General features: G+C 36.0%; 6 protein-coding genes and 1 long non-coding RNA gene across 9 annotated transcripts; 3 read left to right on the top strand and 4 right to left on the bottom strand.

Moving 5' to 3' along the window:
• Positions 1 to 3645: 3645 nt before the first annotated feature.
• Positions 3646 to 15441, bottom strand: LOC130725040 (probable leucine-rich repeat receptor-like serine/threonine-protein kinase At3g14840). Its single transcript, XM_057576304.1, has 22 exons — positions 15328 to 15441; positions 14914 to 15092; positions 11596 to 11660; positions 11097 to 11168; positions 10542 to 10613; positions 10349 to 10420; positions 10157 to 10228; positions 9990 to 10061; positions 9824 to 9901; positions 9629 to 9700; positions 8758 to 8820; positions 8078 to 8143; positions 7957 to 7992; positions 7766 to 7823; positions 6561 to 6938; positions 6107 to 6302; positions 5868 to 6014; positions 5622 to 5740; positions 5290 to 5500; positions 4946 to 5183; positions 4492 to 4642; positions 3646 to 4135 (listed from the first exon to the last, which is right to left on the bottom strand). The coding sequence occupies exons 1-22, from the start codon at positions 15413 to 15415 to the stop codon at positions 3776 to 3778; spliced, it is 2865 nt and encodes a 954-aa protein (XP_057432287.1). The 5' UTR covers positions 15416 to 15441; the 3' UTR covers positions 3646 to 3775.
• A 27052-nt stretch (positions 15442 to 42493) lies between these two features.
• On the top strand, positions 42494 to 45298 carry LOC130730562 (probable WRKY transcription factor 21). 2 transcript variants are annotated; one of them, XM_057582606.1, is made up of 4 exons: positions 42494 to 42720; positions 43122 to 43912; positions 44059 to 44184; positions 44840 to 45298. In XM_057582606.1, the coding sequence occupies exons 2-4, from the start codon at positions 43134 to 43136 to the stop codon at positions 45039 to 45041; spliced, it is 1107 nt and encodes a 368-aa protein (XP_057438589.1). In that variant the 5' UTR covers positions 42494 to 42720; positions 43122 to 43133; the 3' UTR covers positions 45042 to 45298. The 2 variants fall into 2 exon arrangements, with proteins under 2 accessions (XP_057438589.1, XP_057438588.1); XM_057582605.1 differs by having other exon boundaries at positions 43118 to 43912.
• A 4809-nt stretch (positions 45299 to 50107) lies between these two features.
• On the bottom strand, positions 50108 to 50854 carry LOC130732660 (ethylene-responsive transcription factor 3-like). Its single transcript, XM_057584666.1, has one exon. The coding sequence runs from the start codon at positions 50761 to 50763 to the stop codon at positions 50365 to 50367; it is 399 nt and encodes a 132-aa protein (XP_057440649.1). The 5' UTR covers positions 50764 to 50854; the 3' UTR covers positions 50108 to 50364.
• Positions 50855 to 53130: 2276 nt separating this feature from the next.
• LOC130730561 (protein FAR1-RELATED SEQUENCE 5-like) lies at positions 53131 to 56439 on the top strand. Of its 2 annotated transcripts, XM_057582604.1 has the most exons (3): positions 53131 to 53487; positions 54104 to 54251; positions 55243 to 56439. In XM_057582604.1, exon 3 carries the CDS (start codon positions 55247 to 55249, stop codon positions 56174 to 56176), a length of 930 nt encoding a protein of 309 aa, XP_057438587.1. In that variant the 5' UTR covers positions 53131 to 53487; positions 54104 to 54251; positions 55243 to 55246; the 3' UTR covers positions 56177 to 56439. The 2 variants fall into 2 exon arrangements, with proteins under 2 accessions (XP_057438587.1, XP_057438586.1); XM_057582603.1 differs by lacking the exon at positions 54104 to 54251.
• Positions 56440 to 58409: 1970 nt separating this feature from the next.
• On the top strand, positions 58410 to 59198 carry LOC130732657 (uncharacterized). The gene is made up of 3 exons (XM_057584665.1): positions 58410 to 58740; positions 58833 to 58957; positions 59058 to 59198. Exons 1-3 carry the CDS (start codon positions 58528 to 58530, stop codon positions 59092 to 59094), a joined length of 375 nt encoding a protein of 124 aa, XP_057440648.1. The 5' UTR covers positions 58410 to 58527; the 3' UTR covers positions 59095 to 59198.
• Positions 58998 to 60851, bottom strand: LOC130732658 (uncharacterized). Its single transcript, XR_009017096.1, has 3 exons — positions 60530 to 60851; positions 59506 to 59552; positions 58998 to 59408 (listed from the first exon to the last, which is right to left on the bottom strand). It is a non-coding gene; the product is annotated as an uncharacterized LOC130732658 (long non-coding RNA).
• Positions 60852 to 62758: 1907 nt separating this feature from the next.
• LOC130732656 (homeobox-leucine zipper protein ATHB-8-like) lies at positions 62759 to 66717 on the bottom strand. Its single transcript, XM_057584664.1, has 8 exons — positions 66353 to 66717; positions 65196 to 65356; positions 64870 to 65052; positions 64613 to 64693; positions 64112 to 64246; positions 63668 to 63993; positions 63068 to 63163; positions 62759 to 62986 (listed from the first exon to the last, which is right to left on the bottom strand). Exons 2-7 carry the CDS (start codon positions 65340 to 65342, stop codon positions 63121 to 63123), a joined length of 915 nt encoding a protein of 304 aa, XP_057440647.1. The 5' UTR covers positions 65343 to 65356; positions 66353 to 66717; the 3' UTR covers positions 62759 to 62986; positions 63068 to 63120.
• Positions 66718 to 71270: the final 4553 nt, after the last annotated feature.

Below are 71270 nucleotides of genomic sequence, written 5' to 3'. Positions count from 1 at the left end.
CTATATGTCAAGCAAGGGAAGAATAATCTGGTGATTATTGTTAGTCTGTATGTTGATGATTTGATCTACACTGGAAACTGTGAGCTGATGATCAGTGAGTTTAAGTCATCCATGGAGAAGGAATTTGATATGAGTGACTTAGGCAGAATGAGCTATTTCCTGGGTGTTGAGATCTTGCAGAACACAGAAGGTATCTTCATGTGTCAAAGTAAGTATGCTAGAGAGGTTCTTAAGAGGTTTGGCATGGAGAATAGTAACCCTGTTAAAAACCCTGTGGTTCCAGGAACTAAGTTGGATAAAAAGGGTGGTGGAGCTGAAGTTGATGCTACTCAGTATAAGCAAATGATTGGAAGTTTGATGTACTTAACTGTGAGCAGACCTGATCTGATGTATGCTGTCAGCCTTGTGAGTAGATACATGGAGAAGCCAACAGATGTACATTTGCAAAGTGTTAAGAGGGTGATGAGATATTTGAGTGGCTCAGTTGATATGGGAATTCAGTATAAAAGAGCTGGAAACAGGGAATTGGTCTCTTATACTGACAGTGATTATGCTGGAGATATCGATGACAGGAAAAGTACTTCTGGATATGTCTTCATGCTTGGCTCAGGATCTGTGGCTTGGTCTTCAAAGAAGCAAGCAGTTGTTAGTCTCTCAACAACTGAGGTTGAGTTTATTGCTGCAGTTGCATGTGCTTGTCAATGTATTTGGCTTAGAAGAATTCTTTTCTCACTTGGTCATGTTCAGGACAAGTGCTCAATCATACACTGTGATAATAGCTCAACTATTAAGCTGTCAAAGAATCCTGTTATGCATGGAAGAAGCAAGCATATTGATGTACGCTATCATTTTCTGAGAGATTTGGTTCAAGAAGGAAGAATAGAGCTAGCTTACTGCAGCACTAATGAACAGCTGTCAGATATTATGACCAAACCTTTGAAGGTTGAGTTGTTTGAGAAACTGAGATCACAGTTGGGTGTGTGTAAGATCAATAGGATAAACTGAATTGCATGTTGCAAGTTCAGTTTAAGGGAGGGTGTTAAAGTTAGTTGTTTAGAGTTAGTTGTATAGTGAAAGTCAAGTTGTATAAATAGGCTTTGAAGGTTAATGAATAAGTAATTGAAAGTTTTCAAACGCAAGAAACTTTTCTATTCTACTCTTTCTGTTAGTTTGTTTTTCACACATTGTTGGTCTTAAGAAACCCAAATCGGACATGGATACCAATAGCCTTGCGGTTTCCAGAAACATTAATTTGTCTTCAAAGTCTAGACAGAAAACTCATGACAATTAACCATGTAATACTCATCCTTACACCGCATGAAGATTTTGATAAAAAGGAGTCTATCAAAATCCAAGGTACAGAATAAAGCATGTGAATACATTACCAGGAGGCCAAAGTCAAATTTTGCTCGAATAATGAAAAGGAAACCAAAATGTATGCAAATAATTTTCTAATGAAGATAAGAACATATAAAACAGCTATTGGAGTCACCTGTTTTCAACTAAGTAGTTTTGTTCCCCAAACCTAGAAACACCAACAAATTCAAACCCATAAACCCTTATGGACCACCCAAACCCAGAAACCCAAAAGAGAAGAGAGGATGAGAATCACTAGAGGTTGTTTTTGATGAAGTTGAAGTTGCTGAATCTCACTCCATAGATCTTCGCCGACCTTGTCCTTGAATCTCCCTTCGTCAATCTCTTTCTCTTCCCCTTCTGTCAATCCCCTTCTTCCTTCCTTCCTTCTTCTTCTTTCGAACCAGTAAGCAAACCCCACCGAATTAGTAATCAAACACAAACCCTGAACCAGAAATCACCGATGTATCGATCTAGAGAGGGAGAGATCAAATCTCCATGACTTCCCAAACGATGAATTGATTTGGGGGACCCCCTTCCTTCTCCATTGCCCCATGATCCTTTTGGTATCTCTAAGCACAATTGACCTTTTCTAATTGTTCTGCATTACCAGTACCTGCCAGAAAGGAAGAAGAGGAGAAAAAGGAACAAAATTTGGCAGAGCTTGATGATGGAGTTGTTTCTTTTCTCATGTCTCTGTTGATTCTTAAATGTGTGAGGAAGAAGACAAAGGGGTTGGCTGAAGGGTTTTGTGACGGATTATTTCCGTCACCAATTAGTAGCTTATATTTTATGAATTAAATAAGTGACACGTCAGCATTTCCGTTTGGTCAACTGACAGGGATGGACGAAAGGGCTTCAATCGACCGTTTTAGAAACATGAGGGAGTTTGACCGCACATTTTAAACACAGGGGATGCAAACCGCACATTTGTGAAACGTCAGGGACCCAAACTGGAATTAAGCCAAACCAAATTATGAGGGATATGATTGATAATGAGATCATTTTTAACAATATCTTCCCAAGTTCTTTTTTACCTCCTTCTACCTCTCTTCACAGAACAAATTATCATGCTATCAACATTTCTCATCGGTGATTCCAAAGGTCTTCTTTATTAATATCCATACCACCGTAACCAATTTTCCCTCATCTTTTCCATGATAGGCAGTAGGCACTAAAACTTACGACTATATAGAACAAATAATCCACAGTACCCTTGTTTGACTCCTTTCACTTGTTGTGCTGGATTATTTAATAACAGTTTATATTATTGAGTTAAGATGATATCCCCTAGTCAGCTTAATATACAATTTCACTCTATGATTTTTTCCTGATAGATCTAACTAAAAACCTTTGCAGCATTAACAATATAAGAGAAAGCAAATCTTAACCACCCTTGATATTTCACAGTTAGCCAGGCATTCCATGCCTAGGAATATCACATAGAAATTCTTCAAGGTTATCCTCTCAAGAGGTGACGAGCAGAGATTCCTGGGGGGGTGGGGGGGGGGGCGCCTCTGATCAGAGCCTCTAATCTCTCTCTTATACCATTTTTAGCGGAAAATAAAAAATTTACAAAGAAGGTTAATTAATTTTGAACCTTCCAACATCATGTTGCACATAGCCTTAGAGTCTCTAAGAAAGGGTTCCCCGTTTGCATTGTCTTTAGGAAGTCAGGATCCCCAGTCAATGGTCGAGTTCAATGACAGATCTCAAAGGGAAAAAACTTTAAACAAAAAGTCCAAGAGGGAAGGAAGATGCAACCATAATCATCAGTTCTTCAACTTGGTCTGATAAGGGGTAGATACGATTGGATTTGAAAGATCACGATAATGTTGAAGTTGACAAATCAACTAAAAAGATGAGATGGTAAAAATGTACTAAGATCGTTGAAGTGGTAGCCTAATATCTAAAGTTGGAATTATGAAGAGATGAAATGAGTTTTTAACTAAACTTTGACTTAAATACATTTTTGGTCCTTGTAATATAATTCACTTGCGAATTTAGTCCTTGTATTCTTTTTTCCATTTTCAGTACCTTCAAAATTTAGATTTTTTATTTTGGTCTTTGTCATTAAGTTTTCCATCCAAACCGAAGAGAAGCTCCCCAATGAGAGTGTAATAATTAGCATTTCAGAAATTAAAATATTTATTAGTCTTTTCAGCTTTCAAATAACTTATGCAGTATATGCCTAATATGTGCAAAGCTCACCAAATGAAGTGCGCATTCAACAAAACTTCTGAGTCATTTATGGAACATTTGTGATAGTGGAAGTTATTCACAATTTAAGAAAAGTTTATTAAAGTAAGAAAAGAAATATACCATAGTGGAATCATACACAAATTTAAAAGAAGAATTTCAGACACCAGTTCGTGGCAAGACAATTCATACAATTGAATACAATTTCAATCTATAGCCTCTAATCTCTCTTTTCCCAGTAAGAAGAATCCACCTGTGCAGAATAAAAATCTGTTGCAGAAGAAGATGAAGCAGTATATGGCCTTTCCAATAAGATATTCTGATCATGGTAATACTGTCTCATTGCCTCCAACTTCTTCTCATCCAATACCTCACTTGTGTCCAAAACCACTTCCTGAACAACAGTTCTACCTTCTAGCATGCTTACCACTGAAGACATTGTAGGCCTGAGTGTTGGAGACGCATTAGTGCATAGGAGAGCTACATTGATCATCACCATTACCTCTTCCTTGTTGAATCCTGAACCCAATCTTTTATCAACTAGCTCCATTAGATTTCCTTTCTCTTTTAACAGCCGTGCCTTATAAACAGAATAGTATGCAAAACAATTTAATTCTAAGGTCAAAACAACCAACCAATGGAATAAATTTTTTCCCCTTTATATATTTATGATTTGGTGAAGGAGAGCCTTGGCACAACGGCAAAATGTTGTTGCCATGTGCATGAGGTCACAGGTCCATGTCCTGGAAACAGCTTCTTGGGTAAAACACAGGGTAAGGCTACGTACAATAGACCATGTGCTCAAACCCTTCCTTGTATCCCGCACATAACTAGAGCTTCAATGCACCAGACTACTTTTTTTTTTTTTACATATTTATCATTTAGTAAGAAGCAATTAAAAAGAGGTTTCATTTTACTTCATATATTTATACTTACCCAATCAAGAAGATAGAATGCTTCTTGTGTTTGTCGATAAGTGGTATTGTTCCTTCCATATATGATTTCCAATGCCACAATTCCAAAACTATAGACATCTGCTTTGTCAGTCAAATAACCATGCATGGCATATTCCGGAGCCATATATCCACTACACAATAAAAATTAGAAAATTTATTAGCTGCAATAAATTTAGAAACCAGCATAATACTATCATTTAACTAGAACAAAAACAATTATCTTATTTCACTATGAGAATTAGCTACACCGACCATTGAATGTTTTAGACCAAAAACAGACTGAGTTTTATATTATTACTGCTTAGAGTAAGGTTCAGTTTTTCCTTATATGACTGTCCCCTGAAATTTTGTTTTCTCTATTTACTGTCGTACCACATCACACATAAAAAACAATTTTTGATAAAATTGACAGAAAATAAATATTCGAAACTCACTATGTCCCAGCTATTCGAGTGCTAATATGGGTGTTGTCCTCTTCATTGAGCTTGGCCATACCAAAGTCGGATATCTTTGGATTGAGATCTTTATCAAGAAGCACATTAGTGGCCTTAATGTCCCTATGAACAACCTTCAGTCTCGATTCTTCATGTAGGTAGGCCAAACCTCTAGCAATACCTACACATATCTTGTATCTTGTTGGCCAATCCAATTTTATTTGGTGTTCTTCAGGGCCTTTATTTGTAAATGTGAGAAATCAGACAATGGTACCACATAGTAATTTACATAAGTTATAAAAAGTGAAATATCAGATAAATGGTGACCGCACAAAAAGAGTTACCAAATAAAGAACGAGCAAGGCTATTGTTTTCCAAATATTCATATATCAGCAGTAACTGATCTCCCTCCACACAACATCCACAGAGCTTAACAAGATGAGGGTTCTGCAAAGCAGAAATCATGCCTATCTCAGTTAAAAACTCGCGATTCCCTTGCGATGATTTAGAAGAAAGTTGTTTAACTGCTATTAATGTCCCATCTGATAGACATCCCTGCATTTTGAAGAATGATATATTGATATTGGAAGTTGAAAATAAATTTTCAAAAAGCAACCGGTAAAATTATAACATTAGTATAAAAATAAAGAGACATTGTAATGTCATGGTAAAATACCTTGTACACGGGACCAAATCCTCCTTCTCCAATCTTATTGCCAATATCAAAGTTGTTTGTTGCTGCTTTGATTTGCCTTAAGGTAAATAAACTTGTTTGTTGGTTTAAACCTTTTAGCTCTGTTAAGTGAAGCGAAAGGAAAGGAAGATAAGAGATCTCTTACACTCTGTATAAAAAATCTACATACACTAACATCAAAATTCCATGTTACAAAACTTGAAAACAAAGTAATTTCTTTGTGATTACCTCTTGCTAAAGATTTTTTCTTTCCTAAACAGCCTTTCCACCAAAGTATACCAAATACCAGGATGATAACAGCTACTACTGCTGCCACAACTCCGAACACAACTTCTGCAGACATGCCACTTCCATTTTCCCGGGGAGGTGAAAAGTCTGTTTGATTATTTTAAAAGAGTTATAAGCATTAGATCATAACACCAACATAGAAGTATGGGATTAAGAACTTATAGAGAAGTACAACCCACCAGATCGCACAGATATAGCTGATATAAGAGGACCATATACTGAGCTAAATGGGATAACAGTTGTCCCTTTTCCAGCCCAATATAATCTGATCTCCAAGGTTTTATTAGTCACAACAGCAGTGAAGGGCATTGTGACTGCCTTGGCAACTCCTCCTGCTTCTTTTGCAATATTGAAATCTTTCTTCACTAGCTTTCCCTGCAAAATTTATATCCAGACCTTAATGCTTCACGAAGGTTAAATTACAAGCCTTAAATATTTCAGTGTTGAGATTATTTTAAAAAATATTTCATATTATAATTGATGCCAAACTAATGAAGCGCTAAGTACAATTAAGCAAGTTGCTACTTCAATAAAAAGTGACTCAGAATGTGTTATTTTCCTGTTTTCATACTTTCTAACTGTAAACCAAACAGACTCTATGAAGTAACACTAAAGAACGTGTTAACTATGCACCTGAATGTAGATATCAAATACACGTCTGCCAAGGCTGTTATATGTTTGATCATTACTGAACATGATTTCAGCAAAATATAGATTCACTGTGTAGTTTCCATTTCCCAGGCAAAATCCATAATAAGTCAAAGAAATAGGAGAAACTCGTGCATTCATGTACAGTTCAGCATTGACCATAGAAAGCGTAGGTTTCTTGTCCCAGGTATAGTAGTCTCCATCTTTATCATTATTCATGAAGTTACCAGTGGTGCTAAACGCCCAGTTTCTTCCTCTTTTCTGTTGGAATCTAGCTGGCCCTGCTGCATCTGAATCATCATCGTATGTGCTATCATTGACTATTACCAGCTTTCCACCACAATTTATATGAAGAGAGTATGGCTGGGACAAGCAGAATAAAGTGAACAACCATTGAAATGTTATGCAAAGAAAATGACATTTAGAAAATATATATTCCTTCAAATTTATTTTTCTATTCTCCTTCTTTCTAGCTATGTCTTTTTTTCCTAATAGAAATGAAGACGAAAGGAGAGAGTCTTGTTAAGTTTTAAAAGTCTAGTTAGTAAAAGAAAAGCGATGATTTCTTGCTGCAAATATTCTGCATTCAATGACACACAAGATTATTATAATAAGCTCAAAGGTTGGCACAGAGAATGACAAATAAGAAGATAACAGCTCATTGTTAATTTCAAACCACCAAAACTCCTAATTGTGATGTAATATCTATCATCTTAGGTATGAATTTAGAGTTATATTTAATGGACCAACAAAATTAAAGAAAACCCTTTATTAAGTAACTTGGAGCTGAATGTTAGGTGGTCCAATCAAAATTCTTATCATATTAACAAGGTAATTAGTCATTAGTGATCCATGGTTGCAGAGTAAGAGAATATTTAACAAATTAACGAAAATTTGATAAAGTCCTTTTAAAAGGACAAGATATGCTGCTTTCCTCGTAGGCTTATATTAACCATTGCTCTTCTTAGCAATTTCTGTAAATACTTTTAAAAGAACTCATCAGTGGTTTATAATTTTGTGACATGTTAAGTGATTCAGCATGTTAGCTGATAAGAGTACAGGAACAAGCTCTTGTATATATATTGGCAAGGTAGTCTTTTGTGACCTTTCCTCTTGTGGCCGTAAAAAGGGTTTTTAAAAGTCAAAACTCGATCGATAGAGGGATCTTAGTAGCGTGTAGGAAATTCAACATGAAGAAACTTACTTTTTGCACAGTCGAAGTTTCCTCTCAAACATGAAACCGTTCCTCTGAGAAAATGATGGGTGGAACAGAATATGTTAGCATAATCCAATCATGATAAGATTCCTCGCATCATAAGGGAAGAGGATAAGATATAAACATGAAATAAAAATAATTCAGCATGCATAACACAAAACTTACGAGTCATTGTGCGTCAAAGAGCTAGCAAACAAGTTCCTATGACATATAAGAGAAGAAGGTTGAGACTCAGATAGGTTCTTAAACTTGCAAACAAATACACACAAAATGCGAGGAATCTTACACATTTCTTTCTTGGCATGTCGGGCTCTCTTGGTTTCCTATGCTGAAATTATTGTATGAAAGATCTCTATATACAAGTTTTAAAGTTTGATTCAGAATCTAGTAATATGCCAATCAGAGAGACTTGAAAATTTGGAGAAACCTAAGAATATCAATATAAAAAATCTAATAGTAAATTGCACAATCAAACTCCAAGAGCATAGAGTTACAAAACAATTGATCCCCTTGCAGATAACTAGCTAGGTGAGCTACTCATCAACAGCTGAATTAAGAAAACTAAGTCTAAACCTTCAATTGGAAGGAAGTGCAAAACCATTCCATTAAAAAAGGACAAGAGAATGTGGATGGATTAAGAAGGATGTTTTTATCTCCCTGTTGAACCTTTGATTAGAGATATAATATTGAGTAAACCACAGGCAGGAAACAACAGTTGGACACAACCAGCATGAAGATGGATTTGGAAAGCATACCTCTCAAGCTATAGACAGGTCCAGTACAATTAAGAAAGAGAAGATATTGATGAGTTATGGTGTACGGAAACCTAAACTGATTATGAACCTAGCAGTGGATTTAAGGAGAACTACCACAAAGGATAATATCTTTATAATGTTTTTGCCACACAAATGAAGTGTACTATTCAAACCGATGAATCAAATAAGTAGCATTTGAAAGAGAACTTACACATTGTCAGCTTTCTCTGTCCATGTAGGCACAGATCCCGTGAGAAGGTTTCCAGTTAAATATCTACATCAGAAATTCAGAATAATATCAAGAAATTATGTATACAACTAAATATTTATGGAAGACGCAAAATTGGGGGAAGTTCGCTACTCTTCATCCTTAATCGCATCGACTTTTATCTTTTTATATGATCTACAAAGGATTGAATTCATTCATATAATTTTCTATCAACTCTTTACTCAACTATCATCACCGCTCAAATATCTTATAATCTCCTTTCCCTGTTTTTCTCCTTCAGATAGAAAAAGGCATGTGGTTGTTTTAATCAAAAAAATGTTGTTTTATAAAGGTAAATATTATCAAGCCTGAACTTTTCAAATGGAATTCGATGACAAATGTTAGTAGACTTCAAGTGAACAGAAAACATAATGAGCAGGATGGTAGAAACTGGATATATTGAATGTAGAAAAGAATAAGGTTGCTGAGTAATTGGGGAGACTCATCCACTCTCCCTAGTTACCAGTCCCCCAAATGATCCAAAAAGATATCAATACTCGTCCTAAACTCTCTATCTATAGGCAACATGCCACACTCACTAACCCACCCACTAATTAACCAACTCTCACTAATTGAGTGTGTCTAACACAGGATAACCTATGATATAATTTTGCATGGGCTCCATCACGTCCTAATTCCATAATTTCTTATCGCTTACTGATAAAAATACAATTAAACCTTGGGTCTGGACCACGTTCATTAGATTGACATTGATTTAGCACATCATGGATCTGATTTATTTGGATTAGCTAGCAGCCATAATTCAGACTAAAAGTAAGTAAGAACCACTGGGAAAGTGTGATAAATTTCTTACATGCGGTGCACATTTATTAGGCTATCATAGGCTCTCGGAATTGGTCCACTCAATTTGTTAAAGCTGAGATCTCTGAAATGTAAATCATGTTGAGAACAATTAATAAACTAAGAAGGTGCAAAAGAAAATTATCGCAGTCAAAGTTTCTGCATCCTAATAGACTTGAAAGTTAATAAAAGGGAAGTATGCAGTTACAAGGTTTTTAGATTGGTAACATTCATTGTCCCAAGATATGCAGGTAGTGTTCCATTGATGTTGCAACTCCTCAGAATTCTGTGAAACAACAAGATGAATAGCAATGTGTTATGAGTACCTCTTCCTTGTTGAGTCTCAATTTCTGAGTGTCAAAGAATCAACTCACAGATGTTTGAATGTCATATTATTAAGTTGTGGAAAAGGTGAATATTCATATCCGTTCAGATCAGTGATTCTCCTGCATATCACATTAGGGTTGTAGCTAAGTAAACACATTACAAAGAAAGTTTATTTTAATTTGAAACCCTTCTTGCTGTAAAATATCATACATACAAGTCAATTAAATTCTCCAGAAGTGAAATTCCAGAAGGAATTGGCCCACTTAATCCACTCCCTTGAATGAATCTGTCAAAGGAAAAGTAACCATTGTTGACCTTAGAAAAAATAATGTCATAAATCATAATGCAAGTCAACCAATAAAAAAACAAAAAAAAAATGTCATAAAATAAAAAGGAGAGTTCATACAGTTTCGTGAGACTTGTACAGTTTTGAATAAAATCAGGTATCTTCCCAGAAAATTGATTATCCCCAATTCGACTGCATAGCAAGTGGGGTGTGAAAGGGAAAATTCTCTATAGTTAGAAAAAAACAATATTCTTAAATTTAGTCATCAGTCATCACTCATCACTAAACAGAGTAATTAAAATATGAAGCTTACAATTTCTGCAATGTAGTGAGCTTTGCCAACGTTACAGGTAGCTCTCCGGTGAAATTGTTGGAGGTAAGGTACCTTATCCATAATTAACATAAATAACAACACATTTGATTCTAAGCCATGGAAATCAAACTATGTCTTGAACATTGCCCTTTCATGTTAGGAAAGAAAACATCTCTCAAATTAACCAACTACCCCAAAAGTTTAAGTTGATGAGTAACTGTCACATGAATGGTTTTATATAATTATCTCTTCACACGCCCCTATACCCAAGAGTCGTTTGGACTTTAAGCGTGGAGAATGCACAGGCTCACCGACCATGTGCTTTAATTCAACTTTTTTTAGAAGAATTGAAGGCGGCAAAGATCGAATTCTAGACCGTTTGGTCATAGATAATACCATGTCAAGTTAACCAACTATCGCAAAACAGTTTAAGTTGATGGATAAGAGCCTCATGAATGGTTTTATATTATTATCTCTTAAAAACAACTATGAAGGAAACTAAATAGCTAAATGATAGGGAAATATAAATAATGCCTAATAAGTTAAAGTGCTTACAGTCTTTGAATCTGGGTGAGATTTCCAAGTTCAAGAGGAAGATTTCCAGATAGTTGATTGGACTCCAAGACCCTATCAATTTCATGTTAAAGTCAAGTTCAACTAAAACTTTTGAGTTGAAATGGAAAATTTGTTTTTTGCTAATTAAGGTGGAAAACGAGAAACTGACAAATTTTGGAGAGTGGATATGTTTGTTATCTCCACTGGTATTGAACCCGTTAATCGATTTCCCAAAAGGTAACTATCATGGTTAAGAAAGATGTTATCAATTAGCTTCTTGTTGCATGAAGTTACTATAAGAAAACAATAACAAATCCATACATGTTGAGAAGATTCATGAAGCCCCATTCTTTAGGGATTGTACCGTTCAAGTAGTTGAGACTAAGGTCACTGTAACAATTAACAAAGAGGATTTTTGTGTGTCATGAAAAAATTATATATGATAATATATATACCAAAGTTCATATTATTATTGGCTGAAGGATTGAGAATTACATACATTTCTTGAAGATACGGCAACCTCGTAAGTTCCGGCGGGAGAGTGCCTGGGAGACTCTGTAACGTCTACACATGAAAACAAGAAAATGATGGGTTAAATAAACAAATTCGGTTTTCGTCCTGGGCTGAAAAAAAGTTTGTTTACTGTCCCACGATTTTGGACATTTTAGTTTTGGTCCTCGCTCGCTTGAGGGTGGAACTCCAGACATCTCCCCTCATGCCTATTTCGCCTTCGGGGGTTGTTTCACATATACCACTTTTGTAACTTTATGGTATACTCATGGATTTGCAAGTTTCTCTTTGGAGGATTGCAATTTCGACCCCTGCTAATAATTTAGCACACTTTTTGTTGTTACTTGGGGTCCTAAAGCACTAGGGGATTTTAGTCGTTGGTGTAAATTAGGAGGTCTGTGGACTTTTGTTGCTCTCCGTGATGCTTTCGAATTAATAGGTTTCATGTTACGTCAATTTAAATGTTCAATTATAGCCTTATAATGCAATTGCATTCTCTAGTCCAATTGCTATGTTTGTTTTTTATTTCTGATTTATTTAGTGAATGCTTACGTGACTTTATCCATGTCATTTTTAATTAAATTTTATTTTCACATAAATAGTTAATAACTAAATTAAAATAATTAATAAAAATTACAATAAAATTTTAATCCATACTTAACTAATCTAATTTAATTGGTACATTAACTAAACTAAAATCATCATCATCTTCATCTTCATAAGAATAACAATATAAAATCACTCAGGTTCCCAAAAAATGCATCCTCAATTCATGAGTGTTCTTCATCATAAAACACAAATCTAAAAATTGAAACCAAACTAACCCAAAGCACCACTGCTTCAAGTCGGCTGTCGTGATCAACACTACATGTTAGCTTCGAGTCGTTTAACGACAATCTCGCCGCTGATGTTAAGCCAATGCTAAAATAGCTATAGCGTCGGCTTTTGGCATGTTAGCATCGGTCTTTGGCTGATGCTAATGAACACTTTTCTTGTAGTGTTTTGATATAGGATGAAATGATGAAGTATTCCTCAATGGGTTCAATGTGTACAAGGCTGCAAGTACATGAGGTGTGGGCGTGTGGCAAAGATAATGATGCAGCACTTAGAACATATTGATGTTCCCTATATAAATCGATACTTGGATATTGAAGCTATGTGACGGGATGCGTCTGAGAACCATATAGAGGTGCGAAGAGTCGAAGTGTTTCATGAGATGTATCAAATATGTAAGAAAATAGTCTGTTGAGAGTACCAGTATTGTAGAAAGGATTAGAGGTCCAAGTTGTGAGAGTTTAGTTATGAGTTTTTTAGAGTTAGGAGTTATGTGTTGTAATCATCATATAAAAAATTTTGTGAGTTAAAGTGGACCTCTTTCATCTAGTTTTTTAGTTCCTACATTTGGTATCAGAGCTCTCCACAATCCAGGAAACCAAATTTTAAAAAATTGGTAATTTTTAAAGTTGCTCAAAATCCAACTTGCAGGCTATTAGGATGTGTTCGGTTGGGGAAGAAAACGAGAGGAAAGAAAAGTGGAAGGAAAGAAAGAGAAGATAATTGAAGAGAAAGGAAAGTGAGGAATTTTAAGTTGTTTGGTTGGATCAAAATGGAAGGAAAGAAAGTTCAATATTTTCTCTCCTATTGTTTGGTTGTGTAGAAAGTGAGAGAAAAGTAAGAAATACTTCAATAAAATGGTATAAATACCCCTAATCAATGAAATATTTTTTCGAAAGCAAAAGAAATTGTAGAATTAATGTAAGGTCGAGATACAAGTCCTCTTGACAAAGGACAACAAAGCTAACTGAAACAGGCAAACCCAAAAGAACCTCTGCCCAAGCCTATCAAACGAAAGCAACCCAACAAAAACCCATGAAAAACCTACCGAAAACTACAAGATAGCAAAAATAAAACCAAAGACACCAAACACCTCGAGGGAAATAATACTTGTTGGGATGAGAAAGCCTGAGATGCTTCACAGACCCCTCAGTGGCCTCTTGAAAAGCTTTACTTACATAAATGAATTTTATTTGTATTTTCTATGATCATAAAAAATAAAAATAATAATAAAGTAAATTAATATTATATTTATTTTTATTCACCTTTGCATTATAAATTTAATAGCTTGTTTTTTTTTCTAATTATTATCCTTTTTTAGAAAAACAAAATCATTATTATTGACGAAGAAAACTAAGAACAGTCCACCTAAATCCTCTAGTGACCCATTTCTCACCCAATAGATCTGGGGTCGATGTCTTTCTTCTTACGGACTTTTTCTCAGATCTGTGGTTGGGTGAGCTTCTTTTGGCACGCCGCCGCGATGGATGTCCCGGGTGTTTTTAGTTGGTGGGTTGTTAATGTAGGTTCCTCAACATTGTTTTTGGCGGCGAAAGTGTTGTTCATAGTGGAGTGTGGTTCAGTTGTTGGTTCCCGTGGATGATCTCCTTTCCTCTTGAATATTGTTGAGGTTACGGTTACTTTTTGTCCTCTGCATTATACTTCTTGTAGGTTTTGGTTGTTGGTTCTTCGTGGCCGTTGTTGCTTGGGTCTCGAGGTGATCTGGAGGCAGTGTTGGAAATGTTTCATGTGTTGTGCTCGTCTGGTCCTGGTGCTTTTTCCTAGTTTTTTTTAGTTTTATGTTTCTGGTTCTTTAGGTTTTGGGTCTCATCTTTATAGCATTTGTTGGTTTTTGCGGTTGAGTCTTTAGGTTTGCACAATTGGGTTGACTCTCTGTTTTGAGGGTGTCTTGTGACTAATACGATCTCATCTAGGGATGACAACATAACCCGAACTTGTGGGGCCCGCCTGAACCGACCCGATTTTATGGGTAGAACCTGATATGTTTCCGTTTGGGTTTGGTATTGGTGAAACCCGCACCTGAACCAGAACAATATATATAAAATTACAAAATTTTCTTATTTATATCATGTTAACACCTTGATTTGTTAATAATTTAATTGTATTTGAATAACAAGATACTATATTTGTTTGCAAAGAAGATATAAAAGGTTTTTTCATAACAAAATCATATAGGTTGCATTTTGAGGCTATAACTCTATCCAATTGTTCTTATATTAATCCTTAAAATAAACTCATTTACAAAATACATTTAAAAGGCTTAAAGACAAACAAGTTAAAAACTCTTTTAAAGAACTTATATTAATTACTGCCTTTATGACTTTATGACTAAACTCAAATCTGTTTATCATAATTATCCATCCAGATGGCACTGTTGAAATTTGAGAGCTGAAGAACAGAGGAGGTGAAAAAAATACTGAAATAGTAATACTTACATGTTGGTGACATGCACCTGACATTCGGTGTCGTCGTCAATATTAGCAGAGGAGCAATTGCTGCTGCAGATAACGGCATTATCACTCCCTTCGATGTCAACATCCGGTCTCCAGACACGTTGTTCACTACATGGATGTACACTGAAATCCCAATCCGTCTTTCCAAGTGTCTTAGCTATATCTTTAAGAGCAAGCACTGTATACACAATAATACAACACCAAAATACAAGTTATATATTGATAGAATAGGAAATATTCTTCCTATAATTATATATATATATATATATATATATATATATATATATATATATATATATATATATATATATATATATATATATATATATACTGTGTGTGTGTGTAAACCAAAAGGCTGATCATTGTGAGAGTATAATTTGTGTATTTTCACTAGTTAAATTAAAATTAAATACCTTCATCTTCTGGCAGGGTAGCTCCAAAAGCTGTGGAAGCATAGTAAAAAGCAACAAGAAGCAAAAGGAAGGAGAAGCTTATATTCATAATTTCTAGCTTGCTGATTAAAGAAAGCTTAACTTAAAGAGTTTATAATTAATGATAAGCATTTCAGTGGAAGGAAGGAACACATATATGTAGCAATATGACGTGTGAAGAGTGCTGTCAAAGAATTAAGCACACCCGGTTCACATACCACAATGGCAAGTCAACAAGTCTCCCATGAGGTTTATTCAAAATTATTATTCATAAATGAAATACAAGCCAGGATAAGTGTTACTGTGTTTGAAAATTCAAAGTAACAGGAGATGATATACGACAGCCCCACACGGTTATTGAATATAGTCAATACACCCAAACCTACGCGCACGTAATAATTCATAAATGGGGTTGTCTAAATGACCCTAGGTAAAAAATTGGTCAAATAACCTAAGCATAGGTGTTTTAATAATATTATTACATGTGTCTTTTAAAAGAATTTAACTCATGTGACATGTGTCATCATAAAATCCAACTCATTCCATTGTTATCTTTTTAATATTTTTATCAAATTCATTTTATTAAATAATTTATTTATACTTTAAACCCATCAATTATGATAAACTATACAATCAACCTCATTTCAAAAAAAAAAACTAAGAACCCTAATCCCAATTTTAATGTTCTGTATCAATTTAGGACCAAAAATTCCACCATTGATGGATGGCCTCTTTTCACTGTCCATGTTGTTTGCTGCTTTTTTTTTTTTTTTTTCTATAGAATGAAAATTGCACTTTTTGCAAAGGATGTGCATTCCATCCACCTCTCGATTAAAGGGCGAAGGATGCATCTGTGAAGAAGGCATGAATTGTGAGCCATTAACGATATAGATACACTTGTTGGTTACGTTACTAAGTACATGTTGTGATCTTTCCATTGATAGGCTTGGCTTCACTTCAGCCTCACATTCGATGGTTGCTCCATTTTCTGATTTATTGTCCATAATTGAATGAAAATGGCACTTAGGCCATTCAACCAATGATTATCAAATTGAAACTGAAAATTCAAAATTGGGGGTTAGGATTTTTTTTGGGAAAAAGAGGTTGATTTTGTAGTTTATCCTAATTGATGTGTTCAAAGTATAAATAAATTATTTAATAAAATGAATTTGATGAAAAAAAGTGAATAATGAAATGAGTTGGATTGTATGATGACACATAATATGAGTTGTAATTTTTTAACGACACATGTAATAATACAATTGTAACACCTAGACTTGGGTTATTGTTGAGAAATTTTTCTACACCGATACTACTTTTAAAATCCTCAAGATTCATTTGTAGTATAGCATAGGGTTTTGTCGTATCCGCAGGGAATTGGCAATACTACGCCGTTCAATAGTTTTGGTAGCTTAAGCAATGAGAGTTCACAATATTTTGAAAGGAGTTTTGTAACAAACAAAAAATAAAAACAAAGCAAAACAAAATAGAAAACAACAAGGCAGAGAAACTGTTGGGATTAGATTCCATTGATTAACCTTTCTATATCCTACTGATTCAAATACATATCATGTTTATGCATATGATTCATCTACACCAGTTCAACCCTACGTCATCGATGTCTCGCATGAGTGGATAGCAATAACTCTCTAATCTTAAACATTGATGTCTCACATGATTAAGAAAGAAAGTTATCTTGAAGTTTAGGTGTTCAATGACTAACAAACCTAACTCTATGTCTAGCAATTAGGACTATTAGGTGATTTACTCTATTTCAGACTCAAAACGATATAGCTCTCGCTCTCACGTCGAATCAAGCAATATGTTTTAGGTGCGCAAACTAAAACATAACATGAAGATCAAGAGAAAATCACTAAATCATAAATAAAGGAACATGATAGTATATAAACTGAATCAAATAGAACACATAGAGATTTATCAACTACATATAACCCCAACAAGAGAGATTAGTTATCCATTTCCATGGATAACTTTACAAACATGGAAAAGAAACGAGAAGAACCGAAGACTCCGCGATGTCTCGCCGTCGAATCCGGCACCCAAGCTTCCTCTCCAAGTGCTCCTAGCTTTCTCCCCTGTTTCTAAGGTCGGGAAGTGAAGAGAAATGAAGAAAATATGGAAAAATTCGAACCCCCCTGTTCTGCCCTATTTCTGGCCATTTATAGACTTTAAACCGTCTTAATTTCGCTCGAGCGAGATTCGCGTTCGCTCGAGCGAATAGCTTTCTTCATGTCTGGGTTTCCTGCACAGCCATAGCTCGCTTGAGCGAAATACCATCTCGCTTGAGCGAGATCTTCCCTGGAACTTTGGCTTGAGCGAATTTTGTCTTGCTTGAGCGAGTTCTTTGCTCTAAAATGGATTTCTTCTCCCTCTTGTTGCTTTTCTTCAATGAAATCTTGATGGATTCTCTTTAACATCCATTCCTACATCAAAAATGGGATTAGACTCTAAATTTAACATAAAATCTATACTAATTCTAATTATTTACTAAACTACACAGTTGAGGGTTAATTAATATGAAATTCCACACTTTTATCAAAGATAAGTGCCCAAAATAATATGGAAAACTACGTAAATTTGGCACTTATCAACTCCCCCCAACTTGGAACTTTGTTTGTCCTCAAACAAAGGTACTGATTATCCAAAATCATATGTACAAGGTTCTTGCAACAAGCATGATAAACATGAACACTCAATTCCAATTTCTTTTTCACCAAAACACATTTTCAAACTTGCACTCCCAATCAAACATGTGATGCCCACAGAAAGAACACATAGTAATGAACAATACACACTTAGCATGAGCTGATGAGGCAATCACAATCGAATGTTTCTCGACCAAGGAATTTATCAATCAATTGGCAAATAAACTTCTAAAGCCAAAATAGGATAAGTGTTTCACACAATGTCAACCATTGAATCACAACAATTCAAATTTGATATCTGTCTCACAATTATCATAACTGCATGGTAAATCAAGGATCACTAAGGTCTTATAGGGTTGTAATGAGGTCTGGTTTCCAAAGAAACATTGGTTTTTCTGGATATTCAAATACTTTCTAATCAAGAGAGCAAACACAATGTAATGCAAATAATGAATCATTTACTCTCCTTACCAATCTTTTCTTTGTCACCATTTTCTCACAAATTAAATCACAAACCCTTTTCTTTCCATTCAATTCCTCAATCCTACACTTTTCTCTCTTTTCTTCTTTTTCTTATATATACCTTTTTTTCTTTTTCTTTTTCTTTTTTTTCAAACACACTAGATTGAGAAATTGATAATTTCAAAACAAAATGCTAATAGCCTCCACTCCCCCCAACTTGCACACTTATATACAATATAATCATGCATGCTCTCTTGACTTAGAAAGTAAGGAAGAGACATTGTTTTTCTTTTAAGCTTGGGATCATATACAAGAAGATTTTCAAATTTTTGGCTCAAATGGGGTAACAAAAGATATTCCTATACAAGGGTAGACTATATGGTCAAGTAGCTATATATACTAATGAACAAAATTGCCTTGATCCTTTCCCATCATTCTCATGCAATCAATACTAATAAGAGACTCAAGCAAATTCAACTGTGCAAAACAAATGGTGACTCTCTCATGCTTTCAACTGTTTAGGAACACTCCCTCACTCGATTTCAGGCTACATTCCTTGATTTCAAAACATTTTCAAATTCATGCCATTGTCTCATGTGAGAAATGCAAATATTCATGCTATGGAAACTATGAGTGCAAACACATAATCCTTCAAGGTCATGCAATCAAACTCATGTAGTCATTTTGAGAGTCCATTCATCATGCTTTAGCAAAAACCAAACCAAACCAAACCAGCAATTGCAATTCAATCCAAGACAAACAACTCCAATCCAAAATACTAAACCAATTATCTAAAGCAAACAAAGTACTGAAATCCAAAAAAAAATGCTAAAACTATAAAATAAATAACATAAATGTAAATTGAACTCTGATATGAGGTCGTGGCAGCTCTCTCAATTAGTCCTCATCAATGGGATCTCCCTCCATCTGGTTTCTCTCTCCACCTGTATCTGCAGCTACAACACCATCATTTGCATGTGTTTCTCCTGCTGCTTGGCTGCTACTCTCCCCCTGCTGAAATGTTGGCCTGTCCCCAGGCCACTGAGAGTAAAGCTCAATATCCTGAAGGGAGGGCCACTGGTATGGGGCAGGTCCTGGATGCACTGCAGCTTTAGAATAGTGTGCGTAAGTGGCTATGGTGGCTCTATAATTGGCAGCCTGCTGCATAAACATATGTTCTTGATTTGCCTCAATCCTATCCAATTGCCTCTTGATCCCCCTTGGAGAAGGGTCAGGTTCAGGTCCGTCAGTAACAGGTGCTGGTGAAAGTGCACGAGGCTGTGGAAGCTTTGCAGGCTCGTCCTCGCCTACTGTCTCCTCAATCTTGTTGAGGCAACGATCTTTGATAAATGCAGCAGTAATAGGTTGCCTGATATCATCCTGAGGGTGATCTGGAACATATACTCCATGATACCTGCACAACTCAGAGATAAGAGATGGAAAAATCAAAGATATCCTCTTCTTTAAACGCACTACCCTGTAAATGTCATCATAGATAAGGGATGCAACATCCATGGAGTATTTCTTGAGGATGCTGTATATGATATAGGCCTTAGGAAGATTAATGTCTGATGTGTGCCCAGTGGGATTGATGTTGGCCCACAGGAAGGTTGTCCATATCTGAGTGATAGTGGTCAAGTGAGCTCTCTTAATCTGTTTATCTTTGTTCAGTTTTATCCCCCTTCTAACACACAGCTTATCTATCACTCTCCTGTTCTTAAATCCTAAGCTGGAATTCACACATGCACCCTTCATTCTTTGGAATTTGCACAGGCCATCAGCTCCTAGATGGATGAGGTCCTCCAAGAATTGTCTGATGGTATCTTTGTCATAAAGAACCTTGGTGCCTCTAACAGAAGACTCCCTGAGTGTCTTGGAACGATCTGAACTGAAGGCATTAGCATAAAATTCTCTGACAATTATTGGATTGAACGTATCAGAAAGATTAGCCAATTTCTTCCAATTTCTTCTTTCTAGCTCATTTTTGAAGTCTTCATACTCTCCATCACCCAATACCACTTTCCTTTCTGGCACAAAGTCATGTTTTAGCAGCTTCAAGTACCTATCATAATTTTCATCAGTTAGGAATTCTGGTGCACCATTCTCATAGTCACAATTGTGTGAAGGGTTCTTTGTGCGTGCCATTCTGGAAAACAAACCAAGTTTTGAACAAATAGTTAGAGAAGGTATATAAAATTCAAGTAAATACTTCTCTTTTCAAGTGAGATTGGTCAAAAACTCTTCTTTACATGCTTCATTAAATACACTTGTGAACTTCATCAAGCACATGGAGTTAAATAATAAAACATCTCATTTTCATGTAAGCACCATTTCATATCATGGATCACAAATAAACAGCCCTTTACATGCCTTTATCGTAATCATGATGTATCTCATGTATAGATCACAAGTCAAACCACTTTTATTACAAGTTCTTTCAACAAGACCATAACAAGACCATTCTACTCATGACTACAACATAGCTTAGAATGTTAATTTAAAATCAGCACACTCAAATTGTTGTTCAGAAACACTTCCACAAACAAAATTGTCTCTTGCACATTTTATCGAACACTTGGAAGACAAACTGAACATTGAACATATGAAGCATGTGTACCACACTTAAATCAACAGTTCTAACATGACATTAAGTATATGATCAGTTCAATCAACTCAGGATCGCACAAACTTACTTTTCACATCCCCCAAATTCTAATTTGAACTCTAGGTTTACAAAATATAATAATAATAATAAAATAAACAAAGAAATAAGTGAAGGGAGAAGAGCATACCTGGCCCGTGAGTGATTGAGACTTGAGAGGTGTGTGCGCAAGTGAGTGAGTGTGTTTTATTTGTGTGCAATAGAGTGGGTAAGTGCTTGTACAGTGATGTGTTTTGTGAGAGGGGACGAAAGAGTGTGAGTGACAATTAGGGATGGCAATTTTGCCCAAACCCATGGGTATCCGCCCGAACCCGATCCGATTTAACGGGCAAAATCCGAGTTGACTGGATTTGGGTTTGGGTTTGGGTTTTGCCCGTTAATGTAGTCATTTATGAGTTTGGGTTTGGTAATAGTTAAATCCGTGCCCATACCCGCCCAAACCCGAACCCAAAGATACCCGAAACATAAAATTACAAAAAAACCCTCATACATATATATATTTATAAACTTTGTTCTTAATGTTTGATAATTATTTGTACTTTTGTATGTTTGAGAAAGTAAACTCTAAACTATTGTTGTCTCACTTTTGTGATAGATGAAGATGATGAATAGTATTTGTTTTTTCTCTCTTTCAATGAAAGTAGGTTCTGGATTGGGTTGCTATTTTACGTAACTAATGGGTTTGGGTTTGGGTTTCGGGTAAATCCGAAACCCAATGGATTTGGGCATGGATTTCATTTTATCGCCCATGAGGTTTGTGTTTGGGTTTGGGTTTGGGTTCTAGGATTTGGGTTTGGGTTTGGTAATTGTAAAACCCGTGCCCGATCCTACTCGTTGCCATCCCTAGTGACAATGTGAGAGTGTGTGTGAAATCAGTGTTTAAAAGAGTGAGTGTGTGAAGTGAGTGGGTGAGAGTGATTAAGCTGCTACATTTTTTTTTCTGTTATGAACCTCTCGCTTAAGCGAGAAAAGCAAGAACTTGTTTTCATGTTACTCATTTGTTTCACTGCAGACCTGGCTCAAGCGAGTGAATATCAGAATCGAATCAATTTTTTTTTTCCAGAGAAACTCGCTTAAGCGAGTTACATTTTCGCTCAAGCGAAATATCCATTTTTAAATTCGCTTGGTTTTGGCTTAAGCGAAGGTTTTACAGAATCAACATCTATTTCCCTTCTTGCATCTCGCTTAAGCGAGATAACTTTTCGCTTGAGCGAGATTCTCAGTTCTGCATAACTTACAAAACTTACCTCCATTACTTAACAATTACTCTCAAGCATTCCATGCACCATTTTGGACCTGTGGAAATTCTCAAATTGAACATGTTAAGTGTTAAAATCACCAAATCCACATGAAATTCATACTATTGTAACTTCACACAACTCAATGCCCAAAATTTTGTTTCACTCGCTATTCTTGCCTTTTAAACACTCACACATTCTACTTATACCATTTAAAACTTGTGGAAGTCCATAAAATTCACAATTGTGACATTCTTCCACAAAACACACTTTTTGTTAAAGAAAAGCATGTTTTGACCACTTGAGCAATTTCACCTCAGCATCATAGAGTTCACTAAAAAAAAACTAACATAATACTAGAAAAACAACATCCAAAAGCATAGAATGAGTTTGTTCTCAAGAGATAGGAAGCAATTTATCACAATTATGCAGAAAACCCCCCTTAAAGGGACTTGTTTTTCATAAAGAAACACAACCTCATACTCCAAAATGTGCTTAACTCAACATTCATTCTTTCCATCATTACATATGCATGAAAAACAACATTTTGGAGATATAGCTATTCAGAAACTCAGATTAGCAGTCAAGGCACATAGTCCAAATTTCACTCAATCTCACATGCATTTTTCACAAGTCACAACCCCAAATTTCATTTTAAGCACAGTTCTTGCCTCTTAATTAATCAAACTCAATATGTTCATCATGAGAATCTTGTGGGGAGTCTAAGATCAAACAATCAAGCACAGACTCCACAAAATCAAAAGATCACAATTAAACTACACAAATTACAAAAAACTCAAATCTAAAAACACAAACACAATTGAAATGCATAAATCAAAACTACCTATATTAAGAACATAAAAGCACACAAAAGATATTGGGTTGCCTCCCAATAAGCGCTCTTTTAACGTCACTAGCTTGACGCATAAAAGTTCATCATGGCGACCATAAACAAGAATTGAAAAACAATCCCTTCTTCTTTCTTGGCCTCTTTATTTTCTTAACCCTCTTTTTCTTCTTTCTTTTATTACTCCATCCTAATTCTCTTTCAATTCCATCATTCAGTTCCAATCCAAATGTTTTAGGTTGGAAACAAAAATCCATTTTAGCATTGGAAACATGGTTATCAATGTGAATTAGTTTGAAAGAAATAGGTAGAGCATTGTGTTTATCCAGCACATCACCAAACACAGAATTAACATGTTCAACATCAAAAGCAATATATGTGCTTTGGTGATTGGGTAAAACTTCAACAGTTTTGGAGTTTACCTCATCCTCAATAACCTTCTCACTTACTTTTTCAGCATCAATTTCAGTTTGCTCACCATTAACCTCTTCATCATTGGTTGTTGATTGATCATTTTGCTGCTCTGCAATCTGTTCAGTCAACCGTCCCACCTGAATCTCCAATTTTTTTATAGAGGCTTCTGTATTCATTTGATTGATCATCGAAATCTGCATAAATTGAATTAGAGTATCCTCCAATTTTGATATCCTATCTTGTTCTGGTGGTTGACATAACTGGTATGGTTGTGATGGAATATGAGAAAGTCCATCTTCTTGCCTCCATTGATGATGCACTTGAGGTTCCTGAGGAGTACAAAAACTAGTAGGATGAGATCCAAAACAAAAGTCACATCTCATTACCTTCTGTAAAGATGATTGTTGCATTTCCATTAGTTGCATAGGAAGATTAACCAATTGCTTGGAGATCTCCTCTAATTGTTCAGCAAGCTCCATCCTCTTTCCCTTACACTAAGCTCAAAGAGATGTGAGAAATAACAAGATATATACAAAATCAAAAGAAAGACTATACACAATATTAACAATTACTCAAGAAACACAAACTATTGCGATGCCTTAGTATATGACGCAATTCCCCGGCAACGGCGTCATTTTGTTGAGAAATTTTTCTACACCGATACTACTTTTAAAATCCTCAAGATTCAATTGTAGTATAGCATAGGGTTTTGTCGTATCCGCAGGGAATTGGCAATATACGCCGTTCAATAGTTTTGGTAGCTTAAGCAATGAGAATTCACAATATTTTGAAAGGAGTTTTGTAACAAACAAAAAATAAAAACAAAGCAAAACAAAATAGAAAACAACAAGGCAGAGAAACTGTTGGGATTAGATTCCATTGATTAACCTTTCTATATCCTACTGATTCAAATACATATCATGTTTATGCATATGATTCATCTACACCAGTTCAACCCTACGTCATCGATGTCTCGCATGAGTGGATAGCAATAACTCTCTAATCTTAAACATTGATGTCTCACATGATTAAGAAAGAAAGTTATCTTGAAGTTTAGGTGTTCAATGACTAACAAACCTAACTCTATGTCTAGCAATTAGGACTATTAGGTGATTTACTCTATTTCAGACTCAAAACGATATAGCTCTCGCTCTCACGTCGAATCAAGCAATATGTTTTAGGTGCGCAAACTAAAACATAACATGAAGATCAAGAGAAAATCACTAAATCATAAATAAAGGAACATGATAGTATATAAACTGAATCAAATAGAACACATAGAGATTTATCAACTACATATAACCCCAACAAGAGAGATTAGTTATCCATTTCCATGGATAACTTTACAAACATGGAAAAGAAACGAGAAGAACCGAAGACTCCGCAATGTCTCGCCGTCGAATCCGGCACCCAAGCTTCCTCTCCAAGTGCTCCTAGCTTTCTCCCCTGTTTCTAAGGTCTGGAAGTGAAGAGAAATGAAGAAAATATGGAAAAATTCGAACCCCCCTGTTCTGCCCTATTTCTGGCCATTTATAGACTTTAAACCGTCTTAATTTCGCTCGAGCGAGATTCGCGTTCGCTCGAGCGAATAGCTTTCTTCATGTCTGGGTTTCCTGCACCGCCATAGCTCGCTTGAGCGAAATACCATCTCGCTTGAGCGAGATCTTCCCTGGAACTTTGGCTTAAGCGAATTTTGTCTTGCTTGAGCGAGTTCTTTGCTCTAAAATGGATTTCTTCTCCCTCTTGTTGCTTTTCTTCAATGAAATCTTGATGGATTCTCTTTAACATCCATTCCTACATCAAAAATGGGATTAGACTCTAAATTTAACATAAAATCTATACTAATTCTAATTATTTACTAAACTACACAGTTGAGGGTTAATTAATATGAAATTCCACACTTTTATCAAAGATAAGTGCCCAAAATAATATGGAAAACTACGTAAATTTGGCACTTATCAGTTATTAAACTCATTTTTTTATCTTGGATCATTTAGACAACCCCTTCATAAATATATGACCTTTGATAAAATCCAATAAATCACTCTTAAGTTGACTGCAGCTCTTCTTCTTCAAGTAAGTCTCTAGCTGTCGAAGCGTAGCCTACATACATTTACATATGTGAGGTTAAACTAATAAATAGATAAGATTATAGCTTTTTTTTTAAGTATATTTAGTTAAAAATGTTAGATTTAAGTCACTCAAGTTTTCTGATTTATAAAAAAAAATTAAGTCACTCATAAAACATTATAAACCTGACAGACCGGCCTATTTAAATCAATATAATTAGTATAAATTTATGTTATTGTTAATAGATTGAATTTTATTATAATATCTAGAAATTATATATTAATTGAGATTAGTTTCTATGCACAGACAGTGAAAAATGTTTTACACAGTCATTCGATCTTATCCTTACATTTTCTATTTTAAATATTATTAAATTCAAAATTAATTCTGAGCTAGAAAAATAGGATGATGTCCTCGCATGATTGTGTGAACGTTTTTACACTGTCGGTGCATATAAATTAATCTCCTACTTATTTATATGTTTAATAACCATGTAAACATCTTTATAAAGGGCTTGTGAGCTATTTACTTTGACAATGAGTATGACACAATTATAGTTTTACATGATTTTTAAATAATATGGCACACTTTAATTTAATTGCTATGAATTAGGATAGGAAATATGGGTCACTAAATAAGAAAAGTGAATTTCAGTCTGACTACTGTAGTGATTATTTTTAAAAAAAAAAAGAGTAAAAATACATTTATCTGATCGGGAAGTTATAAGATGGACAAATTTTGAATTGTTACACCGGCTACAATAGTAGTTGATATAATGATCGTGCATGTATCATTGGTGGACCACTTCAAAATGGGCACACTTTATAACTTTTCTATCTGATCCCATGATGTTTGTACAAGAGTTAACTTAGTTTTTATCTGTTCCTGTCATGAACATTGAGAGAAAATGTAGCCCCTAGAATGTAGAGAGAGATTGCACTAGAGAGAGTAACTAAATTTCATGCGTGTATTGAGTAAATGAGCAAAAGTCTCTTACAATTGGTAACCGCCCCCTATTTATAGTGGTGGGGGTTGAGCTTCCCGTGTGTAATTGCCCTTCGTGGGCCCCACTGGCAAGGAACCCGCCGCTTGGTGGGCAAACCTCTAGGCACTGCCCCTCTAGGGGTTCGCCTAGTCTTTTGCTGGCCGAGTGTCTCCTGTGCAGAAGAATCTTTTAAACTCTGGACTAGCTCTTTTTGGTGGCTTATGGGTTGTAGTGTGGTTTTTGTTCTCTTGTTCTAGTTTTGTGGGTTTGGGTTCTGAAATGCTCAGTTGTATTTTTCCTTGGAGGTGTTTGTATGATTTTTTAGAATCAATACTCTTTTTCCTTGTCCAGGTTTTTCCAAGGGGGTTTTATCCTGATAAGGTTTTAATGAGGCATTTTCTTTAAAATCTTTCTTCAAGGAAGGGTGGGGCCGTGGGGGTAGTTTTTTAGGCTTAGCAGGAACTCTGTTGCTGTTTCTTTTTTCCTACAGTTTTTGTAATCCTTTTATTGTATCTCCTTCTCTTTGTATTGGGTTGAAGTACCCCTTGTACTTCCATTCAATATATTCTTATGATGGCTTATCAAAAAAAAAAATAGAGCAAAGTGTGTCTTCAATATGTGATCATCAATCTCTGTTCCCTTGTGATCCATCTAGCAGGTCGTCCGTTGCCACTTTCCACTTGCTTGGATGGCAAACCTCTGGGCGCTGCCCCTCTAGGGGCTCGTTGATAAGTGCAAAATTTACCTGATTTTCTATATTAATTTGGGTACTTATCTGTTCTAAATGTGTAAGTTATCTTTTAAATTATCCCTCAAATAGGTTAATTTAGTAAGTAGATAGTTTATATATAGATATTATGTAAGATATGTTAGTTTTATCATTTAGACTCTTTGGTTTTTATTGTAGGAGAAAAGTCAAGAAGATCCAACTATTTGAAGATCAAAAGGGGCTAAAAATATTGAAGTTCGCTTAAGCCAAAAGTTGGCTCGCTTAAGCCAAACTACATGGCAGTAGCAGTGGCAGATATATTGAACTTCGCTTAAGCCAAATGTTGCCTCGCTTAAGCCAAATTACATAGCAGTAGCAGTGGTTCTGGAAGACAATTCGGCTTAAGCGAGAAAGGGTCTCGCTTAAGCCAAAGAACTTACCTGAACGTGAAGAAACCTGCTCGCTTAAGCGACACCTTTATTAGCTTAAGCGAGATTGCTGTCCTGTTTTATAAAAAGCTCGACCAAATCAGAATTTAATCATCTCTTGACATATTTTGGACCTCTTAGAGAGAAGATTGCATAGAGAAGAAGGAAAGGAACTTTGGGAGCTTTGATCCACCATCCATCGTGCTGGAGACACACCAAGGACGGCACGAGTCACCGCTTTCACCTTAGTTTCCTCTTGTAAGCTTTGTAAGCAATCCATGGATATGGGTTGCTAAGTTTCTTTGTTGGATTTGGATGTAGCCTTTAACTATGACTTGTTATTCTTGATTTCTATATGAAAATATCATTTCTATTACATGATTCAATAGTTTTCTCTTGTTCTTAATGTTATGTTTTAGTTTGCGCACCTAGAACATATCGCTTGATTCGGCGTAAGAGCTGAAGCTACAACGTCTAGAGTCCGACCTAGAGTTAACCATCTAATAAATCTAATTGCTAGGAATAGAGTTAGGTTTGTTAGTCCCTTAAACATCTGAGCTTAAAGATAACTTAGCTTTTCTATGCATGTGAGGAATCAATGTTTAGGAAAGTAAGTTATAGATATCCACTCATGTGAGGAATCAATGAAGTAGGGTAGAAATGGTGTAGATGAATCATGGATAGGAATGAATATTCATGTAGAATCATAGGACACTAATAGTTAAACGGTGAACTCCAATTCCAACAGCTTTCTCTCTTGATATCAATCATCTTTTATTCTCGCTTTATTTAATTTACATTAGCATTTGATCACTAAAATCATCAACCCTTTTGGAAATCCATTGCTTGAGTAATTTCACTAGAGAACGGCATTTGTATTAGCAATTCCCTGCGGATACGACAAAAACCCTATGCTATACTACAATTGAATCTTGAGGATTTTGAAAGTAGTATCAGTGTAGAAAAATCTCTCAACAAAATGGCGCCGTTGCCGGGGAATTGCGTCAATACAAAAGCATTGCTTTAGTTTTCTTACTTTGAGCAATTGTGAATATAGTGTATAGTTTTAATTTCAGTTAAATTTTCCTTGTTGTTGCTAATCTCTTGTGTTAGCTTGTGTTTTCTTGTTCATTCAATCGACTAGCTTAAGAGAAAATAGCAACAACAAGCTTCTGAATCACCCACTTCCAAAGATGCAACGACCATCCCTAAGAGATCAGGTAATGTGGTGTGATATTTGTTTTGATACTCACTATGTGGGTTATTGTCATTTCCAGGAAGAACAAGTTCCACCACCACCATACCTACCATATTACTCCCAGAACATGATAAGATTGCTAGGCTTGAGGATACCTTGGTCCAATTCATGCAGATTTCAATAGTTAACCAAAAGAATACCGAGGCTTCCATCAAGAACCTAGAAAATCAAGTGGGGCATCTAGCACATCAAATAGCTGAATATGGTAAGGTTGTTGTGGAAACAAAAGAAATTGAGAAAGAAAATGAGGAAGAAGGTGAGGAGGAAGAAGAAGTAAAAGAAAAAAATGATCCACCAATTAACAACTCACCTCAAAATTCCCCAAAGGTAAAACATGAAGAGGTTGAGGTAAGCTTTGAAGTTTTTGATGATTTTCAGCATCACCAATGCAATGGTATGATTTATATCGTTGAACATATAGATTCTGTATTTGGTGATAGGTTTGATGAAAATATTTCATTGAATACTTCAAAGAATGTATATAGCTTAAATTGTGAATTAGGGTTGATTGAAAAAAGAAAGAAAAATAATGATTTTTGGATGGCTTGGAAAGGTTTTGATAGAACACTTGATGAAAACCAGGTCAAAAAGCCAAAGAAGCGGAAGGGGTTATACTATAACCCTTTTTTGTGGTCACCATGATAGTTTTTGTGTCAAGCTAATGACGTTAAACAAGCGCTTCCTGGGAGGCAACCCAGTGTTTAGTTGGATTTTCCAGTTTTCTAGTTATTTTAGTAAGTGACATGGTGATTTTGTGAAGTTTCACTTTAATTTGTGTTTTCCTGTGCTTCACATATTTTGGTCACCATATTGAGTATGTTCAAAGGCTTAGAGATCAATGATTTGATGGATTTGTAAAAGATAGGGTTGTGACTTGTTTTTGCATGTGAACTTGAGTAAATTGTGCATCCTGTGATTTTCTGTTTAAAACCTGAGTTTCAAAGTTATAGCAGGTCTAATTTGATGCTTACCATACATATGAATTGATGATTTTTTAGGTTGGTGTGTTTTGAGAAAATTGAGGTATGTAGTAGTGTGCTCATGATGAAAAACAAGTCACTCTAGGTGATTTTCTGCATTAACTGTGCAAAATTGCTTTCCATAACTTTTGATCAAACTCATGTTTGTGATTTAATGTTAGTTTTCAAATATTAGAATAGGAACCAATGTGAAAATTTAGGCTTTGAAGTGAAAGTGCATTAAGACTGCTCATTGTGTAGTTTTCTTGATCTTGGAGTGTGCCATATGGGGATGTACATCAGCTGTGCAGTTTAAGGCCTCTCACAAGTTTTAAATGATATGAATGGTGAGTCTAAGGACTTAGAAAGCTAGGAAAATGTGAAAAGAAGAAATTGAGGTGTTGGGTTGTGAAAATAGCAGAATTGTGTGTAAAGGATGAGTTAGAGTATGAAATAAGAATCTTGTGTCTCTTTTCATGATTTTAGTCTTCACACAAGTTTCTTAGATGATAAGTAAGTGGTTTATCCTCTTATGAAGCATTGAGAATTGATGAATCAAAATTTGAGGTATCCACTTGTGTAAATAGTCAAAAAGAGTGCTAAATTGAATTCATGTTCTTTAATGATTAACATGTGGAATTCAAGTGAATCACAGGTTTAAATTGAAGATAGAAATGCCTCATTATGATTGAAAATCAAGGAAGAAGAGAAATACAAATTTGGAGGTTGGACTTGTGAATTTTGGCAATATTTGACAGTATTCTGCTGCATAATTACAGGTCATTCGCTTAAGCCAGCCAAATGATCGCTTAAGCCAAATTCAGAAAGCAGTTACAGTGTACCAGGGTTCAATTTCGCTTAAGCCAGAGAAAGTTCCGCTTAAGCGACACTTTGAAGAAAAGATAGCACACAAGAACTGGCAAGTTCGCTTAAGCCAGAAAATTCTTGCTTAAGCGAGATACCTATTAAATAAAAAAATCACTCACTCTTTAAAACACAAACCCCACTCTCACACACAATCACGTATCACTTCCTCTCACACACAAGAGCACGTAGCTTGGTTCCATTGCACACACATGAGCAGGATTTTAAACTCCTTGGTTCTGGTTTCTCCATTCTCTCCTTTTCAATTGTACTTGTGAATTGGAGATTTTGGTTTTCTACTTCTCAGGTAAAGTTTTCTCATTTCTCCCTCAATTTGATTTCACATTCTAAAGCTCTAAATTTGGGGATTTTGATTGTGCAAGCACTGATGAGCATTGAGGAATTTGTGGTTCATTAGGAAAAGAATTGCATGCTTTGAATAGGACTGTTTGAGGCTCTTAAGTTTGGTTACGGGATTGTAAACTCAAATTGTTATATGCTTCATATGTTAAAGGTTGTGCACCCTAGGTGTTTGACAAAATGCATGAATGAAAATGTTAAAATTGTCTTCTACCTAATGCATGAGATCTAGGCTGTTCAGGAGCAAATTTTGCAGCACAGACAGGGTCGTGATGCTTGGCCTGAGGACAGGCCGAATTCCAGGGAGGAGGAGAGAGCTGTTGGACATGGAGATGGAGATGAAGCTACTACTTCTGCAGCAGCTAATTTGAGAGCTGATGATTACATGTTTGATGATCAGAAGCAGGATGGAGTTGAGGATTGATGACCACAACCACTGATCCAAGTTCACTTTTATTTTCCGTCATTTCATTTTCTAGCTTTATTACTTTTATTCGTTTATAGTACTTGTTAGTCTGAACTTGGTACTTTGTGTTATTTTGTTGTGTTCTTAATTGCTAGCACATGTTTGGATTTTGGATTAGCAGTTTGTTTTGCTCACTGTTCTGAATTGCAAATGATTGGTTGTTGGTTTAGGTAATGAGCATGGAATATGAAAAGCTAGGTTGAGCATGATGTGTGTTTTTAAAAGTTCATAATTCATTGTGATTGCACTCACTTGGTGTCATTATATGATATGAATGCATCATTCACATGAATGTCATAGGCTCATTTTGAAAATGCTTGAAATCAGGGACTCCTAAGCCTAGTGAGGAGTGTAGCCAAACACTTGGTGAGATTCGAGAGATTCGTCATTGTTTTGCACAATTTTACTTGTTTGAGTCTCTAACTTTTGAATTGCATGGGAATGATAGAAAATGATCAAGACAATTTTGTTCTTTAGTGTACATAAACTACTTAGCCAAATAAGCCTACCATTGATTAGGAATTCCAATTGCACCCCTTTTGAGCCTAAATGGAAATTTTGTTGTTCTTTGTGTATGATCCCGAACTTAAATGACAAAAAAGAAAAAAAAAATGTTTCTCCCATACTTTTTAAGTTAAGAGAGCATTTATGTGAGGATTGTATGCTAATGTGCTAAGTTGGGGGGAGTGGAGGTTTTGATATCTTTTTTGTTTAGTTTTCTATCATTTGCACATATACTGATGAAAAAAAAAATTGCTTGTGTATAGTCTATCAAAAACAAAAAAAAAATAGACAAAAAGAAAAGAAAAGAAAATGATTGAAAAAGAATGGAAATGAGAAGAAAAGGGGTTATGTGCATGAAATTGTCTAAAAAGGGTGAAAAAGAGGATTGGTAGAAGGAGAGTGAAAAAAAAAAAAATCATAATTATTGTAAGAATCCAAATGTAATTGCTCTCTTGACTTGAAAGTATCTTGAAATCTAGAAAAACCAAATTTTTTTTATAACCCTGGCCACATTACAACCCAGAAAGACCTTTGTGATTCTTGAGTTTCCATACAGTTTTAATAGTTGATGAGACAGGTAACAAGTTTGACATGTTGTGAGTCAATGGCTGATTAGTGTGAAACACTTACCTCATAGAGAATTGAAGAGTAGTGAATAGTTTGATGAGAATTTGAATGGTTCCCTGATTGAAGAGTATTGGATTCAATGTTATGCCAATGATTTCATGCTGGTGTGTTTTTGTATCATTACTGTAACCATTTGTTGTGGGCTTCACATGTTCTAGTTGGTAATTGATGCTTGAATCATGCTTGTGAAAAGAAACTTTGACATTAGTAGTTCATAAGCCATGCTTGTTCAAAAACCTTTGTGAATATGTTTTGTTAGCCAGTACCTTTTGTTTGAGGACAAACAAAGTTCCAAGTTTGGGGGAGTTGATAAGTGCAAAATTTACCTGATTTTCTATATTAATTTGGGTACTTATCTGTTCTAAATGTGTAAGTTATCTTTTAAATTATCCCTCAAATAGGTTAATTTAGTAAGTAGATAATTTATATATAGATATTATGTAAGATATGTTAGTTTTATCATTTAGACTCTTTGGTTTTTATTGTAGGAGAAAAGTCAAGAAGATCCAACTATTTGAAGATCAAAAGGGGCTAAAAATATTGAAGTTCGCTTAAGCCAAAAGTTGGCTCGCTTAAGCCAAACTACATGGCAGTAGCAGTGGCAGATATATTGAACTTCGCTTAAGCCAAATGTTGCCTCGCTTAAGCCAAATTACATAGCAGTAGCAGTGGTTCTGGAAGACAATTCGGCTTAAGCGAGAAATGGTCTCGCTTAAGCCAAAGAACTTACCTGAACGTGAAGAAACCTGCTCGCTTAAGCGACACCTTTATTAGCTTAAGCGAGATTGCTGTCCTGTTTTATAAAAAGCTCGACCAAATCAGAATTTAATCATCTCTTGACATATTTTGGACCTCTTAGAGAGAAGATTGCATAGAGAAGAAGGAAAGGAACTTTGGGAGCTTTGATCCACCATCCATCGTGCTGGAGACACACCAAGGACGGCACGGGTCACCGCTTTCACCTTAGTTTCCTCTTGTAAGCTTTGTAAGCAATCCATGGATATGGGTTGCTAAGTTTCTTTGTTGGATTTGGATGTAGCCTTTAACTATGACTTGTTATTCTTGATTTCTATATGAAAATATCATTTCTATTACATGATTCAATAGTTTTCTCTTGTTCTTAATGTTATGTTTTAGTTTGCGCTCCTAGAACATATCGCTTGATTCGGCGTAAGAGCTGAAGCTACAACGTCTAGAGTCCGACCTAGAGTTAACCATCTAATAAATCTAATTGCTAGGAATAGAGTTAGGTTTGTTAGTCCCTTAAACATCTGAGCTTAAAGATAACTTAGCTTTTCTATGCATGTGAGGAACCAATGTTTAGGAAAGTAAGTTATAGATATCCACTCATGTGAGGAATCAATGAAGTAGGGTAGAAATGGTGTAGATGAATCATGGATAGGAATGAATATTCATGTAGAATCATAGGACACTAATAGTTAAACGGTGAACTCCAATTCCAACAGCTTTCTCTCTTGATATCAATCATCTTTTATTCTCGCTTTATTTAATTTACATTAGCATTTGATCACTAAAATCATCAACCCTTTTGGAAATCCATTGCTTGAGTAATTTCACTAGAGAACGGCATTTGTATTAGCAATTCCCTGCGGATACGACAAAAACCCTATGCTATACTACAATTGAATCTTGAGGATTTTGAAAGTAGTATCAGTGTAGAAAAATCTCTCAACACTCGTCCAGTCCACAAGTCCACAAGATACCGAGCTCGAAGCATGAGATCAAAGTGTGTCTTCAAAATGTGACCACCAATCTCCGTTCCCTTGTGATCCTTCCAGCAGGTCGCGCGTTGCCACTTTCCACTTGGTACGACGTTCCTCGGCTGGCGGTTTCGACCAACGCGCATGAACTATTCCCAAGCTTCTAGTTGCAATAGCTTCCCCGCCCAAGAGATCACCTAACCGTGCCACTTGGCGAGATCAACAAAGCCTATATAAAGCGCGTAGGTCACCAACATGGCGTAAACGAAACATGAACAGCCAGTTGTCGTAAGGAAATACATAAATACATGAACTGCCAACTGACGCGGAAACTAGAAAAATGGTATACAAATGCCTATAAGATGAAGGAGTCGTGATGGCCTGCCGCATGTGAGGTGACTCGCTGAATAGAAGCTCGCTCACTTGGTGATATGGTCTCCCGCCAATCTCTCCCGCATTTGCCCCTCGTAGCGTCTTTATGGATCAAGTTGCTTTCTGGGCGAGTTACCTAATATGGCAAGGGGGCACGCCCAGTCCACAAGTCCACAAGACACCGAGCTCGAGGCATGAGAGCACAGTGTGTCTTCAAGCTGAAGTCGTCGCCGCATCATCTCCAGGAGAAGATTCGCCCCATATGCACGCATTCTCTCGCCGTAGTCCACAAGTCCGCCAGACTCCATGTCTAAGTCATGAGGGCTAAGAGCGTCCTCACTCATCGCATCGCCATTGCCATCTCGTTTTGACTTGTTTCTTGTTTATAACATTTCTCAACTACAAAGAATCACCAGTTGACTCAAGAATCATAATTCGAATTTCATCATTTCCAACAGATATATCAAATCATACAATTCAGTTATAAGTATGCAATCACTCAAACCATCAAAGAGAGATCAATCGCCAAAGATGTGTCCTTGTCGGGAACATAAGTAAAGTTATTGTAAAACAACACGACAAAGTGTTAATAAAACTGAGTTGAAAACCAACTTTGTCAAAGAATTTTGCACTTTTAAATTGAAAATTGTTTCTCATGCCTTGAAAGACATTAATTTGGCTTGCTGGCCATTTTCAACATGGGTCGCCACCTTTTAGCGTAGGGTCACCACCGTTTGGCGTGAGGTCGCCATTCTTTAGCCGGGAGGTCGCCACCTTTGGCGTAAGGTAGCCACCCTTTAGCGGGGAGGTCGCCACCCTTTGGTGTAAGGTAGCCACCTTTTTGGCGACTTTTGTGTGTTTAGAGACTGAGTCTTAGGCTAGGTCGCCACCCTTTGGCGTGAGGTTGCCACCCTTTGGCATGAGGTCACCACCCTTTAGCGTGAGGCCGCCACCCTTTGGTGTGATACTTCATTTTAATGAAGCATTCGTCCCACTTCGGGACTCAACAATGTGCTTGGGTTCCAATGGCCAGTTGGATTACCAAAGTTGTGCTCAGTAGAATGTTGCCCTTATTCTGTGGAGCGGGTAACTTGTACCCCACAGATCGCCAAAGAATCCGGTTGTTACGTGAGCTTTTCCGGGGCTAATTTAATTCGTAGTGGTTTCACTTTGTAACTGAATCGCCGCCTTCGGGGAGCTTGTCCAACCCAATAATGAACCGCTTATGAAAGAGTTTTCAAAACTAAACCACAAGTTCATTAGAATGCGAAAGAATTTTCATAACTTTCATATGCCACTTTCATATATTTTCACAAAACTTTGAAAGGTATGCCTCAATTTTCCAAAATTTTCAAAAAGAAGTCTTACTAAAAGTTAAATAACCCATCAACACAATAGGAGAGGTATGGGGCCGTCATTAAACACATAAACAAGTAATTTCATTGCATCTTTCAATTCATCTGTAGTAGTGCATAAATCTGAAAGTATACAACTTGGATTTCAAGAAGACAAAGCAGACACGCTATTAGTACAATTCAACTTAAGAAACATTAAAATTAGATGGAAAGCATTAACTTCAGAATCAACTTTGACTTCAAGTAAAGAGCATCCATTCATCAAAATTAAAGTTCATTATTTTATAACTCAAACAGTTCAAATTCATATAGTGATCTAAAACATCCTCTGCAATTAGACACTTTCCAAAGGTACATCTTATTAAAGCCAGGAGATTGTTCCTCAAATAATCAATTAAGGATTTACCATCAAAACAAATTAAGAATTATCTATGCAAGAGTATATTCCACTGGAATTCGAATAGTTATCAAAGAAAATCACTATTGTTTGTGCAGGCAGCATGCAGATTATGCAGATAGTTTATTAAATAGAATTAAAAGAAAGATTTGTCAAACCATGATTTTGTCTCAGTTCCATATTTTGTGCTATTCAAGACCAGCCATTTTTTGTTCGCATGCCCTCTCCTAGGATGCATCTTCATCATCCTCCATTCCATAAAGTAATTGGTGTGGCAGAAAATTGGTTCTTCATCTTCAGATTCTAAACATTCTCCCGGTGCCTTTTACTTTTTCTTTACCATCCTCTTCACCGTCACTCCCCTGCCCAGTGAGTTGGCCATGTGCACACATGCCTTTCCTGAACTTGAAACTTATATAACAGAAGGTGTAAAGGGCATTTTGATGAAATGAGAGAAAATATATACCAAGAATGAGCATGTATATCAGAATGTGCATCCCTAAAGTTGAGTCTCGCATACATCCAGCAAAGGAGATTGACAAAGAAAGTTTCATTTCATTATTTATAATGCAGGTGTGTCTCCTTTGTTGTAACATACAGATTTATACAAACAAGTAGTCCATCACCAAATCAACATATTCTCTGGGGAAAAATGAATATAAAAATGATACAGCCAAGAAAAGTCAAATAAATTAATTAGTTGCAGTAAATAACATCAGGTGCAAGTGTGCACCAAATGACTATGGCAAAAACCAGTATTTGGATTATGATAAGTGGCTGCACATATGGAGCCATATCAAGGAAATTCGAAACCAGCACCATCATCACTCATAATAAGCAAACCACATGAACTAATATAGCAATTACTTTCTAGCAATTCCAACACATAAACGAATTAACAAGAGCTGTACTTAAACATAATGAATTTTATTGTAACCTTGTGCTAATGTGATGATCTATTTGAAATCAAGTGCCAAGTCCAAAATTATTTACAGAACTTACCCTTTCAAGTTTAGGAGCAAACAAATAACAATCTGCATTCGATGTTTCAGTCATCACATTATCATTGAATTCAAAACCTATATCACACATGAATAAACACAGAAAGTATGATAGAACTCAAGCACGTTTAAATTCTCTTGAAATTAGAACTTTAAAACAAGTCAAATCAAGAGAATCACCACTCAACCTAGAGGACTCAGGGAGAGTATTAAAGTCCATTTTATCAAACATTTAGCCTACAAGAAAACCATACCAAATTGTTTAAGGGAAATCCACTTAGTCTCCACATCAGACAGATAGCAATCATGAACATGAATGTAGAGTTCCATGGTAAGAAGATTAAAAGCAAAATTTAAAGGACAAGCTCATAGAGTGAAGATTGCACTCGAAGTTGAATGGCGCAATTGTGGCGTTCGACGAAGCAACGTTTCGCGGAAGCATGATCAAAATTGAGAATGTCAGGGACCTTAATTGAAATTCTTAAGTTTAGGGATCTCATTTGCATACCCATGTCAAGTGGGAGACCAAATAACAATTAAGCCAAATTCAAATTACATTAGACAAAATAAATGCTTCAAATCTTCACCTTCTTAATTATATTTTCACCACATTTTTTCTTGATTGAGATAATCTAGTTTACCCAATAAGTGTCAGTTACACAAGTAAAAAGTGATTGTTTGAACCTCTAGATCGAGTGTTTAAAATCTTTAGCCTTCACCATTTTGTGACGCTTTAACACCGCTACAGAATATTTTAGTGGTGGCGGTATGAACCGCCAAATATGGGCGGATATGGATTAAAAACGATAATTCACTATTTTAAATGACCAAAATCAATGAAAAATTCAAGGCATATTTAAAGGTACCAAAATCATATTTAACCAATTTAGATTTCACCAATATTTAAATTTTAGAAAACAAGTTTTTATTATTTTAATATTTTCTTATTTCCATACAACAACAACAACAACAACAAAAAGCGCAGAGGCTATGCTGTCTGTTCTATTTTGTCCCTCCAATTAACGAAATTGTCAACGACATGGGCCTACCTTCTCATCGGAGACAGTGAGGCACTGAACTGAACAAGACACTGTCCTCCCTCCATGGCGCAAGATAGCGAAGAGACCACTCAGTGAAACTGAAGCTGCACTACTACCAGCTAGGACTACGTCAAATATTTGTTTGACACAACCTTTACTTGCAACGGCTACTTTCTGGGTAAACCTATCTCAGTTATTGCATATGGTCCCCAATCTCTACCAAACCAACCTTTTTAACAGAGAGAGTTCTAATAATTTCTATGTTCATGCTTGTAACCTGTATTTGTTGTGTTCTTTTGAAACAAAAATAAAGAATAATTATCCAAATCTTTTACGAATAGTTTTCTGTATTTGAAACATGGAGTACTACTGCTATATATGTTTTCTTTTTAAGGTAGACCAATGGTATCTAACGAGTACTATTGCTACTTTTTCTCTTTCATTGACATATGTTGGTTTCATCTACCGTCTAACTGACCCACGGTGCCTCAGTTCACAGACATTCGTTGATTTAATTGTTTTTATGTTTTAACGGTTCAGATTAATTAGATTTTTAAAAAATCATTTATTAAATATATATTACTTTACTAAAAAACCCTTCTCCTTTCTCATGCTTCCTCCACCCCACCACCGTGCCCTCCCTTTGCAGAACCACTGTATCGCCATATGCTTGATTTTGAACGCTGAACCCTTTGGTCCTTATGAGAAGCTTGTGAAAATATCTTCAATGCCTGATTGGGTACAACCCGCCTTCAAAGGAATGACGCAGTTGAATAGGGTTCAGAGAAAGGTATATGATGCTGCACTCTTCAAGCCTCCACCCAAAGCCAACCCTCCAAAAACCCAGATCCAAAATAGCATCTCTTCAATAGCAAAACCCAGACCCAAAATTGCATGGCTTCAACAACAAAACTCAGATCCATAACAAATCTCTGGTACCAAACACTCATCCCCTGTGATTACAATTTGCGGAAAAAACAGATGTGGTGAAGAAAGGCAGTGGTGTGGGAGAGAAGAGGGGCTGTAGAGGGTGGCGGTGGCGGTTGTGGTTGGGAATGAACGGTCGCAGATGCTATCGGCGCCATGGTGGTCGAGAGGCAAGGGTGGTGGAGCGGTGGCTCAAACCGACGGTGTGCGATCTTGAGTGGTGAAGGCGGAGGAGGGTGGCAGCACTGGCGGGTGGAGGTTGCGGCGGCGGAGGAGCTGGGGTGGAAAGGGAGGAACAACAATAACAGTGTGTGAGACAGGGAGGAAGAAAGTGAGTGAAGGGGATGATGTTGTTGGTTTGTTGAAATCCAGCATCAACTTTGGTGGCCACCGACAGTGAGAGAAACAAAACTGGAAAAGTGCTAGAACACAGTGAAGGAGAAGTATGGAATTGTTTTAGTAATGGAGGGTATTTGTGTCTACTCACACAAAAATAAAAACTGAAGCACCGTGCGTCAGCAGTTTGAAACTGACACACGGTAGATGCAGCCACATATGTTATGTAAAAGTGCTTTAACCCAGCATAATTGATATTTCACAATTTTTTTTTCTTTCATTTGTTATAGCAAAAAAAAAAATGGACATTGCACACACTTAAAATAAAAAGGACAGAACTTTTATTTATAGATTGAAATGAAAATCGTCTAGTCATATTGTACTTAATTACAGATGAGGATCGTCATTATGTCTATTCATCCTCCAAGTGACTGAGATGAATGACTTTTTGATGGCGTTTTGTAAAGTTTTTTCTCTCAAAATTATTGAGGTCATGTTTAATTTTATAAGACCGAATAACTTAAGTAGGAGGGGGTTAGGATGCATCACTTCTATTCATTCTAATGATATTGACATGTACCTTGACTTCCCTATTTTTAATAAAAGGGCAACCAACCTTGAATTCCGGTCTATAGTGGATAAAGTAACCTCTAGAATTGCTTCTTGGAAGAGTAAGATTTTGAATAAAGTGGGGCTTGTTATCCTTGCTCAATCTGTTTTAGCTTCAATGTCAACTTACAAAATGAATCACATTTGGATGCCTTAAGGAGTTTGCGATTCCATTGACTCGCTGATGCATAAATTTGTGTGTAAGTGAGTGGACTAGAGAGGAATTCATTTGGTTAACTCGAACACAATTACTCAGTCCAAGAAGATGAGAGTTCTTGGTCTTCGAAAAACTCGTGATCAGAATGTTGCTCATTTGGGCAAGAATGTGTGGTAGATAGTGCAAAGTAATAACAAATTGTAAGTTAGAATTATGAAGTTATCAATAACAACTTTGGTGTACTTTTAAAATTTTGGTAACTTTAGTTTTTTTTTTTGAAATTACCGACGGTTGGAGCTTCTCCTTTTGAAATTATTGACGATCGGAGTTGTTGGTAACCTATAAACCAAAGTATGCATAAATTTTTCCTCACACCTCCTTCTTCTTCTTCTTCCTCTCATACGTTTTCCATTTATCCTTCCTTTATTTTTGTGATTTTATTAGCTTAATTTAATATTTTATAGTATATTTAGGAATTTTATGGAAGTATAATTAGACATCTATGAAACTTTGCATAGTGATTTTTTTTAATGAATGAAAAAGGGCTAATCCTTATGAGGATGAAAATGTCACCTTTGTGGAAGTAACTTTCAAAAAGGGGACATTTACATCCACAATATGATTTTTTTCAGGCTAATTCAAGTACTAATGGTAATTGTCGATTGTTTGAATTGTCCATAACTACCGGCGCCTTTTGGCAATGATCGACATGAAAAGTTTACCGGCAATTCCAATACCTATAGAAAATGAGTTGTCATCAAGCCGTCGGAAAAATTCAATCACCAATGACATGTGGTGATTATCAATGGCTTTTCACGGGGATGAGCGTTTTCCTCCCTTCCCATTGTGTCTTCGACATCCTCAATAACAGTCACCGCATCATCACCTTTTATTCGTGTCGCCTCTCATGATCTTGATGTCACTTTCCATTCACCTAACTCTTGCGTGGCATCGTTGTGGTCTTGCGAAGGAAGAAAGAAGAGGCCAAAGAAGAAGAAGAAGACGAAGATTAAGGGAAAAGGGGGATGATGGAGGACCTATCAATGGTAAATATAGCAAGGAACAAGAGTGACAAAGTTGATGTTCGAGGCCTGAATCTAGCTTGAAATGTTTATGTTCGTAAGGATGTTTATGAATCGAATAGGTTGGATGTCTCAAATTGTTTATCTCGTACTGACTCCTTGAACTTGCACTTTTACAGACTTATATTACTGAGACTCGTTTCTTAATTCAAAAAGACTGGGAGGTGGTTTTCCAACATGTTTCCCGAGACTTTAATAAGGCTACAAACGCTCTAATTGATATATGTTTTGGTTCGTGATTTAGTTTGAATTTCATTTTTTCGAACATGCAATCTAAATCGAACTCATCATATGTCCCCTTCTAGAGTCCAGTCCAATCTTTTTCTTTTCTTTTCATTTAATCAATTTGGGTCGGATAAGTTGATCAGGTTGATCCGACGTGTATGCACCGCTTGTCGTGTATGCACCGCTTGTCGATATTAATGTGGAGCTTTACAATATTGTATATAGTTATTAAATTTAATATTAAATATTATTAATAATAAATTTAACAAAAAAAAGTCTTCAGGAGTGGGACCCATTCAAATCTGTGACAGTGACAGCAGTTACATATCTGAGGCTCTGAGCTGAATCCACCTCTTGGTCTTTGGCTCCTTCCTTATTTAAAAACTCACATTTCTTCCACTTTTGCTCCTCTCTTTACTCCTCAGTTTCATATTTTACTTTTTTCTCTCCAGAACTAGAAATATAATAATATTTAATAGTAATATTCTTCATGACTGAAACTTCTGTATCCTTGTTGTTGTGTGAATTGTCAAGCTAAGCTACTGCTTAGTTCTTCTCTTTCACACCTTTCAATCTCAAAACCCTGGTGGAAGGAAGAAGAATCTAGGGTTTGACACCACCATCTCCATCAAAGGTTCGTGCTTTGTTACTTTTTACTGCCATTTTTGCTTTTCACTGGAAATTTTGGTGTCATTTTGAAATCTCTGCTTGCTCTTTTTCATCTACATTGCCAGGTACAAGTAGACCCATACCAGTTAATTCTAATTCTGGGTTTTCCTTGTTTTCAAATTTTACCCCTTTATTGAACTTAAATTTTGAAGCTTGAATTAGAAATCATGTGTTCTTTGTTCTCTCTGTGGTGAAAAAATGAATTTTTATGTTTATCTATAAAATGGGGGTGAATGTCAGAATGTGCTATGCATTTTTTTGATGAATGGGAGTTTTTTTAGTATTCTGGTGTTCTTCTTGGCTTAGGTTTGTTTCCCATTGTTGGTTTGGGAATTAGTTTCTCTCTTTTGTTGTTTTTGTAGATAGGTAGAGGCTGAGATGGAGGAGGTTGAAGAAGCTAACAGGGCAGCTGTTGAGAGCTGTCATAGAGTCATAAGTATGTTGTCTCAGCCTCAGGATCAAGTTGAGTATAAGAATTTAATGGTGGAGACTGGAGAAGCTGTGAAGAAGTTCAAGAGAGTTGTTTCCCTTCTCAGTAATGGTGGTGTGGGTCATGCAAGAGTCAGGAAGTTGAAGAAACTTCCAATCCCTTTTTCTCAAAGCATCCTTAAGGACAACCCAAATTGCAAAACCAATCACAACCAGTCAAAAACTTTTGAGTTTCCTCAAATTGGTTTTCCTGACAATTCAGTTCAGGAATTGGGTTCAAGCGTTAGAAGTTCAATCTGTCTGGGAAATGGTAATCCGTCTTTGGAATTGAGCTCGAACGGGAAAAATCCTCTTGTCATTGCCCAACAACCCTTATCAACTCACTACAACATCCTTCAGCAGCAGCAGCAGTTGCAAAGGTTGTCATGGCAGCAGCTACAAATGAAACAGCAAGCGGAAATGATGTTCCGGAGAAAGAATGGTGTTATAAATCTGAATTTCGATAACTCTAGCTGCACACCGTCAATGTCATGTACCAGGTCTTTTGTTTCTTCCTTGAGCATAGATGGAAGCTTGGCTAACATGGATGGAAGTGCCTTCCAATTAGCAGGAGCTGCACACCCTTCTGATCAGAATTCAGAACAGCACAAGAGAAAATGTTCTGCCGGAGGTGATGAGGGTAGCACAAAATGTGGGAGCAGTGCTAAATGCCATTGTTCAAAGAAGAGGTTAGATTCACTTCCTCATCGAATTCGAATTCAACTTTTTTATATGTTATAGTATTACAGTCACATACATTAATCATTGCTGTCTGTTGTGTGAAGATTTAATATTCATTCTGATATGTCATGATTGTTACATGCATCCTCCCCAGGAAGCATAGAGTGAAAAGATCAATTAAGGTGCCTGCTGTCAGCAACAGAATTGCAGATATCCCTCCCGATGATTATTCATGGAGGAAGTATGGACAGAAGCCAATCAAGGGTTCACCTCACCCTAGGTATGTTCGAGCTCTCTTTCTGAATTATTTAAATGGCACCTAAGCATAACTCTGCTGTAATGATTGATAAAGTGTCTAAGCTCTCTGGTTAATATTGTTTACTATGCAGTTTGGTTTGCATTGATAATTTTAAGCTTTTCTTTCGAGCCTTAAAAGTACAAATGTTGTTATCAACCCTTAATTTTTTTCGTGTGTATAAGTTAGTGGCAGTGGTTGTGCTTCGGTTTGGGTTGCTAATTATATCTCTGCGTCGTACTTAGCTCCTTGGAGGTATTAAGGTAGATCAGGATATTGCAGACTTGTGTGATTGAAATAGTCCTAGATTGTTCACTAGTCTCTCTTCATATTTTAGAACAAATATTGTAACCACAGTTCAATGTGGTAGGATTTTGTAGGTTAATCACAAGAATTTTTGTCATGGCTATTCTGTTTCTGATGCAAACATGAATGAGAAATCAATATCTGGTATTTTGGAAGTGTCAACATATAAGACCTTTATCCCCTTCAACTAAAAGACACAATCAAAATGTCTCTATTTCTCAATGTGTCTTCATCTAAGATTTCCTATTTGATGTGCAACATGTTTACTTAACCTTTGAGTGTGGACTGTTAGTTTTGTTTCTGAGGAAATTGACTCTGATTTTTCTTTTTTCAGGGGATACTACAAATGCAGCAGCGTGAGAGGCTGCCCTGCAAGGAAGCATGTTGAGAGGTGCTTGGATGAGCCTTCCATGCTAATTGTTACCTATGAAGGAGACCACAACCACCCCAAGTTACCATCACAATGTGCAAATGCTGCAGAGCTTAACCAAGATCAAGCTCCATCATTTAATTTGTCAAAACCTCTTGAGCCTTGAGATGATGTTGTACAGATTTAAGTTGTGCAGGCTGGGATTTTGCTAGCACAGTTTTCAGCTTTTGGTTAGTTTGTTAGTGAGTTAAGTTAAAAGCTCAGATGAGGTTCGGTGATAGAATGCAGTGAACTATATAGTCTGCAAAATTGTTAAGTTTCGATTCTATGAACTATTTTCTTTTTCTTAAGCATATGTTATAAACAATTGACAGAAAAAATGTTATAACCATTTCAAAGATTTTTAAGGGCCAGCTCGAGTTGGTTGCAAGTTTTCACTTTTTGGTTTTCAAATTTGTGTTGGGCAAAAATAGAGTTGAAATTGTTTTTTCATCAACTTAAAATGATTTTAGCTTAATTTTTAAAATCACAAAAAAGATTTTGTGATTGTGGTTTTTCACTTTTTTGTTTGCAACATTGTCACCACCACTACCGTCCACCACCATAACTTCCACCGCTACCACCACCATCCTCCTCCACTACCACTACCCTTACCACCTCTACTGTTGTCACCAGCCTCCTCCGCCACCCTTAACAACTGCCGTCGCCGCCTCTACCCCCACCTCCGAATGCTTTTGTAAATGGTAGTATCATTAGGTAGACAAATGCTAGTAGATGAAGTGTAGTATCCGTTTACAAAATGTATTCAGCAAAAAATGATTTTCTATGGTTGTGATCACAGCTCACGCCAAATCAAGAAATACTGTGGTCCCTGCTAAACGTTATTGGTAGGAGAGTGTATCAGCAAAGCAACAAATATGCTGAATACCCATTATTTTGTGTCTACTTTTTTATAAGTTGAATCTGATTTGGACCATCAAGCAACGGACAACCAAATTTTCTCCTGGATCGATGGATGTAATAATTAAACCACGATTTTCAATTGAACAATGTGATGACGACCTTTCTATTAATTTGCATGGATCATGCAAAACTTGGTTTAATTTGTTGTGTGTCTCTTGTTTTGTGTGTGGGTTACTCAACAGAGCATGTGAGCTGCAAAGGGACCAATATGGGCAATCATACTTGAACTTAGTTATCCTGGGACCTGGGTCCAATTCCAACCACTCTTAATAATACTATTATTATTAGAGAACAAATTCTTTTTTTTTGTTTGCCTTACATCACAAATTGAATATTTGTGGGGAAGGGGAGAAAAATTGAAGATGAAGAAGGTATAAAAAGTAAATTCTCTAGCAAGGTATCGATTTTTGTTGCCACTGAGGAAATTTAACATTTATAAATACATTTATTTTATTGAGAATCCAATCCCCTATGTAATTTTTAGCTTTTGTTGAAGATGATATCAGGGGATGAAGATGGTATTTCTATGGATAGCATGTAGTGGGTACACTAATGGCTAGTGCTAGGTTTTCACTTGAGTTTTAATGCTCAATGTTGATTGTGTTTGGTACACCGTATTATGTCTGATAGTATAAGATTATAAGCTTGCACAAAATATAATGAGTTTATTCATTGTTTAATTAGTGTTAATATTGTACATCAATCCACTTTTATATATTAAAATTGTGGACTTTTTAATCCAAGCCTATAAATGTAAGATAATGTTTTATGAGATAGTGACATATAAGTTGCTTGAAAATATTTAATCAACCGCATCTGCCGCCGCCACCACCCTCCATCAAAGTCACTATCGCCTCCACAACCAACCTCCACCACTGACACCATTGTCACTACAACCACCATCACCATTCTCCACCACTACTCTCCTCTCCTCTACCACCATCATTCGCCACCGCTACAACCACCTCCACTACCATTGTCACCACCATCACTACCACTACTGCCACCATCACTGTCACACTCACAACCACTACCCTCACTGCTCCACCTCTACCGCCACCACTAACAACATTGCCACCTCTATTACCACCACAATCACCGCCCTCCACAATCGCTACAGTAATATTGATAAACTTAATTGTTTGATAACATGATGAAATAGTATTATAAGTTAATTATTTGATAAAGCTTTTTCAATCCGTTCAAAAATATATATTTTTCAGAACTACTTTGCAAGGCTGTTTTGAAACTTTATCAACAAATAATTTCGCCGAGTTTTTACAAATTCTTCCAAAAACTATTTCTTCTCATTGATAGGTATATATAACTTTATATAAAATTAGTGATTGCGTTATTGCGTATATAGATTAATACATCAAAAACAAAAAATAATGCATTTTTTAATTAAAGAGAATTTTTTTTTTAAATATTTAATTTTATATAATATGTCATTGTTCAAGTTTGAACATCGGGAAAATCATTTGTTGGGAGGCGCAACTACAACTTTCTAAACAAATTGAGACATTTGATAAACTTAAAAAAAATCACCAAAGCATTGGTTGTATTGTTTTTTATAGGCCTTATCATATCAACTCTAATAGTATCATACTTTATACTATACAACATACCAAACAGTAAGGCTGCCCGCCAGACTGTTTTGATTGGATTCGGGCCAAAATAGTTGGTTTTGTCAGGAGGAAAACAACAAAACATTCGGCCCGCCATTGTCCGGTCAATGGCTACAGGTTGTTTGTTTTCGGTTTGTACGAGTCACAGTTTTTTCGAGTTGGTACAGACGACGGCTAGGGTTCACTTAAGACTCTTCATTCATACAAATAAACTAGGTTTTCTTTTTACCATCACTCTCACCAACAGGTTTTGTGTTGGAGATCAATTTTTTTATAGGCCAGCTTCGGTCGGGCTAGAGCCCAAACCGAAACCAACCATCCAAAAGCAATTGAACCCAATCTTGTTGCCTGTCCAAAACCGCATCTCATCCGACCCAAACAACTAAAAAAAGGGTAAAGTCATTAGTTTTTGGTCTGCCCATAGATTGTTGGACACCCTACCAAACGGGCCTTAATTTTTTTTTTTGGGTTGAAATTTGGCCCTGATCTTTTGATAGTGTAGATTTTTGCTGTGTTAAATGACTATGCTTGTGCTCAAAAAAAAAATGACTATGCTTAAAAGATGTAAATTATTTAGGTACATTTTGTACTCAACGTTAATAATATTGTCGTAATTTTGTTGGGTTTTAAAAAAAAATCAATTTTTGGCTTGGACGTTACCTGGACATTTTACACTTATATGTATAAATTATAAGCTAAAAGCTTAATCAGTTAATTCTCGGTGATTATTGTTACAACCTGTTGAGCCGAAATTTCTAAACATATCGACACCGGTGTTAGGAGGATGATTCCTCGACAAGAAGGACCATGATGAAGCTCGAGGCGCATTAGGCAACGCTCCCCCAAAGTCAAGGAAGGCGAGGAAAATTCGACAAACCGACGAACTCGACGAAGGAGGCAGTTACCAAGTAGTGGGCGATTATCAGCACGCGTGCATACCCACGATGCCACAAATGGCGGTGGTTACCCACGACTCAAGGCTACCCACGTCGCAAACAAACCAATTAAAGTCACGTGCGCAAAGCCACCGGCTAAACGTGGGGTAAGGCGCCAAAATTCAAACCCACGAAGCCATCATGCATTGAAGAAAAACCGCCAAGAACGTGGAGGAAGAAACAACACTATAAATAGAAGAAGCAGCAGCAGGGAAAGGGGTTCCACCTCAAACTCTGAAAATTCACCAAAAAGCTCTAAATGTCCGCATCAATGAGACTCAAGGAGCAAAACGTGATGATGGAGGAGTATGTTGCAGAACCAACACTTTAGTTTTCTTGTATTAAGCTTGTTAATTTCCAGTTCCTTTATGCATTTTCCTGTCGAAATCCACATTTCTTGTAGCTTTTGTGCTATTTTGATGTATGTGACTTCTTTGTAATTGCCCCGTGCTTAATGAAATCCAGTTCTATTTGGACCGATTCGTTGTTGTCGAAAAACACTCACGCACACACAACACTTTGGCAAAGCGTTTTCTCAAAAGGACCCTGAATCTAAGCTTCCTTTAGTCGAACTAAGAGGATATTTGTTTACCAAAAATCAGCGTAAACACAACCCAAAATTTCAAGTCGTGTTTGACACACAAACTACCCATTAATATGTATATGTTCCTCACAAAATCATTTTCAAAATATAAACACGTTCTTGAAATTTTACAAAATTTCAACAGAATCTCCTATGCAAGAAATTTATAAATTCCAAATCCATAAATCAAGTGCAAATCCATTTTCTCAATGAGGTGTGGTGAAATGGATGTGCTTTTATCCTCAAAGAAATAGGTGTTCATGAAAAAAAGAACAAAACTTATCAGTAAGTCAAATGAACACGATCTAATACAAAGAGTGAAGACTTCATTGTACAATTAGAGCCTCTTCAATGTTCATTAGAAAGAGGGGGAGGAGAAGATTGTGTAACTAAGGGCAAGGATATGATAAGAGAATTACAATTATGTGAAGCATGCAATTTAGGGTGGAAATTAAATAATGAGGGCTTGGGGAGGAATCTAGACGTCCTTCCCAGAGGATTGTTGACTCAAGAGTCAGCGTATACTTTGGTTAACTTGCCGAGTGCTAATGACATGGCCAGCCAAATATCCTAATGATCAAAACTTGGAGTAAAAAAATGTAGGAGAAAAAAATCTTGCTGCTGTGTACCTTAATTTAAATGAGGGTATGGTACCTTAAATGATGTAAAACATCTTTATTTCTAATTTTTTTTAACTTCTAAAAGCCTCTAGCACCATCATTCATTAGCATTTTAGTAAATTATCTCATTATATTGTCGTTTGCCAGACACAAATTTTCATACCTCACCCTTATTGTGGTTAATAACTCTTTTGTTCTTACATCGCATACATTTCCACTTCCACCACTAGATTGTGACTTAAAAAGAGCTGCAACAACCGACATGACATCTAAGATTCCAACATAAGTTAAAAGGTCTAATCTTCTCTATTTCTTTGCCCTTCAATTTCACAATTTCATCTAGTTGGGGTACCGTACCCAAAAAAAATTCAGGGTACCACAGAATTTGCCATACATTATACTTTATTCTATTTTCTTTTTATCTCTTCCTTCAACTACTTTTTCTCTTACACTAACGTGTGTGAACAAAACATTTTTCACCTGAAAATGCAAGCATCAAAGGATAATACAAAATTAAAGTTGTTTGATTAGATAAAAAAACATACACCTTCGCCGGCATCTAGTTAAAATGGTGCTCCAAAATGTCCAAACCTGTGAAGCTGCTCTATACATAACATCAAAGGCACAGGAGCACCCCAAAATTTCCAACCCAAAAAAAAAAAAAACAGAAACGAATTCTTAAAAAAGAAAAAAAAAACTATGCCACCGTCGCTGTCGGCGCTATATTCAAACATTCTTCGCCGGCGACTGACTTCAGTCTTCAGAGGAGCGGCGCCGGCAGGTTAAGGTCAAACAAAAAGGGCTTCTTCTTCTCCTCCTTGTTCACCACAGCACCCGCAATAGTCTCTAGCTTGTAACCCTGGTACTCCGATCTCACCGGCACTCCGGCGAAGAAAGCCGGAGGTCCCCAGAACTTGACAGGATGCGGCGGGAAAAATCCGCCGGAGTCGTAGGAGAAGTTGGTCTTGGCCTTGGGGCCGCGGAGCGTTCTGGCGGCGTGGTCGTAGGCCCTGGCGGCTTCCTCAGCGGTGTCGAAGGTGCCAAGCCACTTGCGGGTCTTCTTCCAGGGGTCGCGGATCTCGGCGGCGAAGCGGCCCCATGGACGCTTCCGGACGCCCCTGAAGTGATGGGACTCCATGGACGAAGGTGAAGGAGACATGGGTGATGAAGACAGAGGACAGAGTGAAAACAGAGTGTGAATGGAGAACAGAGAGAAGTGGGAGTGTGAGTGAGACGAGTGAATGAAGTTGATGAATATAAATAGAGGTGGGGACTGTTGGGTTTACGCCGACAGGTTTGTGTTGTTGTGGCATTTAACTTGTGTTCCCTCAATTTGGAAACATTTCAACTTACTTTCTTTATACTTTATCTATATTCCTATTTTATGAGAAATATTGGCCATGTTTATCTTTTTAAATAATATTTTTTTTAAAGTAAGTGTTAGTATTAGACTATGTACAATGGTTGAATCCATTCAGCACCCTACTTTTTCACTTTTTATGCTTTACAATTCACATCATCTTCTCTCTTCCACCTAATAATTCAACACACAATCAACTTTTACTCACTACAATGATTTTGTTTAATAAAATTTAACACCCTACCTCACCACTTTTATTTCATATTCTTTACTTTCTTTTATGTTTTTTTTTGTGATTATATATTAATAACAATTATCGATTTAAATTAAATTAAAATAATTTAGAGTTAATTTTTTTCTTTCTAGTTTAGTTATTTTATATTTTTAATTAATATTTTCTTTTAAGTAAAAAACGACGACATATGTTTAGAGTTACAAACAATAGTTTATTAGAGGCTAAATAGAAAAACTATAGGGGAAAAAGTCGTTTTTTTTTCTGTGTCCAAATCAAATGAACAAAGTCTCTATTTATAAACAAAAAGAATGATGAATTTTGGTGAAAAGAATTAAATAAAAAATTAATTTACTACGATATAATTGACCCCAAATAATTAGAATGAGATAAGAATCTAAAAATTACAACAACCAATGAAATTTTGTCATGTGTACTGAGTGGGACCAAATCACTATTCGTTCAACATGTTGAAACATTGAACACCCCTTTCAACATCCCCATTGGAGCCATTCAACAGTTGAATGGATTTTCAACACCCATTCAACTACACCCATTCAACTACCTCATTGCAAGTAGTCTTAGTAAAATCTCAATTGCTGAGCAACTCTCCTCTACGAGATCTTTCGGCGCTCATTCTAAGAGTGGCTTGGCCTCAATAACATGTCAGTAGTATGAAGGTGTTGTCTCTCGTTCTACCATATTTTTCATAAAAAAATATTTTTTAAAAAATACATTTTTATTTTAGGAAAATAAGATAACACTAATTACAAATTTACAATGCAGGTTAACAAACCAAACAAATTGTTTAAATTTCTAAAGTGAGAGTTTTTAATTTTTAAAAGTCGCACTTTTGTGGGGATTGGTTTCAACTTTCAATTCAATCCATTCAGGCTCTAGTTGGTTTCAATTCATTCATCCATTCTTTCCTGCCTTGAATTCAACACAAACACATCTCCACCATGTTCATCCACATGCGAATTTTTACCTTCATCCATGACTAGTCCAATTCTTAATCATTGTCTTTTACACGTTACCTTGATAATGATAATAATTGTTCTTTTTCACATTACTGTGGTTACCATGAGGACACCATTGCACAAAGGTGTTAAAAGCAAAACAAAGGGTCAGGGTGAATAACAACACATGTACATTTCAGGATGAATAAAACCCCATTTTTTCCAATTTATCAGAGGGTGAGATCATTTACAGCTTGCATACATAAGAGAGAGAGGGTGCTGCAATGGCAGGGGATTGATTTGATTTGATTTGATTTTGAAAGGAGGAAGCATTGAAATTCAGGACTGGTATATGATGAAATGATGAGGTAGGCACGCCTGATATGGTAGGGTTACCGCTGCCTTACTTTATTGCGGTCTTACCAAAATAAAACGCCTCTTCAATGCTTCACACACTCACTCACTCACTCAAGATAATCAAAATGCAATGCAAGGGATGGTGGTGAATTGATAATTTGATATTTTATTTGTAGCTGCTATTGCTATTGCTATATGCCTATGCCTCTAATGCTATGGCCTGCCTCCATCCATTGCTGCGTCAAAACTCAGAATTGCAATGAATCCCACTCAATACTCAATAGGGCAAGAAAGTCTAGCCATGTCCTATATGGGTAAGGATGGATGCATGATGCATCAATTAATAGAGAAAAGTACAGATAGAAACGCATATATATGGATACTGTAATTTTTGGAGAATTTTATGGTGTAGGAGTAAAAATTTGGATACCATACAGAAGTGATGTGGACCAATAGAGATATGCCATCTGTAATATTTAATGATGATATTTATGATGTATCAGCTAATTTTTTCTAGCCCTACCAATTATATTATTTACGTTTTTAGCCCAAAGGACTTACCTTGCAAATTTAGAAACTTAGTTTAATTCTGTTGAGGTTAAAAAAAAAAAATCAATCTTCTCTCATTCACGCTTTTTTCTCTCATTCACGGGTTTTTCCATCTTCTCCAACAAGCTTCTTTGTCGCCCCTTCTTCACCTCGCAGAGGAAGCATCGAATCTGGTTTTTCCATCTTCTCCAGCAAGCTTCTTGGTCGCTCCTTCTGCATCGAATTGGGTTTGGTGAATCGCAGAGGAAGCCTCGAACAAAACCCCAAATCTGGCCGAATTGCAGAGGAAGCATTGAATTGGGTTTCCAATTTACAGAAAATCAAGTTAGGGTTTTGAACAGGGAAAATTTAGGGTTTTGTTCTTTGGCAAGATTAGAAGCCTCAAGGGAGTTCACTGAATTGATTTGCAGTTCTTCTTCTCAACCGGTATGTTTGTTGCTCGTTTTTCTCATTCGTTGATTCACAGCATTTCGGAGCCTCAAAGTTTTATCCTGAGATTGGAATCATTCACCTGAACATTTGTTTGGTTTTACTGTTTGAGGGAACTTGCTCTCTTCCAATATTTTGAAACTATATACCAAATACCATTTATGGGGAGTTCAGGATTTCACAGTTTTAAAAAACTAAGAATAAATGTGAAGTAGTGAAGGAATTGCCACATAATTGTATTAGCAATTTAGCATAACAAACTACAATTAGAAGCCAGACATGATTTATTTAACAATGTAAAACTAAATTCATGCTCATAAATAAGATCATCGTGAGAAGGAAGTAGGCATGATTAAACATATGAATGATAAGATGTAGAAGCCAGACCAATTAAATTTGATTGAACAGTTAGGCCTTAGAACTGTGCTTTCTACACAAAGAAATTCGTATCCCATGTGATTTGAGAAGGCTGTAAGAAAATTGAAATTCAATTCACAGTTTACAATTTCTTTTTATGGTATGATTTGGTTTATCAATTTACATTCTGTGTCTAGGCAGAATAAGGTTATAAATTATTGGAACAAGATAATGCTTCTTTTGTTTTGTAGTACAGAATGGCATGTGAATAATGTAACGCATCTTGGAGACAATGAATAAGAATGTAGTTATGGAGGCACCAGTTGTTGCTGAGTTGGATGGGAATGTTCCATCCTCACAGTCTCACAGAAGCCCCAATATGATAAAAGAGGAACACATGCACAGTGTGTCCCTATGTCTTGTTTATTTTCACATTTTTTGAAGTTTTAGGATCATAATTCCTTTGTCTTGAGACTCATGTCAAGTGATTATTCAATAAATAAAGTATGTCTGCACCAAGCTTATTAATTAAATTTGCATATACATGTTACTTTAGTTTTTCATGACAAATATGTTATTTGAATGACAAGTACCTACTTTAGTCCACTGCATAACTTTCATTGCAACAAAGAATTTTTGCCACTGATGGGACCTGCAGTGCCATTATCCTGTCTGCAACATTTTATTATTTATTTTCTTACCAATCATGTTTCCAGCATTTACCTCAACTTTAACTGCTATCAGCATCATCTTATTGGAAGTTCTTTTGGAAATTGGAGATTGGCCATGATATTAAATCTCATTTAACACACTGTATTCTTTCCTGTCCCAATAGGCCAATACCAATGTTAAGTAGTTCTAAGTAGTCCTAATGAAGTACACCATATATGTGGAGTTTTATCAACTGTTTGAACCTATTTTGTTTTATCATAACGTGAGGCTTAATGCTTTGTGGTTGTGGGTTGCAATTGCAATTGAGATGTATGTGGCGAAATAATGTGTGTGATATCCCTTGAGGGGGCTGTGTGTGTGCGTTATGCAAAGAAAATTATATTATAGTTAGCTGAATGTGTAATCATGTGTGGCTGTTTTTGGTTTATCTCTTTGGTTTCAAGGCACAAAATAGCAAATCATTTGATTCTATTTTATATTTTTATCATGTACTTTGGTGAGTTGTGAGTTAAGTTAATAATTTTAGTTTCATAGATAAACTAGCATTACTCTTTTGAGTCAATTGTTTATTAATTGTTGTTATATTTGAGTGGATGTTTACAATATTGTAGACTATTTGAATTTCAAGTGTGGTATCTGGTTGCATTGGTCATGGTTTTTAATTTATTATTATGTGTTTTTTAGTTTTCCATTCATAACATGCATTGTTTTATATGGTAACAGATCAATGGCTAAATTGGTGGAGGGGGATTGTGTTAACTTGTGCGATGATGAAGATATAAACAATGTGGAGCTTAATGATATAAGTTGCGAAGGTGTGTATGGCGACAAGGATAAAGATGGAAAAACAGATAATGAGGGTGAAGGAGTAAAACCAATAATGATGCTAACTGCGGAAGAAATAAGAGATCTTGAGTTCTCTTCTGAGGCTGAAGCATGTGATTTTTATGAGAGGTATGCAAAGTGCTCTGGTTTTGTTTCAAGGAAAGATGATGTTTATCGTGATGAAGATGGGAATGTTGTCACAAGGCAGTTGGTGTGCAATAGACAGGGCCAGAGAGACCAAAAGCATTTCAAGAAGATTGACCGTGTGAGGAAAGCAAAGCCTATTACAAGAATTTCTTGTCCGGCCAGAATTCGTTTTCGTTTTGATGGCACGACTTTGAAATGGAATGTTGCATTTTTTGAAGAGAAGCACAACCATGACATGACCCCTCTAGAGCACATTCACTTGATTCCTTCGTATTGTGGATTAAATGATGCTGACAAGTCTCAAGTTGATGGTATGAATTTATACGGTGTTAGAGCTTGCAATATCATGGCCTTGATGCTGGGACAAAAGGGAGGACATGAGTCATTAGGTTTTACAAAAACAGACTTGTCCAACCACATTGCAAAGCAAAAGAGAGAGAGAATCCAAAATGGTGATGCTGCAGCTGCCCTTTCGTACTTAGAGGGAAAGGCAGATAATGACCCAATGTTCTTCTACAAATTCACTAAAACAGGTGATGAGAGTCTTGAAAACTTGTTTTGGTGTGATGGAGTTAGTCGTATGGATTACAATGTTTTTGGTGATGTCATTGCCTTTGACAGCACATACAAGAAGAACAAATACAACAAACCCTTGGTAGTTTTCCTCCATGTTAAACGAGGTTGAGAGGAAAGCAAAGAGTGGAATGAAGCTTAAAGAGGAAAATGATTCTTAACTCAAGTTGGACTTTTGCGGCCTTAATTTAGACTATTGTGGCTTTAATTTAGACTATTGTGGCTTTTATCCACAAGGTGGGATTTAATTTAGACTATTGTGGCTTTAATTTAGACTATTGTGGCTTTTATCCACAAAGTGGGTGTTAATTTAGACTATTGTGGCTTTTAAATCTTTGACTATTGTGGCTTCTATCCACAAAGTGAGTTTTTTAATTAGACTATTGTGGCTTTTAAATCTTTGATTGCCGTTGAAGACCATGGTGAATAATGCAATGCGTCTAAGTGGAATGTACACTTTCAAAGGAGTTGGAGGTCCTTGTTTCAACACCTTTTGGAAACGTTTTATTTTTTTTTATTTTACGCAAGTCAATTATTAAGAAACGATGTTAATAATAAGTTCACGAACATTAAACAAGAAAGAGCATACAGCTTAATGGAAAGATTGTCTCCATGTTAGTTGGAGGTCCTAGGTTCAACTCCCAATACGGGCATTTTAATTTGGTGATACATTACTCAAAATGTTCTTATCTTAACTTTCTTAATTTTTTTTGACTTTTTGATACTATAAATTTTTTCTTTGTCCTAGTCATGACTTATCAATAGATTAAGCTAAATTTTCTGATGTATCAAAAAAAAAAATTAAGCTAAACAACACGTCAGGAGTGATATCGGATTATCTCAACCCTATCGTGGCTTGACAAGAGATGAGGTAAACCATAAGTCAGGAGTGACATTGGATTATCTCGATCCTAGTCAGGACTTATCAATAAATTAAGCTAAACCATACGTCATGAGCGACATTGGATTATCTCGATCCTAGTCAGGACTTATCAATAAATTAAGTTAAACCACACGTCAGGAGTGACATTGGATTATCTCGATCTTAGTCAGGACTTATCAATAAATTAAGCTAAACCATACGTCAAGAGTGACATTGGATTATCTCAACGCTAAACCACACGTCAAGAGTGACATTAGATTATCTCAACCCTAGTCATGGCTTGACAAGAGATGAAGTAAACCATAAGCCAGGAGTGGCATTGGATTATCTCGATCCTAGTCAGGACTTATCAATAAATTAAGCTAAACCATACGTCATGAGTGACATTGGATTATCTCGATCCTAGTCAGGACTTATCAATAAATTAAGCTAAACCACACGTCAGGAGTGACATTGGATTATCTCGATCCTAGTCAGAACTTATCAATAAATTAAGCTAAACCACACGTCAGGTGTGACATTGGATTATCTCAACCCTAGCCGTGGCTTGACAAGAGATGAAGTAAACCATAAGTCAGGAGTGACATTGGATTATCTCGATCCTAGTCAGGACTTATCAATAAATTAAGTTAAACCACACGTCAGGAGTGACATTGGATTATCTCGATCCTAGTCAGGACTTATCAATAAATTAAGCTAAACCATACGTCAAGAGTGACATTGGATTATCTCAACGCTAAACCACACGTCAAGAGTGACATTAGATTATCTCAACCCTAGTCATGGCTTGACAAGAGATGAAGTAAACCATAAGCCAGGAGTGGCATTGGATTATCTCGATCCTAGTCAGGACTTATCAATAAATTAAGCTAAACCATACGTCATTAGTGACATTGGATTATCTCAACGCTAAACCACACGTTAGGTGTGACATTGGATTATCTCAACCCTAATCGTGGCTTGACAAGAGATGAAGTAAACCATAAGTCAGGAGTGATATTGGATTATCTCGATCCTAGTTGTGACCTGACTTCATGGAGAGGAAATAAGTATGATGAGAGGTTGTGACATGACTTCATTAATAATTTAAGCTAAGCCATACGTCAAGAGTGACATTGGATTATCTCGATCCTAGTTGTGACTTGACTTCATTAATAATTTAGGTGACAAAAGAAGCTCCTAGAAAAACGTTTTTTGTTTTTATATTTTAACAATAACTTGTTTGAAATTATTCTGAAAAGTTTTAATATCAAAATAAATTTAAAGTATTAATGTTTTTTTGAAAAAAACAAAACATTAATAAACAAAGTGATAACACTTAGAAAACTGAACTGAACAACTTTTTATGTTTAAAAACAAATGCTTGACAATAATGTTTTTTGATATAACGGAAAGTGTATGACAATTATGTTGAATAGACTACAAATATTAAAAAATGAATTTAAAGCATTAATTTTTTTTAATAAAATCAAAATAAAAAAGTAAAAAACTGTAACAAATTAGGTGATAGGAGTTTCTTCACATGACCGAGCCTCTTCCACTGCACGTTTATTTTTTCGAAACAGAACACAGAGGGGGAGATGTCGATTGAGCTCTTCCAGAGAATGGCTATGGCCTTCGAAAAAGAAATTGGTGCAGTTATTGCATACATAATGATGATTCTAGGGTTCAACACATGTATAATAACCCCCAATTTGTTGGCTCTGTTCATCACAATTGACAATGGCAGGAAGAGGAAAATACTATACGGGTGGGACAGGATTGACTTAAGAGTATTGCAAACCAAAATTCTGGTAAAGCTAGCTTTGCACTTTCATTGTTTGCATTTGTTGACCACCTGGATTACTTTTTAACAACTCATGTAATGCATGATTCATTCCCACAGGCTGTTTTCATGGAACAAATGTTTTCTCACAAATCATTTTATCAGTTTAAGATGTCATCAAAACCAAAAATTACTCAGTTCAAAATTATTGTTCCGGCTGGAGTAGGTGTTCAAAAAGATTACTCGTATGTACTTTTAACTTACAAACTGACACATTTATTTACACTTTAATATTATAATATATATTATAACTAGTTTGTTTTTTTAATTTTCTAATGTGTTTAGGAATGATTGTGGAATCTGGGTTGCTGAGTGGATGTAAATAGAAACACTATCACCAAGTGCAAAGAAGCTTTTGCTGCTCACCTTGACATCACGATGAAGAATATGGTTCATGTGCAAGTAATCAAGGGCCATAAGAAGTTGAACAAGCCACTTACACAGTTTCTGCAAATATTTGACTTTTTTTTTTTTAGATTTTACTGGTCCAAGTATAAATACTCTCTAATTTACTTAAAGATGAATATTCTTGTCCAAAGGCGAAGAGATATCGTTTATAATTTTTGCAAGGAAAAAAATTCAGACGCTACCTCCTCAGAAAACAAAACATCATTAGCTTTCTTTATAGCTTCCGCCCTGTATTACATCAACAATGTTAATTAGAGAGTATCCAAGTGAAAGAATATACAACCATATATTACATGCCAGCAAAAATCTAAGATAAGCGACTTACATATCTCCACCCTCACAATAACCAATGATAATGTACACATAGCAACCCTGACAGGGAAGACATCAAAATAGACCAGCATGAAGCAGTTGAAATTAGTCTATTTGTCATCCATCAACAATCAGCAATAAAGCAAAACTGTAATATTAGAAGGAATAGCCAAAGCAATGATCTAGACAGGAACTTTTAAATCTAAACCATTAACAAAGCTATATTACTTAGCCTTTTTAGTCATCACTTTTGGAAATTTCCATTTAAGATAATCCTAACCCATCAAAGCTGACACTAATTTATTGTTATTACGGAAAATGAAACTCAAAAAAGAAAAAAAATGGCCATATTTGATATGAGAATCTTGCCACTGCCTTCATTCTTGCGGTGAGATGTCTGTTTGATACTATCCAAAAGATCACAAGCACAGTGAACAACACAAAATTTTTCAGAACTCCAAAGGGTACAACAGAATCAACTAAATAATAAGAACTAATAGTATCAATAACTCAACCCAACAATGCCTCTATATATCAACACATAGAGAGAAACAGGCCACGTTGACCAAAATGCAGGAAGAAGCAAGGAAGCTTCATTCATCTTTTTGTCCTAAAATTCTCATAAAGTACCAGAAACCATTCTCAGAATAACTGGGCAGAGTGCCAATTCTTGATTTGATTCAACAAATCAGTCCTCCTTTTTTTTTGGATAAGAAATTGATCAATTAAAAGGCACAATCTCATGAGTGCCACTCAAAACACAACCATAGGTACAACACACACAGTAGCATTAAGAACAACAAAATCAGATAAGGAAACACAGACAGCAAAACGAAACACAAGTTCAGATGAATTCAAACACACAACGAACACAGAGTAATGCAATCGACACCGGCACCGGCACACTCAGCAGAGATGAATTCAGTCACGAGATTCCCAACCCACATAAACCCTAAATTTGTAATTAGGGCTCAGATTTAACAAGAAAAACACACAACGAACACAGAGCATTGCAATCAATCAATAGCGTAGCGTACCTATGAAGTGCGAAGACTAAATGTTGAGACGCCGACGAGATGTAAGGTGATGGCAACCGGAAATCGCGAGGGAGAGAGTGGGAGAGAAGGAGGAGAAGACAAGGTTTCCAGGAGAAGGAGAGAACAGTAGAAAAAAAAAAGTAACGGTTAAAAAAATAATTACTACTCTATTAACCAATGGTAAATAACAAAACAAAAAATAAAACAAGGGCACTTAAGCAAATATAAAAATATTCTGTTCTGAATTAATCATGCTACCTCATTTAAAATGTGTATCATTATTACTGGTACACATAACTCAGGTAAATTACACTCATTTGTGTTAAGGCACCAGAGTGTGCACCGTAATTTTTTGGTTTAAACTACGTGTATTTTTTACTGTAGCAGCTGAGGTTTCAAATTCGGTTCACAATTGCAATTGTGGTTTCAATGTATTTGGGTTTTTATGTAGATTGCATCATTAGTCCACCAAAAGCTTTGTTGAACAAGTAACTCCACTAAATTGATGATCAATTTATACTCAAGTGGTACTCCCTCCGGTCCTATTTATAAGCAACAAAAAAAAATTCACATAGTTTAAGAAATGTAGTTAAACTAGAAAAAATACATTAAATTTGTTTTAAATTAAAATAAACTTCCAAATTTACCCTTTGTTATTAGTGTTGGAAAGTGGAAAAGAGAGAGAATAATTAATGAGACACATTTTACAAGTTAGAATTAATAAGGGCATCATTGGAAAAAAATTAATTAATATAGCTCAAACTTTCATTTGGTTCTTATAAAAAGGACCAAGATTTTTCTTCTCTTTCATGCTTATAAATAGGACCGGAGGGAGTAAAAGCTATGAGATATAAGGGTTGAGTGAGATGAAAGAAAAGGTACAAGGTTCGAACCCTAAGGGAAAACTAATTTACTAACATTACTAACAACTAACATTAACAATCTATCCATAAAAAAACTTATGAGGATTAGAGCATTATAATGAGAAATAATTTTCTCATATTAAGACAAAAGTTTTGATACATACACATTATTTTCTATTTCATTTCATTTTCACTTTTTTTTTTTTGGTTTCCCAAGGTATCCCCACAGCCGACAGCCATGAGACTAATCTTTGGAGGCTCTGAAATCACGTTAAGTGTGTAGGTCCTCTCCCAACAAATGCTTCTCCATACGCACCGCCCAGGAATCGAACCCTTGACTAGATAGTTAAGGAGCTCAATTATCTACCAGTTGTGCTACACCTTGTTGGTCACTTATTTTTCTTTATACTTGTATCTAGATTTTTTATCACATCATATATTATATCACTCATTTATCTCTCATCTTTTCATATAAAATTTGAATATTTTAGAAGTGTGTACATAATTTTTCGTCAAAATAATATTGGCAAGTTGTCATTGATGATCATTGAACTAGAAGCACAAACACATAAACAGTACTGAAACTTGAAGCATTACGTCTAAAAGATCACAAGGACAAAAAATCACTACACTAAAAAATAGCTTTTACAGCGGTTTTTTTTTTGTCTTTTACAGCGGTTTTCAGCGGTCCAGAACTGCTGTAGATCTCGCCGCTGTAAAAGCGGTTCTTACCGCTGTAAAAGATGCATTATTTACAGCGGTTGATTTAATAAAACCGCTGTAAATACAGACCTACAACAGCTGTTCTCTAGAATAACCGTTGTACTTGAGTCTTCTTTTACAGCGGTTTCAGCCGGTAACCGCTGTATTTGATAATATATATTACAGCGGTTCCACCACGGAACCGCTGTAATTTGTTTTTTTTTGTTGAATTAATTACCACACCTGTTCCGCCAAAAGATCAACATTTTTTTTTTTTTTCTGAAAATAAGATATATTGATCATAATTTAACCGAAAGGGTACACATTTCAAAAGCTATGAAAGGTGACTGCAAAATCAATACACATCACCAAACTAAAACAAGGTATAACACAGTAACATAAGCTAAAAACAAGGTATAGCATATAAGCACAGTAACATCTCATGTAAACAGAACCTCTGTTCTTAAAGCAAGCATATGGACAGTAATTTCATGACAGCAAAAAAAAACTCTCATAAATGAGTTTCTGCAATAAAAATGTGCCTTGAGTCTCCAAATCATAAGGACCCTCTCCCCATTTGAGTCTTCCAAACAAAAAAGATCAACATTTTCTAAACACAGGATATCAACTCAGCCATAAAATAAATATTTTATGAACTTCAGCATATCAAAACCAATATATCTAAATATCAAAAGCTTCATAAATTCGAAGCAATTTCTAAAGTGCATAATATCTCAACCACGTCCTTAACTTCATCTACCACCATCTCATAGATAACTATCCAATAGATTAAATACTAAAAACAATTGTAAAAAACATAAGCAGCCCACTCATCTTTAACTTCACGCAATTGCTCTTCATTGTAGGAAACGAACTGACAATCTTCAAAATACTACAAAACAGCATAAAAATAGAGTTAAGTTACAATTAGAGCTTTTAAAATCCAATGCGAACGCATATCAAAGTTTCTTACTTTCGTTGGAATCACAAGTTGTTGGTGAGTGATGATATCTTTCATGAACTTCATCACATAATATCCGCAATCAACATTATTAGTCTGACGAGGGCACTACAAAAGCCAAAGAATAAACACTAAATGAATGCTGTAAGCTCAGATATCTTTGTTCTATATAGAAAACTTCATGTAAATAAATAGACAAGTTTATAAACAGACACTACTCCATTTTACATTAACTTAGCTACAAGTTTTAGGTTGCCAGCTATATCACGAGGCAAAGAATGCCAACATTTAAAACACATTGGACAGTTTAATCTAGGTCTAGAAATTAGAATGTCTACTAAGTAGTCATCAGGTTCAAAACTAAATCCCATGTGACTTTGAGTCACCATGACACAATTAGTAGAGAAACAATAGCAAGGAGCTTCTCCCCACAATTCATTTTGACTTTAAAATCAATTGCTGAAGAATTTCCAAACATGTTATAAGTTTGGCTCTATGCTTCATTGGTAATTCAAGAAAATTGGGGCACTGATAAGCATGGAGTGTACAGCGCCACTCCAAGATAAGATCATGAATTGCAGTAACAGATAGTGAAGGTTTCAACTGCCATACCTATAGCTGTTACAGATCCACCGAGCAAGTGTTTGAGCCTCAGGAGTACCAGGTGGTAAGTGAAAAGCACTTTGAGAACCGAAGCGCGAAGGAGAAAGTGCTAAGGAAACCCTCTGAACAGATGCAACAATACTACGCACATATTGTCGGGCCATAGTTGCTATATTATCTTGAAGGTGGACTTCAAATGCAAACTGGAATGCTATTGTCATCACAGATTTTGTGCTTCCAGAATGACCTGAATTGGCACCAGCAGCTTTGTTTGCTGTGGTTCCAACCTCAAGTGATGAGGCAAGATCAAGTGTCCGGTTTGGACTAGCAGCATCCTGCATCTTATATAAGACAGAAATCAGAATCCTAACTTAAAGAAAAAGGGAAAATTAAAGCAAGCAAGCAAATTTCAAAAACAACACAATCAAATCATGTGTCAAGATAAAGACTTGCCGTGCCAGAATCAAGAGGTACAATACGAAAACCAGAAGGTAAAATGGGTGCATCATCAGAGAAAGACGCATCTATTGGAGCAAAAACAAGTTCTGCACTGGTGCCAACTGCATGCTCATCCACTCCACTGCAAAGCTGATGACAGGTGCAGCAACAAACACTGTTAGCTATAAACTTGATATTGGATTAAACCTTCTGAACTATATGCAGGCGCAAGTGTTATATCTATTCAATTAAAATCAAACTTCATATAGATCCTTAATTCCTGACTATTCCTATAACTACATGCAAATCCATTCATGATATTTGATGCATCTTATCCTTTGCAAACTCTAGAAGCCAGGGACGATTAGTTAGCGAATGAGAAAAATTAACCAACAGAATATTAATGGATTTTAATTGAAGGCATTCCCTCAATTAAAATTTCATGAATTTTTCCATGATGCTGTAAGGTATGGACATAGATATGTTGAAAGAATGGCATCATGGAGCAGTACTTACTTGCAAGAGGAAAACATCACCAGGCATAGTCATGTCGTCTCGATAGTAGCCCATGTTTTCAAGCTTAATAACCTCCATGAACTATTTTAGAGATAAAGTGTCAGTTAGTATGTAATATGCCGGAAGAGAAACACAAAAAAGTTAATATAATCCACAAGCCAAGTTAACATGTATTCAATTTTATGTTGGAAGATTAAATGGTAATTTCTAAATAGTAAATATGTACTAGATTATAAAATTAGGAGAAAACAACTTGCCTCTTCATTCTCAATTGTGTGAGCTAGTGGAAGAATAACCTGACCCCCAAAACTTCCTCTGGCCCCTGGCAAGCTACAGGGACCAGCTTTAATGGCAGCAGCCGAGTAAGCATCATTACTGCTATCTGCCCATTCTGATCGGTGCTCCCGCAAGAATCTAAGAAGAATAGCTGGAGGGACATTCTACAAAGACAGAAAAAGAGCATGAGACAACTAAATACATGGAAATCAATTGCTTGAAAACAATAGAAAGTAAAAGCAATTCCTAAGAGTTGAGCAATAAGCAATAGCATTAGTCCACATTATGGAGTATTAAAGAATTATACATGCAACAACATGGATGCTTTGGCACATAGCACAGAACTGGTCATGGATGGGAATCCATTGTTATATCCAAGATTTGCACCCATCATTTTGCTGGGTGATGAATTCACAAGAAGGGTGACATCATCAATGCCATCACTCTCTAACATGGACCAGCCATCATCTGCAAATCCATTCACAGCTTCATTAAACATACAATAACTCTTATTCAAGTTTCATTCCAGAGTTTTAACAACAATACAACCACTTAATAGGCTTATATGCTCCTGTGCTCTCACATTTGAATCTCTATTTTTAGTTGCTACCCATAGGTTGCATTTACAAAATTGAAGAAACCCAGAAAGCATTGCAGACTCTCCGAGACTTTGTCTCGAAAAAATTCTCTCTTTTATTGCACTCGGGACGTTCTGGAAAGATGAAAGATATTCTAAAACATCTCCTCAGTTTGCCACCGGATGAGGGAATTTCCCTCAGAACAAAATCAATTATACAACAACTTTCTCAAAGTTTTTCTCAGTGGAGTTTGGATTATAACAATGCAAACCTTAAACATGAGACATCAACTGCAGATTTATGATTTATCAAAAGCTAGGAAACTGAAACATGATCTTCAAGCTAATGCTGAAGAATTCAGGGAAATGGACATGGTGGAGAGATGTTTGTGTGATCAGTTGGCCTCCTTAGAAGAAAAAAAGAGGGAGCTTGAAGAGAAAATCAATGCAGTGAAATCTGAGATTGCAGATTTTACATCACAGAAAGACATGGTTGCTAAGATAAAGAGAGAACTGTTTAACAAAGGAATTGTGATGAAAGATGAAAGGGATGATTTGGGGAACCAAGTGCCAGGGTTGAAAGCTGAGCAGGAATGGGCAAAGACTATCCAAGCTAATATTGAAGAAGAATGGTCTAAGCTTGGAGAAAAACTCATTGGAAGTGCTGGTTTTGAAGAGTGGATCTAATTAAGTACCTTTGCAATATTCCAGACTCATTTTAACCAAATATGCAATGGTTATCAGAAATTGTGACAACTATATTTTCTAATTCCAAACTGACATGAAACTTTCTGACATGATCAAGCTATCTGTACAGGAAGAAAATTTTCTAATTCCAAACACACTCAAACCCTAGGTTGCATTTACAAAATTGAAGAAAATCATACCTTATGAGGAAGAAGAAAATTGCTTGATCGAGGAGAGGAACAATGGAGCGCTTTTGAACTCTAAGGACAGGGCAACGAACCGTGCACGAAGGGACACAACACAAGAGCGGTAACGGCGCAGCAGGGACGGAGGCGGCGACAAGGACGGTGGAGGCACAAGGTGCAGCAAATTTTTGAGAGATGGAACAGAGGTTAAGATGGCAAGAACCGTGCACAAAGGAACACAAAACAAGAGCGGAAAGGACGGCGGCGGGAAGGACGGCTCCGACGCCGGCTAGGACGTCTCCGGCGGCGGCAAGGACGGTGGAGGCAGAGGTAAAACGCGTTTCAGAGAAGGAGAAGAGGTTAAGAGTCGAGAGAGTGAAGTGTGGTAAAGAATAGGGTTTACAGTTACTGGGTTTTGTTAGTGGGGTACGAATTCAATATAATATACTTATATATAAAAACCAACATATTTAATAAAAGCTCACTCGAGCCTAGTGGTAAGAAGTCATGCAATTTTTTGATGTACCCGGGTTCGAATCCTAAATGAAACATTTTTTTAATTTTCAGGATATATTATTTACAGCGGTTAGTAGACACACGCTGTAAATAGTGGAACCCAATTATTTACAGCGGTTTAGAACATAACCGCTATAAAATCTTATTATCCGCTCCGCGTTTTTGTGTTTACAGCGGCTGCAAAATTAACCGCTGTTAATAAGTAATGATTTTACAGCGGTTTATTCTTTAACCGCTATAAAATCCTATAATCCGCTCCGTCTTTTTGTTTTTACAGCGCCTGCTAGGCGAAGCGCTGTAATAGGGGCGCTGTAAAAGCCTTTTTCTGGTGTAGTGAATATCATGGATCATCCTACATTGATAACTATTAACTACTGCTTCTTTCCAAGGATACTTCAAATTTAAAAGCATATTTGGATTATACGAAAAAGAAATTTCCATATTCGGTAACAGGAAAAAAAAAATTAGGGGTCTAAATATGGTAGGTTATCGCAATGATTTATAGACTATCAAACAGTATAAATATTTTGGGATATTCTTTTTTTCTTTCAATCTCTATCTTCCGGTCACAACACATAATATATCATACTTATCTCTTATCTCTTCATATCTCTCTTTAGTGATCTACACTATTTGAGTGTACACCAATCTTTATTCTAGACTTTTTTTAAATAGGTTTGACCTATTTAAAAATTCTAGGCCTGAGCCGGCTTGTTATCTATCTCAAGCTTTCTTTTCGACCTAAAACTTGATTTGTTGAAAGTCATACCTGGTTTGATAACTTATTTAAAGACTTGTTTTATCACACGACATTAAATATATTAATGAATTTATTTGTAAACATGTTAACAAACTAATAGCTAACGATAAAAAAATATAATAATATCACTATATCTTCTAAGTCAAAGTAATTAGGTCATCAACCTATATCTTTAAAGATTTATATGGTCAAATAATTATATAGTTTGAAATACTTAAACATATTCTAGGTTAATAAGTATATAACTTTTTACTATAATAATAGAAATTCAATGTAAAGATAATATAATAAATTTATATTTGTTTTAATGGGCCGGCTTGTTATGATTACAAGACTTTTTGATTGGCCTAAGCCTGACATTTTTAAATAAAAAGACTTTTCAAAAAGCTTTGGCCTTATCTATTTATTAATTTGGCCGGATGTAGGCTAGGTCATAGACCCTGTGAGAAGTCTGACCTACTTCCATCCCTAAGAGCAAAGAAATAGTAGCTCCAAACACTTCACCAAAAATTCGCAATAATCATTATTTAGAGGTACTAATTCAAAGTAACTCTTATTTCAATAAAATTTGGTATGAGTTTTATAATTACATAACATATTATTTATAATTTACCAAGCAATATTTGTGCTTTCTAATATAGGTCCTCCTAATATGCACCACTTTTAAAGTGATACAAATATGCACCATGTTCTATGACCCATCATAGCATGTCAGCACATTTTTCTTAACCAAAAAATTTAAAAATTTTACACAGTTCTGGTGGAGGGAGTAGTGCGACGATGGTGAGCACATTTTTTCTTTAAACCTTAAAACCTCTCTACCATGGCTTTCTCTAGCAAGTTTCACATCCCTTCCGTCGCTATCTTCGGCAAGCTTCGCTTCGTGGCTTTGGCTCTCCTCGACGAACTACTCGTCAGAATTTTCTCCAATCAACATATCTGTGGTGGTTTGCTATTGCGAGAGAAGCATTGGTTGTACCCGTGATCGCGGTGGGCTGATTGAGGGTTCAAATCCGAGTGTGGAGGGTGGCTTGGCTTCAAAGGTGGAGCTCGAGATCGAAGAGGACAGTCATGAGAAGCGACGAATAATGCAGAGCTCTCTTCCAGCACTCTTCCATGTTCACGTCAACAAATGATTGATCTAAGCCCGTTGAGGTGAGTCAATGAGTTGGCGTTGCTGGGGGAGGAGAACCTTTTATGGAGGTTGTAGCGTGTCCGAATTTTTGCAGGCGAACCTTTTGTGGAGGCGAACCTTTAAAAGTTGAAGGAAAAATATTTTGAAAATGTTTAAAAATCAATTAGGAACAATTTCATCCATGTTTTGTTTTGAAAATGAAAGCCAAAAACCACATCTACCCCGAACAAAACCTTAAAGGTAGATGAGTGGGTTTGATACAGGTGGTGGTGGGTTTGATTTTTTAAGGAGAGATAAAAAAGAGGGGGTAGCTCACTTGGTTGAGCTAAGGGTAGAAATAGGTGTTGGAGATTGAGGTTTAGGGTTCGAACCCTGAGGAGGAACGTTTGTAATTACTAACAACTAACCACTAACATTTGCCTATCAAAAGAAAAAAGAGGCTTTGATTCAATTTGCGATGTGTTTGAATCAAGGGTTTTATGAAGGAAATGCACGGAAAGAGAAAGAAGGTGAAGGGATGGGGGGAGAGAAGGGTGAAAAAATGACATGTGTGATAAAAATAAATACAAGTAGAATAAGTGAAAGTCACGTGGATATATAATTGTGTACATTTTTGTGATACATAAGCATAAAATAGGGTTTATCCTTAATTTGATTAAAAAATTCTTAAGAATGATATTTAAAAGTTTTTTGTATCATGGACCTAATTTGATTCCTCTTACCAAATCAGAGAGACTCGAAACATATTTAAGTAAATTAGAAAAAAAAAACCGTTTGGCTAATACACACTTATTAAAAACAAAAATGCTCCAACTTTGCACCACCTTAAATTACCGATTATAAACGATCATTGATTGTTTTTAGTATAATATTATAGATATTATAGATAATTAGTTAAGCATGGTAGTTGAGACAATTAAATTAAAATAGTTTATAATTTGAGTGTTTAGTTATGTAGATTTACTAAAATTCTCAAAGAGGAGTTTTGGTGCACGATTGGTGCGTTTTATGTGAGGGAGAGCATCCTGAGACATTGGATCACATCTTTTTGCAGTGTGATTAGGCTCAAAGGTGTTGATTTCATTCGAATATGTCCTTGCATGTTGTTGCGATTAACTCCAACTATCGTTCATGGTGGGTGTAGCTTTTAATATCTTGTGATAAAGATGTTACAACCCAATTAGCAGTGCTAGAACGAGCGATTCAAAAACAAAACAATGGTGCCATCTTCTAGGGTATGTCGTCAAATTTAGAGAATACTCTTTCCATGGCAAGTGACACTCGCTTAGAATGGAAAAATGCATCGGGTGGTAGAGTTCAAAAGCATGTTGTTATACTGATAGAAGAGGGGTGGAAAAAACCTGGTTTGGATGTGCTCAAGATCAATGTTGATGTCGGCTGGACAAGGGAGATATTCAAGGTTTTGGCATGGTGATTCGTGGTCACACAAGGGCTTGTCTATGAGCTAAGATATGCTCTAACTCAGTCTCCTCATACCCTGTAGTGGCATAGGCAATGACCTTGAGATGAGCAATGCTTATGGCCCAACAACTAGAGTTGGATATTGTGCTTATGGGAACAAAATCACTGGACGTCTCTACTTGCTTTTGGGGAAGGAAGACAATCTCACTTTCAGAACCTTTGGTAAGTGATTGCAGTCGTCTAGTCTCCCTCATTTGTCTCATGTTAAAAGGGGAGGGAATAATGTTACTCATATCTTAGCTTTTATGGCAGCTGAGCGTCCACAAGTTCATTGGTGGGATAATTTTCCTTTTTCGATCATTTCAGCGTTATTAACGAATGTATTTTTTGTTTTGATTAATTTATGTTCCTATTTCCCCTAAAAAAAGGGCTTAACTTTAATTTTGAAAAAAAATGATAACAAAATGTTGTAATGTTTTTTTCACCCTGGTCCATGTGTTTTGTTAGTTTTTTTTTGGGTCAAAGGATACATATATGGTTTTTTGAATAAAAATACTAGTCTAGTTAACATTCATTTTTTTTCTTTTGCACAAACCAGATTTATTCGTGGGCTATAAGGCCCAAATTAAATGGATTGAGCCGCCCACATAGAGAGATCTTTTACTATGAGAAGGCTAATTAAAAGCCTCCACATACAATAAAAAAGTTTGACAAAAAAAAGAGTTTTAATTAAAAGAGATAAAAAAATGTTGGGTGTAGTAATTTTTTTTTTGATAGGCAAATAAATGTTAGTTGTTAGTAAATTAGTACAAATTTTCTCTCCTCAGGGTTCGAACCATGTACCTTCACCTGCAATTACCCTTAGCTCAACCATGTGAGCTACCCACCCCACCCGGGTGTAGTGATAATATTAAGTTATTTTTTCGGTACGACGGAAAGCGATAATATTACGTTTTTAATAACTTTATTATTATTATTATTATTATTATTATTATTATTATTATTTCCATCATTATTATTTTGTAGTTAAAAGATTGTAATTTTTTTCTAAATCACATGTATCACTTACTAACTGGGAAAAACTCATTATAGCCAATATG

Source organism: Lotus japonicus, chromosome 1 (genome assembly GCF_012489685.1).
Source record: "Lotus japonicus ecotype B-129 chromosome 1, LjGifu_v1.2".
In the NCBI taxonomy this organism is placed as follows: domain Eukaryota; kingdom Viridiplantae; phylum Streptophyta; class Magnoliopsida; order Fabales; family Fabaceae; genus Lotus; species Lotus japonicus.
The sequence above is the reverse complement of the archived record's forward strand: the minus strand, read 5'-3'. Positions and strand labels throughout refer to the sequence as shown.

Coding starts and splice junctions, on each gene's coding strand:
- LOC130725040 (XM_057576304.1), bottom strand. CDS start 15,415: ATGAATATAAGCTTCTCCTTCCTTTTGCTTCTTGTTGCTTTTTACTAT. Junction 9,902..9,989: donor AATATGACATTCAAACATCT/GTGAGTTGATTC, acceptor GTTGTTTCACAG/AATTCTGAGGAGTTGCAACA. Junction 8,821..9,628: donor CTAATAAATGTGCACCGCAT/GTAAGAAATTTA, acceptor TTTCTGATGTAG/ATATTTAACTGGAAACCTTC.
- LOC130730561 (XM_057582603.1), top strand. CDS start 55,247: ATGGCTAAATTGGTGGAGGGGGATTGTGTTAACTTGTGCGATGATGAA.
- LOC130732657 (XM_057584665.1), top strand. CDS start 58,528: ATGTCGATTGAGCTCTTCCAGAGAATGGCTATGGCCTTCGAAAAAGAA. Junction 58,741..58,832: donor TATTGCAAACCAAAATTCTG/GTAAAGCTAGCT, acceptor TCATTCCCACAG/GCTGTTTTCATGGAACAAAT. Junction 58,958..59,057: donor GGTGTTCAAAAAGATTACTC/GTATGTACTTTT, acceptor TAATGTGTTTAG/GAATGATTGTGGAATCTGGG.
- LOC130732660 (XM_057584666.1), bottom strand. CDS start 50,763: ATGTCTCCTTCACCTTCGTCCATGGAGTCCCATCACTTCAGGGGCGTC.
- LOC130730562 (XM_057582606.1), top strand. CDS start 43,134: ATGGAGGAGGTTGAAGAAGCTAACAGGGCAGCTGTTGAGAGCTGTCAT. Junction 43,913..44,058: donor TGCCATTGTTCAAAGAAGAG/GTTAGATTCACT, acceptor CATCCTCCCCAG/GAAGCATAGAGTGAAAAGAT. Junction 44,185..44,839: donor AAGGGTTCACCTCACCCTAG/GTATGTTCGAGC, acceptor TTCTTTTTTCAG/GGGATACTACAAATGCAGCA.
- LOC130732656 (XM_057584664.1), bottom strand. CDS start 65,342: ATGTTAGAGAGTGATGGCATTGATGATGTCACCCTTCTTGTGAATTCA. Junction 65,053..65,195: donor AAGCATCCATGTTGTTGCAT/GTATAATTCTTT, acceptor CTGTCTTTGTAG/AATGTCCCTCCAGCTATTCT. Junction 63,164..63,667: donor TGGATCTGTAACAGCTATAG/GTATGGCAGTTG, acceptor TGGCTTTTGTAG/TGCCCTCGTCAGACTAATAA.